The sequence below is a fragment of the Synchiropus splendidus genome, chromosome 1 (genome assembly GCF_027744825.2).
Source record: "Synchiropus splendidus isolate RoL2022-P1 chromosome 1, RoL_Sspl_1.0, whole genome shotgun sequence".
NCBI classification, from domain to species: Eukaryota; Metazoa; Chordata; class Actinopteri; order Syngnathiformes; family Callionymidae; genus Synchiropus; species Synchiropus splendidus.
Genome location: NC_071334.1, coordinates 40,866,016 through 40,938,104, shown reverse-complemented (window position 1 = coordinate 40,938,104; position 72,089 = coordinate 40,866,016). Strand labels below are relative to the sequence as shown.

At 46.2% G+C, this 72,089-nt stretch overlaps 4 non-coding genes across 4 annotated transcripts; all 4 read left to right on the top strand.

Moving 5' to 3' along the window:
- The first annotated feature begins 30,106 nt into the window (after positions 1–30,106).
- Positions 30,107–30,179, top strand: trnar-acg (transfer RNA arginine (anticodon ACG)). Its single transcript has one exon. It is a non-coding gene; the product is annotated as a tRNA-Arg (tRNA).
- A 4,487-nt stretch (positions 30,180–34,666) lies between these two features.
- Positions 34,667–34,739, top strand: trnam-cau (transfer RNA methionine (anticodon CAU)). The gene has a single exon. It is a non-coding gene; the product is annotated as a tRNA-Met (tRNA).
- A 432-nt stretch (positions 34,740–35,171) lies between these two features.
- LOC128752978 (U5 spliceosomal RNA) lies at positions 35,172–35,282 on the top strand. The gene has a single exon (XR_008413730.1). It is a non-coding gene; the product is annotated as a U5 spliceosomal RNA (small nuclear RNA).
- Positions 35,283–37,860: 2,578 nt separating this feature from the next.
- On the top strand, positions 37,861–37,934 carry trnan-guu (transfer RNA asparagine (anticodon GUU)). The gene has a single exon. It is a non-coding gene; the product is annotated as a tRNA-Asn (tRNA).
- The last annotated feature ends 34,155 nt before the right edge of the window (positions 37,935–72,089 follow it).

Genomic DNA, 72,089 nt, shown 5'->3' with positions numbered 1-72,089 from the left:
CTTTTCACACATGGATTGCAAATAGCAAATTGACGCACAGAGACATGGGAAATTTCGCGAACGTTTTGGCATTCACCAACTCGCTGCTTTGACGCATCTATTATTATTACAATTATTATTATAGATATCATTATTCATGCTATGATTAATCCATCATCCGCGTGTCTCCTCCTCGTTCAGTGAGAAATTAATGTAAATGTAATGTAAGTAATGTATAACATTTCCATGGTCTTTGTAAATATATTTGTACTGTTTCAGTTTTCCTACATGAAAATGTTAATGAATATTCTTATTTGTCATAGCTGACCCAAGTCACTTAGCACGTCGATCACTCCTCCAGGCTCCCGACCAGGGGTCCCCCTAGCACACAAAATAAATGAAATAACACGTGAAATTCATTAAACATTTGAAGCAACGTTAACAATAATGAATAAAACTAACTTCCATTACTTGTTATTATTCAGTTTAGTTGAGGCATTTGCATTATACAGAAATAAATGTTAGAATCACAGTACAAATATAGGTTGGCCATAAATGTTTTTTTAAACAAATCAAATCGCCCAAAGCCTTAATCTTTATCCCTTCATGCCATATATGAACTTGTTCTCCCCGAGTCCTACAGTAGGATCCAAAAAGAAAAGATCTGTGATTTAAGGATGTCATGGGTGTGTCATTTACCATAAAACACTATATTGTCAATAAAGAGCAGGTTGACATATTTTCTGCCAGCTGTGGTGTCTTTGCAAATAATCCAAACAGAGACAGACATATTAATGCGCTGGCAAAATATATAGTGCGTGATAAGGCACAACAGGTAATATCACTTTGGTGGAATAAATAGTCCATACACTAGACCAGCAAAGTGAGAATACAAGCAGTATGCACAGTACAGTAGCTTTGGCAGGGTAAGGGTAAGGTTGTACAAGAGACTTCAGGTACTCAGGGCGGATCTCGTCCACCCCCAAGCTCTGAATTTACCGCTCAATCTACGGCCACACCCTCACCCATGGTCATGAACTCAGGGTCATGACCGAATTTACAAGCTCCTGGATACAAGCGATCAAAATTACTTCCCCACGCAGGGTGGTTGGCCGCTTACGCAGAGATAGGGTGTTCAGAGTCGCTGCTCCTCCACATCGAGAGGAGTCAGCTGAGGTGGCCTGGGCATCTGTTTCAGATGCCTCACGGTCGCCTCCCTAGTGAGGTGTTCCAGAGGATGGGCATGCCTGCTGAGACTGCTGTCTCCGCAACCCGGTCTCGGGTAAGCGGGAGAAGAAGAAGGTTGTGCATGAGGCATCTTAGGTTTCAATGACAAAACTCATGTTAAATTGATCGTGAATATTTCATTAATTCAATCAATTTCAACACTTAAACGTTATTATAACATCTTACCGTTTAATGGCAGTGCATTTTCAAAAAATACTGACAGAATCAAAAATACACAGAATCCAAGTTGAGAATTTCTTAATACAAAAATGATAGGACAGACAGTGAGATTTAAATATGTGCACAATTTCTACATTACAAACAAAAACAATATATATATATTTTTTTTTATCTCTCTCTATACATCTACAATATAACCATATATAAGCGCTTTGTCCTGTTCAGGGTTGCGTGGAGTGCTGGACCCTATCTCAGCGAAGATCCATGAGAAACTGGTAGTTGTAGTAGCACAATGTGGAGGTCCATTACATGTGGCATGAATATGGTGTCCTTCAGCTTTGTAATTACGGAGCTATTACAAAATATGAATGAAAAATTGATAGACATATTTGTCAAAAAATATTGAGGACAGACATTTGAGAAAGTAATTGTTGTAGTAACACCATGTGGAGGTCCATTAAATGTGACATGAATATGGTGTCTGTCAGTCCTGTAATTGCAGAGCTTTTACAAGATATGAATGAAAATTTGATACAAATATTTGTGAAAAATATTGAGAACAAAAAATTAAGAAACTACTTGTTGTAGTAACACCACGTGGAGGTCCATTACATGTGACATGAATATGGTGTCCTTCAGCATTGTAATTACGAAGCTATTACAAAATATGAATGAAAAATTGATACACATATTTGTGAAAAATATTGAGGACAGACATTTGAGAAACTACTTGGAGTAACACCATGTGGAGGTCCATTATAAGTGACATGAACATCGTGTCTGTCAGTGCTGTAATTACAGAGCCATTACAAAATATGAAGGAAGAATTGATACAAATATTTGTGAAAAATATTGAGGACAGACATTTGAGAAACTACTTGTAGTAACACCATGTGGCGGTACTTCATATGTGACATGAATATGGTGTCTGTCAGTCCAGTAATTACAGACCTATTACAAAATATGAAGGAAGAATTAACACAAATATTTGTGAAAAATATTGAGGACAGACATTTGAGAAACTACTTGTTGTAGTAACACCATGTGGAGGTGCATTATATGTGACATGAATATGTTGTCTCTCAGTCCAGTAATTATAGAGCTATTATTTAATATGAAAGAAAATGTGATAAAAATGTTTGTGAAAAATGTTGAGGACAGACATTTGAGTAACTACTTATTGTAGTAACACCATGTCGAGGTCCTTTATAAGTGACATGAATATGGTGTCTGTCAGTCCTGTAATTACAGTACTATTACAAAATATGAATGAAAATTTGATACAAATATTTATGAAAAATACTGAGGACAGACATTTGAGAAACTATTTGTACTAACACCATGTGCAGGTCCTTCATATGTAACATGAATATGGTGTCCTTCAGCGTTGTAATTACAGAGCTATTACAAAATATGTATTGAATATGATAAAAAATATTTGTGAAAAATATTGAGAACAGAAATTTGAGTTACTACATGCTGTCGTGACAGCAAGTGGATGTGTTTTATATGTGACATGAATATGGTGCCTATCAATCCGTCAATTACAGTGCTTTTACAAAATATGTATTGAATGTGATAAAAACATTTGTGAAAAATATTGAGGAGAGACATTTGAGAAACTACTTGTTGTTAGAACACCATGTGGAGATCTCTTATAAGTGACATGAATTTGGTGACTGTCAGTCCTCTAATTACAGAGCTATTACAAAATATGAAGGAAGAATTGATACAAATATTTGTGAAAAATATTGAGGACAGACATTTGAGAAATTACTTGTAGTAACACTATGTGGAGGTACTTTATATTTGACATGACTGTGGTGTCTGTCAGTCCAGCAAATACAGAACTATTACAAAATATGAATGAACATTTGATACAAATATTTTTGAAAAATATTGAGGGCATATTTTTTAACTTTTAAAGTTACGTTTAAAAGTTTTTTAAACGTAACTTTTAAACGAGTTACGTTTAAAAAAGTAGTTTTTACAACAAGAAACGACTTGTTGTAGTAACACCATGGGGAGGTTCTGGACAAGTGACATGAATATGGTGACCAGCAGCTTTGTTATTACAGAGCTATTACAAAATATGAATGGAAATATGATACAAAAAATTTGTGAAGAATATTGACGACAGACTTTTGAGAAACTATTTGTAGTAACACCATGTGGAGATCCTTTATTTGTGACATTAACATGGTGTTAATTTCAGAGCTATTACAAAATATGAATGAAAAATTGATACAAATATTTGTGAAAAATATTGTGAACAGAAATTTGAGAAACTACTTGTTGTAGTAACACGACGTGGAAGTTCTTTCTATTCAACCCTGTCCCACTGAAAAACGACATTTGTCCACCTGAAAACAACGTAATGATTTGACGAATTTGTCTCAAACAAATGTAACCGAGTTACGTTTAATTTCTCAGTGCTTAGTGAAAGGCGACCCTCTGGTCACATGACTGACAGCTTTCTTTCCTGTCTGAACATAAAACATGGCGGACATCCATTCTATTTTTGCTCTAAATTGTGAGATTTTAAAACAATTGAATGCTTTTGCTGAGTTTTGATCACATTTCTAGCGACAAATGTACACTTTATTTTCATATTTTAGGTTCGGTGTATGTTAATGGTGCTTCGTCTTAGCGTTTTGACCCAGATTCTTTAGTGGTGCTCACTGAAATCGTAGTATTGTGATATTTGCCCTGCCTCCCATAAATCCGCTCCAAATTGCAGGGTTTTTAAATAACTTTATTGACTTTTGATCGCATTTCTAGTGACAAATATATCCTACATTGTAATATTATATGCTTGTTTTATGTAAATGGCGCTTAGTTTCTTTCGTTTTGTGATTCCCCATCAAAATGTAGTATTGTGACGTTGTTCTGCTCGCACTGAAAAACGTACCGTAATACTTTGACGAATTTGGATCAAAAATCGTTTCCCTCGTTCTTTCCATTTCTCAATGGCTTTGTGAATGGTGTGCCTCTGGTCACGTGACTGACAGCTTGCACTCCTGTCTGAACACAAAACATTGTGGACATCTGTTCTATTTCGCTCTAAATTGTGAGATTTTAAAACAAAAGCTTTTGTTGACTTTTGATCGCATTTCTAGCGACAAATATATTCTATATTGGGTTGTTATCTGCTCGCACTGAAAAACGTGCAATAACGACATTTGTCTACTTGGCATACCGTAATAATTTGACGACTTTGCCTCAAAAATCGTTTCACTCTTACGTTTCATTTGTCAATGGCTTTATGAATGGCATTCCTTTGGTCACGTGACTGACAGCCTGCTCTCCTGTCTGAACACAAAACATGGTGGAGATCCGTTCTATTTCGCTCTAAATTGTGAGATTTTAAAACGAAAGCTTTTGTTGACTTTTGATCGCATTTCTAGCGACAAATATATTCTATATTGGGTTGCAACCTGAATAAAAAGTGACATTTAGAATCGTCCATACTTGGAGAGAAGACATTTACTGAGCAGCTACAGTCAGGGTTCGAGTCTGAGCTGAGCAAGGAAGAGGAAGTTTATTCACAAATGAATAGACAGTTATGCAGGAATCCGGTGGATCTCGGGACACTGCACACCCCACAGCAATGTAATGAAGCAGATACTGGCGTTCCAGAGCCAGTGCTGTGAATGAGGGCCTACTGGTCGCAGGGTTCGGCTGCTCCTGAAAACAGAACGACGTGAGGGAAGGAGGATGCAGACACATTAGACAAATGGTGGTCAGCAAAAGTAGAGATTGGTGACCAAGAAGCTGCTTTCAGAGATACTCCCTTGAAAGCAGCCACAGATGTTGCCAGGCCTCTGGTCGAGTGTGCTCTCAGGGAGTCCGGTGCCTGTTTTCCCGCTGTCTCTTCGGCTTTCATGATGGCAATTCTAAGCCAATGCGACAACCTCTGAGGGGACAGTGCCTGCTGCTTCTTTCCACCAAGGAGAGCCACCCACAGACTGTCCGTCTTTCTGAAGGGTGGGACTCGATCCAGTTAAGCTATTAGCTTTCTAACCGGACACATTTTGTGTAAACACACATGCTCCTCGTCTAAATGGGGAGGAGGGCAGAAAGTCTTTACTGACAAGGTGCTGACCGGTGAAGAAGAAGAGAGATATTAAGTGCGAAGGCAGGGTTGGGTCTAAGTGACACCGCCGAGTCATCGTCACCAAAAGAGATGCAATCAGGGCTGATGGAAAAAGAACTCAGCTCTCCCACTCTCTTTGGTGATGCTAAGGCTACAAGAGCCGCCTTGTAAGATGCAAGCTCCAGGTGGCTCAAAAGGGGCTTCGGAGAGTGAATTATGAACCAGCTGCAGGTCCCAGTAGTGACATAAAGGTCTTGACGTTGGTCTAAGCCTTTTCAATGTGACGACCTTCGGAACGACTCCAAATCCCGCTTACGTAGATCTGATCCAGGTGGCCTTTCCAGCTTGACAGAGATGCATCTGTAAAGACTTGTATAGAAGTGTTTTGACAATCCAAGGATACAGTGCAATGGAGGTTTGTGGCATCTCTCAGAGCTCGTGGAGACACTTTGACCAACCGTCTCTGATCCCGGACAGGGTGAAGATTGAGCGGGCGGAACCATCACAAGGCGATTGATAAAGTGGGCTGCTGACATCATGCCCAGGAACCACATAATCCATAAGGCTGGGAACACAAAACCAACAATGTCAGCTGTGTGACGGGGAGGACGCTGGCCGGTGGAAGGCCATCCTGACCCCAGCATGACCCCCAGGAACGCCGTGCTCTGACTGGGAGTCAGCATGCTTTTCAGGAGGTTTACTCTGAACCTCAATAGCGCGATGTGGTCCAACACCAAGCTAATGTGCACTCATGACACCTGTTTGGACCTGGCTAGAGTCAACCAGTAGTCAGGATACGTCAGAATCCGCAGACCCCGTCTCCTTAGTGCTTCTAGCCACTCCTCCACGCACTTGTCGAAGGAGCGAGGCACTAGAGAGCTGTATGTACACCTGACCCTCGCCCAAACCTGAGAAACTTCTTTTGACTCGGCCAAACCGTGTTGTGGAAGTAGGCGTCTGAATGATCGACGGAGGTCATCCACTCTCACACTCTGACGCACTCCAGGAGTCTCCTGGTAGTCCAGAACCGCTGTCTGGTCATGAATTGGTTGAGGAGACTCAGGTCCACAGCAGGTGTTCAATTTACTGTCTTCTTGGGTGCCAGAGTAAAACCCAGTGTAGGAGGATCGCTTTGGCACAAGCTTGATTATTTCCTTTGAAAGGAGAGCCCGGTCCTCCTCCATCAGACATGAGCGCTGGTTCTCTGAGTTCACCCAGGTCCACGTGGTGTTGCAGAACCTGGGGGTTGACTGTGAAACTGAAGGGTGTGTCAACGACCGAGTTTCTTCTCGATCAATATGGGCAGGTGAGGACACAGGCGCTTTGAATTCGGAAGATACTCTGTCAAGACAGGCACCCTGAGCACTGGAGCGGACCCGCCCTCCGGTGCAGGTCCAGGACGAAAGGGCCATCGTTCCTCAGCGCCCACTCCTCTGGGGACTTCAAGTCCCGCTGGTTGTTAAAAAACAGACTCACTTTTTAGCTGAGCCGTCAGAGGCAGTAGGGCCCCCAAACTTGCAGTGTACCTTGATCTGACACTGCAATTCTCCGAAGATGGACACAGAGGGACCGGTCCAATCATCCTCAGAAAGAGATGACTCTCTAGATGACGATGTCCTGCTTGCTTCTGAGAGGTTTGGAGGTCTGCAGAGAACAGAATCACAGACAGACATTGCATCAGACATCATGCGAGGGAACAGAGAATAGAGTAGGTCTGGCTCACACTTCCTACTGATCCTCTGAGATCCTCTGAAGCGGTGGCTTTCACGGTCCTGTGGCGACACCTGCTGGAAACTGGCGAGTCTGAGTAATAAGAAGAGTTAATAGCAGAATTGAAACTCTCCTGACTTTTGTCTGGAACAGGGATCTGTTGAGAGACGGGAAAGAGTTATTTGACGCCTGTGCTTCTTATTGTGGCGAATCTGAGGAAAAACTCCAAGCTCGAGAAACTTCCCCAGGGACAGTTCTGGCGACAGGGATAAGGAGGCAGAGAGACCGTGGCTATACTGCTCGGCCTCCTGAGAAGATGTCAAACAAAAAGAAATTTTTGAAGTCAAAGTTCGCACTGACTGGAACCCGGAAGAGAACTTCACGGATGACAAACCCTAATTTGGGGCAGAGAAGACAGACACCCGATACCAAAGTAATGCATCTTATTTTTTATTTAAATTAGACTTTGCTTTAGATGCATACTTTTAGATACAAAGTTTTCTTCCTGCGCTTTTGGAGGGAGCAGAGGTGAGAGCAGCCGACTGGTCTCTCCAAGAGGAGCAGCGATGATCAGCACGGCTATGATTTGGATGGCTGGGGCCACCCCGCCCCTTCGACCAGTGACGGTGTTCCACCCGCGCGGTGGCTGTGTGTGGATGAGGCGCCGTGAGCAGACCACGCCGACAGATTGTTGAATCGCAAAAAAAATCTGGTGGAGTGAGAAAGGTTCTGCGATGGAGGAGCCTGTCCACCGTCCTCCTAAAGAGTGCAATGATGTTCTCAAGCGCCATGAACTGGTTGCCGATGGCGGAGACACATTCCACTGCGCTAGGGAGGCTCTGACAGCGCCGGGTGGGATGGTCACTCCTCAGGGGTGAGGTCGAACTCCTGGGGCGACCGCATCGCGCATGACGGCTGAGTGAGAGGGAACGCCGCGCCGCCAATCCAAACCCTGAACCTGGCAGTAAGCTCCGTACCTGACCAAGTGCGGTGCTAGTGCCAGTGGAGTGTCAGAATTGCGATGGGAATAGTCCAGATTTCTTCCAGTTGTGGGCAAACAACATGAGGACGTCCCTGTGTGTAGTCTCGCCATCCAACGCCTACAGGCCGTTAATGAAGTGGGATGGTTCTTGAGCTGGCGATGGAGAGAGAGCTCAACTTCGATACGAGGGGCGGTGGATGCCATGAGGCGCGGGTGAAGATCAAGCGGGAACCTGCCTGATTCCACCACACGGAACTCAGCCAACTCTGGGAACACAGTCTACAGATCCACCTCATAGCAGCGCCTGGCTCTCGTCAAACTCATCCCATGGCTTGGAAGAGGGAAATGTGGAACGGTTCGGCTGCTTGTGGGCCAGTCGCAGTGTCCTGTTCGTAGAGGATTAGTGTTGAATATACGAGAAAGAGTGTTTTTCCTATAGCTGTAGGTCATATTCTGATGAGGGAGTGAACAGTGCAGAAAACGCGTTTCCAACCTCTCTTCAGAGAGGTTGAATAAGCACTGCAGCTACGAGAAAGACCGCTTTTGCTATAGAATGAAGTGACATTTTCATGTTCTGAGGCATGAGTGAACAGTGTAGAAAACGAGTTTTCAGCCGGAGAGAAGATCGGTTTCACACCAGGAAAAATAAATAGTTGGTAACCCAATGAAATACAGTTCAGAAAGGTATATTTTGTGCTGAATATACTAGAAAGAGTGTTTTCCTGTAGCTGTCGGTGATAATTTAATGTTCAGATGCTATTCTGATCAGTGAGAGAACAGTGAAAGAAAACGTGTTTTCAGCCCGAGCGAAGGTGGATTTCGGGCTGTCAAAAATACAATTGTTGTTAACCCTCTTAAAACTGTTCAGAAAGGTTGATTTAGTGCTAAATATAGTCGAAAGAGTGTTTTTCCTATAGTTGTGGGCGATGTTTTTATGATACTCTGATGAGTGAGTGAACTGTCCATAAAACGCGTTTTCAGTCAGAGAGAAAGTGGGTTTTGGACTGGCTAAAATAAAATCGTTGACAACCCTTTGAAAACAGTTCAGAAATGTAGGTTTAGTGTGAAATATATTAGAAAGAGTGTATTTCCTATAGTTGCAGGATAAATTTTCATGGTCTCAGTCATCCATGAGTAGTGAGTGAACAGCGCAGAAAACGATGATTCAGCCCGAGAGAAGCTCGTTTTCTGACCAGGAAATAAAGAAAAAGGTGTTAACCCCCTGAAATACAGTTCAGAAATGTAGATTTAGTGTCAATTATACTAGAAAGATTATTTTTCATATCGCTGCAGGAGAAATTTTCATGTTCTCTGGCATCGCTGAGCAGCGAGTGAACAGTGCATAAAACATGTATTCAGCAAATGAAAAGGCAGTTTACAGATCGACAAAAATAAAAATGTTGATAACTCTCTTAAATCACTTTAGACATATTGAATTAGTTCAGCACCCAGTAGAAATACCTTTTCTGCGATAGTGGCAGGTGAAATTTTCATCTTCTGAGGAATCACTGAGCAATGAGTGAACAGTGCGTAAAACCCGTTTTCGGCCAACGAGAAAGTGGGTTTCGGACCCGCAAAAATAAAATTGTTGATAACCCTCTAGAAACAGTTCAGAAATGTAGGTTTGTTGTTGAATATACAAGAAAGACTGTTTTTCCCATAGTTGCAGGTGATACTTTGATGTTCTGAGTCTATTCTGATTAGTGTGTGAACAGTGCAGAAAACGCGTTTTCAGCCCGAGTGACGGTGGTTTTCAGAATCCACAAACATAAAAATGTTGTTATTCCTCTGAAATCACTTCAGATGTTGAATTAGTTCTGCAGCTACTAGAAAGCCGCAGTAAATTCAGGTGAAAATTTCTTGTTCTTGAGGCATCGCTGAGCAGTGAGTGAACAGTTCAGGAAACGCGTTTTCAGCCCAAGAGAAGATGGGTTTCTGACAGCCAAAAATAAACTTGTTGATAACCCTCTAAAAACAGTTCAGAAATGTACATTTACTGCTGAATATTCAACAATGAGTCTTTTTCCTATAGTTGCTGTTGATATTTTCATGTTCTAAGGCTTTTCTAATCAGTGAGAGAACAGTGCAGAAATTGCGTTTTCAGCCCGTGAGAATGTGGTTTTCAGACCGATAAACATAAAAATGTTGAAAACTCTCTGAAACCACTTCAGAGAGGTTGGATGAGATCTGCAGTTACTAGAAAGACCCTTTCTGCTATAGAGTCAGGTGAAATTTTGCTCTGAGGCATCCCTCAGCAGTGAGTGAAGTGCGGCAAATGCGTTTTCAGCCTGAGAGAAGCTGGGTTTCAGGATTGATATCAGATTGATAACTCTCTGAAACCACTTCAAACTGGTGGAATTAGTGCTTCACTTACTTGATAGATCCATTCTGCGATAGTGGCAGGTGAAATTTTCATGTTCTGAGACTTCTCTGGACATCGAGTTAACAGTGCAGAAAACGTGTGATCAGAGCGAGAGAAGGAGGCTTTCGGACAGTAAACACAATGTCCATGGATGATGTGATGATGACGGATATACCCCCACCGATCTCTCCCTATGTCTTATCCTGGGAGTTTTCAATCGTTCTTTATTTCCATCTCTCTTTGACTGTAGTCTGAGTGTAGCAGAGACGAGAGGAATATTGAGAACAGGAGGCAAAGCTCTCGCATTGCCTGCTGGTCTCAACCATGGACCAAGAACTTGAACGTGTAGAAGAGGAGGACACATGCCGATGGATGCATCTCCGCCAGGCACCTCGCCTGACCCAGTGTGCCAAGAGACCTGCCGCTATACATCACCCCAAAGGTCGGACAAAATGTTGTTCGTCTGAATGTAGTGAAGTGGCACCAATAACCCTCCATACAGTGGTTCTGGGCCTCCCACTGGGGCCCGCTCGGTGCCAAATCAGGTGATTCCCTGCTCCGGCGACTACACAGGGGAACCTGACGCCATCCCACAGCCACAGCACTAGTTTGAGCCCAATGTGAAAGACCACAATTGGCATTAATAACATTCCATATTTGGAGGGAGAACTCACCAGCGGAGATACGTTTGGCCCATGACGAAGCACTGCGGAAGAGAAACACTTTATTGCACCAACAATGCAAAAGCATCAGCGCTCCTGAAGTTCGCTCAGCTCTGGTGGAAGGGCGCTGCACCACTAGACCGAAGGAAAAAGTTGGATAGAAAGATAACCTTCCCTCGGTCGGCTAACGATTCTCTCATTTATTGGCCAGAGCTGCTGGAAGCACCTGCAGACAGGACAACGTGAGGTAAAGTAGAAGCAGCTACGTCAGACAAATCTGCAAAAGTTGAGACGGAAGCCCAGGAGGCTGCTTGGCAGATATTTGCCAAGAAACTCCTCTGAATGTTGACCCTTATTACCACCTGCCAGCGTCACCCACAGCTGATCTGTTTTCCTGAAGGCCTCGACTCCAGTCAGACAAGCTCTCAGTGCCCTCACGGGAATACATGAAATACAGTCAGGACTAATCGAGAAGGCACATAGTTCTCCAAACCCTCCTGATGGAGGTCAGAGCCAGGAGAAGAGCTGCTTTGTAACCCTCCAGCTCCAAAGGAGCCTGATCAAGTGGGGAAGGGAGCTTCAGAGAGAGACTCAATAGGGGCATATGCGGGGTGGGTCTCCGTCTTCGAGATCCCTGCATGAACTGGACTAGCAGTGGATGCTTACCCACACCCATTTAGCATTATATGCTATGAGTGTTGCGGATGCTTTAGCATTTTGAATAGTGAACGGCACCTGGCGGGGCAGAGGACTGCCTGCTAGCCTTAATGTAGCCATGCTTTGACAGCACACCCCAGGATCGGCGGACCCCTGATAATTTCTGCCGCCTGCTGCAGAGCTGTTTGGGAGGGAGGCAGGCTCCAGGGACCCGCACCCGCATCTAGGGGTTCCATGTTCGGCCTGGGGCTATCCGGCGCCACTGGAATCACTCTTCTGTCTGTGAATCCTCCTCATCAAAAAAAGCAGGAGGCGAGGTGGAGGGAAGGTGTGAAGGAGGCCCACCATGTCCGATGACAAACCCCACTCCTCACACGCTGGACCAACACAAACATATTCCAGGAATATTACACCAGTCTTTCAATTTCACTGGATGTGCCATGTGGGTTGAGGAGACACGCCCATTGAAGAATTTCTTCTCCTGTTTGCTGTGGTGGCTTGCAGGCTGAATATAAGGCCCGATGCATTTTGAGGTCTCATGCCCTGACTCCTGGGGGGCCTTAAACTCCTCCGAGAGGCGCACTGGACCCTGGAGCAGAGGATGGTCCGATGTTGGCAGTCAGCTGTACCTGCATCACCTCATCCCCCGGACAGAGTTGTCTTGTCTGCGGAGAGCCAATCCAGAGCGCCGCAAAAAAAGGCCAAACTGTTGACAATCGCTCTGATCTGGCCCCTTCCCCCCATGCAGGTCTGGTAGTAGAGGGGAGGCGTCGTACGATCTTCGGACGCTGAGACGGCTCCGTCCCAGCCAGGTTTTGGCCGAACCCCGGCATCAGCGTGGCTCTCATTACGTCTGATGGAGGCGGCACTTTCTTCTTACCCGTCAAATGCGCCGCCGGAGCCGATGCATCTGGCACATCAAGCGAGGAAGCTTGAGAAATGAAGACGAGCGGAGCGCCTCAGTTGGACCACGGAAACTTCAGGCAGGACTGAGGTCTCAGTCAGGGGAGAATGACTGCCACGCGGCCTGACGCGCCAGGTCTTTCTAAGCTAATGATGCCGACATCCTCCTAGTCATGGGAGCAATGCCGTTTAGCTTCAGCCGAGCTACCGAGGCATGTCGGACTAAGTAAACTGCAGGGTCAGCGTCTACCTGTAAATTCTAACCGGTCACATGTGCAGCCAGACTATGGTTGCAGTTGATATTTTCACAACAGAACAGTTGCCACCCCCGGCCATACTGTGTTTCGGGGGTGGCACGATTCACACTCTCATCCCAACCTGTTGAAGTAAAGCGCAGAGAGAAGTGTTGTCATGGCTCGACAAATCACTTCCATAATTTCAGAAGAAGTTAGCCGCATAACTGTGGTGGATTTGAGATAGTACAACAACCTAACAATATGCTTATTAACGTTGTCTTTGTTTGGATGAACCGTAGGAGACAAGTGATCTAAACACTAAAGCGCAGCTTGACACAAACTGTGCAAGAAGCAACGCAGTCCTTGGCCACTCCAGGGCCAAGGGGGCGATGAAAGGAATCCGAGTGTATCCAGCATGAAGGGGAAGCACAGGTGAGCAATCCGGAACCCTGAACTCTGAATCACCCATGAGGTCATCTTGACCACAAGACTTGACCCCTAGCGTGGCAATGCGGCCTGACCTGGAAACCATGGGAAAAAACCATGGCGGTCCAACGGACATCCTGACTGGCACCTCTGGCTTCTTTGCCGGACGGCTGTCAAGGTACTGCGCATTTTGTTGCACTTAATCCGCTTGCAAAAACATGCCAAGGCACCAAGCAATATGTGAAACTGGATAGCACTGTGACCAACAAACCCCTAGCTTGAACAGGTTGCAGCACACCCTCATGTGAGTGTGTGTGTGTGCACAGGTGGCAGAGTCGCGCATTCCGGAACATCTCCCGGGACTCCTGAACACCTATGAGTTCATCTTGACCACAAAGTCTAACCCCTAGCCTTGCAATGTTGCCTGACCTGAGAACCATGGGCAATTACCATGGCCATCCACACCGGACGTCTGACTGGCACCGCTGGCTCCTTTGCCTGACGGCCGTCAAGGAGATACATGTTTTGCTGCACTAAACCGCCTGCAATGTCACCGCCTTGTTGCTTCGGTATGACAGAAGGAGGTGAGTCCTGTCGATATCTCGGATCGCCAGGGCCTCACTCCGGACCTGCCTATGAGAGTTCCTACGCCACCGCCACGTCCGGGGTTTATCCAGCATGAATGAATGAATGAATGGGTTGTGAAGATTTAGCATTAACAACCCCTCATACATAGAGTGTAATTTTACACTCTGGGTGGCAGGAGCTGCGGCCTTGCCTTTGCCACTGTAAGCTGAAATAGAAGGTGCTGTTAATAACCCCTGAACAATGGTTCAGAGCGCCCCATCCAGTTGATTTAAAAGCGGGGTTTCACCATCTCTACTGTTAAGCGACATTGTAAGACCGCAGCTTATAGGGGATGCACATGCACCGCTTTTAAGAACGGTGGAAATCAAGGGTACTTACTCAATTATAATCACAATACATTTTAACCCGGCTTACTATTTACCGGTTGCCAAGAACCATATTGAAAATATTCAGATACAAATTTAAGATCTTAACAAACCAGTCAATTTTCCCTTTGGAAAGATGGTGGTGACTCTACACTTTAGACCTGTTACTTGAGAGGATATTATATAGCCCTTGCATCATCGTCTGGAAATTCATTCATCACCACAACACCAGAGAGATAACCTACCTTTGCAGACCAAGTCAAAAACAAACACAATGGTTCACGCAGGCTTAAGAGACGACCCGCACAGATTTGTACAATATTATGAAAAACAGGTGGGTGGAGATCTACCCGTTTTCTACGGTGCCCCCGTTATGTACGGACAAGGCATCGGTTCTCAAAATGTTTCGGTTTGTATCACTTCTGTTGAAAAGAGGTATTGCCATAGCGAAACCCCATCTCAAATCAGCGGTGGGTAACATAGCCACGGATATGTTCACCCGTACCATGAGAGGAATGAGCGATCAACAGAGACAGGAAGGGTCAGGAGGTATAGCCGTCTTATCACGAAGGACAAAGAGACGCCCTCCAGGACGATGTGTAATACAGAGCTCAAATAAACGTACAAACAAAAAAAAAAAGAAGTCAGTTGACAGAAGCAAACGGGCCAAAATGAAGTCCCGAGGGAGCTCTGATATATTTTAAAAAAACTTATATACAGTAACATGGCACTTCTACACCAGAAATCTGCTGAATGCACATTGGCAGAACTGGATTTATTCACGCCGCCATCGTGACATCATCGTGCAAGAGGGCTGTGTATCGAAGAAGTATCAAGTCTATACAGTGACGATACCTTAAAAAACGACCTCATGGTATACAACTTTGTGAAAGGACATCAACAATGTCTAAAAAGATGTGCACACTGTCCTTGGAAACAGCAAAACTGTTCTCTTCTGTATATTAAAGACTATTGTGACTAATCTTATTTTGTTTGTTCGTGTGTTTAAAAAAAAAAATCTGTAATCTCATAGTAATTCAATAAAACATTTTATTGATGAGAAGACAATAACTGTGTACAAGACAATTATTCATGAAATCCATCGAGGTGTTAGAAACGGGTCGGTGGAGAGTTCTTGCCCCAAGTGGTGGAGTTTAAGTATCTCAGGGTCTTGTTCTCGAGTGAGGGAAAAGGGGAGCGTGAGATTGATAGACTGCTCGGTGCAGCGGCAGCAGTGATGCGGTCGCCGTATCGGACCGTCATGGTGAAGAGGGAGCTGAGTCACAAGACGAAGCTCTCGATTTACCGATCGATCTACGTTCCCACCCTCACCTATGGTCACGAGCTTTGGGTCATGACCGAAAGGATGAGATAGCGGATACAAGCGGCTGAAATGAGTTTCCTCCGCAGAGTGGCTGGGCGCACCCTTAGAGATACGGTGAGGAGTTCGGTCATCCGGGAGGAGCTCGGGGTGGAGCCGCTGCTCCTCTACATTGAGAGGAACCAGTTGAGGTGGCTCGGGCATCTGATCCAGATGCCCCCTGGACACCTCCCTGGGGAGGTGTTCCGGGCATGTCCTACCGGAAGGAGACCCCGGCGAAGACCCAGGACTCGCTGGAGAGATTTTGTCTCCGATCTGGCCTGGGAACGCCTCGGGATCCCCCGGGAGGAGCTGGAGGAGGTTTGTGCGGACCGGGGAGTTTGGGCTTCCCTGCTTCGAATGCTACCTCCGTGACCCGACCCCGGATAAGCGGTAGAAGAAGGTAAGGAAGGTAAGATTAGAGACAATTTCTAGACAATTTTCTTTGGTCACTACACACGCCAAGCGTCGTCGAGGTGTCACTTTCGGATCCTTTGGGTCGGGAGACCAGCTCTCAGATATACTTTTCTTTCGCAAGTTAGAATTCGATTCAAGTCTCTGATATTGAGCCCTCGCTTCAGGATTGGACAGCAGTGTGAGAGGGATGTTTAGCTTTAATAATGCGACGAGAAACTCGGACCATCCCTCAGGTAACGAAGAACTTGTTTTCTTATACGGTAGGGTGAGGTACTTGAATATATCAATCACATGAGAGCCTTTTACAGCATTTCCTTCATACATAAATTCGCCATTCATATTCCAACCATCACCGTTTTTGGATATCCTCTGGATAATGTATTCAGCATTTATTTTTCTTTTGCCGGAAGGCTATTTAGAATATCCTTACCCAAGTCATCTGTTACAGAGGGTGTTTTTAGAACACTTTCGACACGACTGTCAGAGTCGTGGGGATGATCGCTGAATCCGTCACGTTGTAAAGTCAGAGTTACTCTCCTGTGGTCTCTCTGATCCTGTTTAGTAAAGGTTAAATATCTCTGCAATAGAGCATCATACTTTTTAATCTTCTCATACATGTTTAACTGAGAATCATTTAGAATGGTCCTCATCTTCTCATTAAATTCGTCTTTGGCAGTTTCACGGATGTCGGAGGTTGGACGTGATAACTGGTTAATTTGCTGAGGAGAGACGAGATATATTTTCTGGACAGTCTTCATAGTGTTTTACTTCTTTACAAGTCCTCCTATTAGGTTTCCAATGATTGGAACAGCTGCCGATAGCAACGGCAACAGGAATCCTCCCGATTGCTTTTTAAGAATCCTTCGTTTATGCTTCACACACGCCTTTTCATTAGCCAAGATTCTGATGTTTTTATTATTATTTTTTTTAAATTTTTTTAACTGAGCCTGCGACAATGGTACATTCCCCTTCAAAACATTCAGGGCGATCTCGCCGAGGGCTTGAATAAAGTCCCGAGAACTATGCATCAAAATGTCTTGACATTTCTTTGATGGAGTATGGTATAGTTCCTTAAGTAAACCTGCGTTTCTTTTTATACGCACTGACATAACTTAAGCACACGTTTTTGGTATGTACACAGTGTGACGTTGATGATGAAGTATCCCAGTCCTTGGTCTGTAGCGTTCTGGACATGAGGGTGTTCAACAATTAAGTACCTGTGAGCGCCGGCTGTAGCATCTTCAAAGCATCTTCATATTTTTATGATGTCTGTACTGTGTAAAAATGCGAACAACCTAGGGGTTTTCAGAAGCTTCAAAAATAACAGTCAAGAATAATCAAATGTTCTTCATTTTCAAAAGATTCAGTTAAACCTTCAATGAATTTGATATTTTTATTCATCTTTTGCAATTCACTGTACATAAGTTGAAAAGAAGTATAAATACATACAATATTTATTTACAATTGACATCATCAATAACATGTTCACAATTTTCAAGTATACATTTTACAAAATGGGTCTTTCCTGACCCTGATGGTCCCACCACTAGACATGAAAATGGTGTTTTCATACGTGGATCGAAATAAATTTCTTCCATAATGACCCACTCATCCACTCAAACCTCGGTTGTGCCTTCCGAAAACAATCGTCTCTTATTGTACACGACCCGGAGTTTTTTAGGAACTGATCTGTTTTCTACTGTGTTCTTTTTATCCCTCACAATGTTGTGTTGGTGGGTCTCAAGCACCCCATCAGGTGAATTCTGTAAATAGCCCTTTACAAGATCTCTGACGGAGTCAAAGTTTATGCGCTGACAAGATTCTTTTGTTTGCGTGATGCCTTTAACTTTCATCACAACCTTCTTCTGTCCTTTGGTCATATAACCATACGTCTTAGGACCCGCCGAAACAAAGTCCTCGATGCTATCCCCGTCGAGTTCATCAGTCAGATCACCGAGATAGTTACCCAATTTTAAAGGCGTCTTGCCGTCTTTCACCACATATATCAAGCTGTCTGTGTCAACATGGAGAACATTCTCCTGCAATTTCTCCGTGTAACTGTACAACTTCAGACGAGCATAAGCAGCGATAAAAGCTCTGATTAAAACATTGCTGCTTTTACCGGGAGGGTAGAGACCATTGTAACGCCACTGGATCACAACTTTTTTCTCATCCACCACGTTAAAGTAGCTGACCTCGTATTTCCCTGAAAACAAGAAACTGAAAAACTCGTCTGACACGGGTCTGACACTACAAAAACCTGAGACATGTTCTCTTTCTGACAGAACTTGCCGCAAAGGCAATTCAGACAAGCCTTAGCCACCTGTCTCTTTGCAGGGTTGTGACAAATCTTATCAGCACAAAGCAAAATCCCTTGATGGGCTTGATAATCCTGAATGTATTTGTCGCAGCTTTCCTGATCAACGGCCTCAGCAGGGTAACCAGAAGCCTCCTGCTTGCCCTTCAGGAATGTACGGATGTAACCTGTGAAAATACAATTGCTAGATCTCTCAAAATGCCATACTTCGATCATCTTGGCCACCAAGTAACCCTTGTCCAGAGCCTTGTTGAACTCAACCGTGACCCAGACCCCTGTCAAAGCACGTCATCATTATGCATACAGTCACTGTCTTGAAAATTACAACTTGAACAGATACTGCATAACGTGAAGTGTAATTTACCCCCTGGTCCTCTGTAGGGTAAAACGGGTACATTTAAACCCGTAGGTGGATAGACAACCGCCTTGATGAGACCAAAGTACTGTCTAGGATCCCCGAAGTCCTTGTGAATTATTCGAGGATGACCTAGGGGGTAGGAACACGTGCTGTTGACTTAAGGATACAGAGAGGTGACATCAGCGTAATAAACTTTTTCACCAGGCTTGGCCGTGTAATGCAGCTTGAAAGTGCTGGTTCTACCGCCGTAGAGGGCATTACGAGGGTTGAGAGGCTCAGGGGTGTCAAAATCTAAGAGAAAATCTCTGAGATCATAACACGACTGTTGAAGCGAACACCATTCGTGGTCCCAGATGGTAATAAGATGCACCCCATGATCAGACTTTAATGCATGCTCTCTCTCCATCGTAGCAGAGTAGAATTCACCATATGGTCTACCTCTTAACGGGCAGACTGCATGAGGGTCAACACATGAAGGACAACCGTGGAAGAAACATCCATAAAACTCCCAGACATGCTTAGCACCGTCAACTTCAGCATAACCGTCAAAATATTGGCCAAACACCACCTTCCCACGGTTCAAGGCATGTTGTATGAAAATGCCCTGTCTGTGTGATTTCCATTACAACCACTGGATGGAAGCATCTGAGAACCTCTTGTTACGTAATTGCTGGGACATGGTATGGCTAATGTGTCTGGTTTTAAAAAGTTGGTCCTGAAAACAGCCATACACGCAGAGGCGATTGTTACGGACGAGAGTGCATCAACACCTGTTTCTTTAAAAAACTCCTCTCTAAATATCATGCATCCTCTGGCCAGAATGTCAACATCGTTTTTGCAATAGTGAATAGCTTCACTCCTGAAATTGAAAGAATTCTCACACACAATATCATACCAGCTGTAAAAATCTCTCTGTTCAGGGTCTGACATGCCCTCAACGCCATAGTCTGATGGAGGAGGATGTAATGTAATGCAGACGATCTTTTGAGCTAAACTTGTGTGGGGAAAAAAACCCTTGCACTGGTCGGTGAAACCTAGAGCTTTAGGCATGGAGCGTGATGGAGTCGCGTGGTTAGGAATGAGAGAGAGTCGATGAATTTTAGCTTGTAGTAAGGATCCTCAAGACAAAGTATCTTACTACCAGTCATGATTATACTCTTAGGCATTAACCCCTCGTCAAGCATACCTCTCAAGACAATGACACTTTCAAAGCCCCTGGCATTATCTGCAACAAAAACACAGCCTCTAAACCGGTTCTTTCTGAAATATAAAAGAAACGCTCTCACATTCGAGACCATAAAACACCTGTTCTTCACCTCTCTGCGTCTTTGCACACACTAAAAAGGGACATGTCTACCTTGGTCGTCTGTAAACGTTTCAAAATCATAAAAAACCAGATCAGGATGCTCAGTCTTCCTGGCAATGGGCTGAATGTAGCACTGGTGGACCTCGTTTGTCGATGATAATTTTACATTGCAGATGTTACATTTAAGCACACGACAGTGACCTCTGCTTTTGATGTGTTGTGATTTATCTTCATACCCCTTATGACAGCTGATGCAAAGGTAACACGTTCCTAAAAAACCCTTTGGGTTCTTCACCCCATAATAGTGTCCCTGAAGTAGAAACAAGTATAAGGGATCCGAACCATCAGCAAAACCTGTGGCATAATGCGCTAATGGCTGGTTTGCTGTCGTTTTATGAAACACGACAATTTTACACCTCACTATCCGTTCAAACAGGGGTATATCTGTGAATGTGATAGGCGTTTGAGAATGTAAACCAGCTTTGTTTTGTAATTCCCTTCCCAACTCAACACAATCTTGATACGTACGGTTAGGATTAAGGAGACAAGAAAGGCTGTTTGCGAAGCAAAGCTGATCAGTTCCATCACCACCAAATACATAGAGATGTCGTCTTTTTTTACCAATAATTTCGGCATCCAGTGTCTTATCGAGCTTGCGTTTAGCGCCACCTCGAGGGTTATGCGCAATTTGGACCGTTAATTCAATTCTCTTACCCATAGCGATGACTCAGTCAGATTGCACGGTGTTGCTCAGGAGGTCCTCAAAAGCAGGTTAGATATTTCCCCCATCACCTTCAACCACAACATTAACGTGTTCTTGAACATCTTCACCAACCACTTCAAGCTGAACCACATCCTCTCGATCTGCCAGTCTCTGTGCTTCATCAGCCAACTCTCTGACCTGTTGCATCAAACCTCTGTAGAAAGTAGCTAAATCAGGAGTACCGGGTACAGCAGGGCGTGTTAGCACCCTTCTTAGCCTATCTGTATTAAAAGGCTCTATGACTTCTGATTCAATACCGGTACCTCTAATACAACATCCTTCCTGAACCGAATCACCGTCATCATCAACATTGTTCTCGCTACAGCTAGAGTCAGACACATCTATCAGAGGGTCAAGAGCAGGTGTCCCTGAATGAGCCGTCTGTAGATTATCAACAAACCTTTCTAACCAATCGCCATTGTCTAAAGAGGTATCAGCCCTACCCTCGCGTGATGATGCAGGAACCATATTTAAAATACGATTATCCTCTCTCTCAGCGAAAAAAAATGGACTCCATGTTTTCATTTATACTCGGATCATAGACCAGCTTTACATCCTCCTCAGACATGTCGTCAAACAAGCCAGACAGAAACATACGTGTCGGTGAAGCACTCTGGTCAATGAGGTGTGGTGTAGTGTCCTGGTTGTGGGTGGATTCTGGGTCAGAACCGGAAGGAAAACCATCATCGTTGGCCATAATTCAACAATAAAATAATTTAAAATAATTAATAAACAAAACAGCAACCTCAAAACACAATGCCCTGCGGTGCTTTTAAATAATCAGGCTCCAAATGGACCTTACTGTGGTTGAACTTCAGTCAGGTCAGTCCACGACGTCTGTTACCACCAGGTCCTTATAGTTTTAGGAGCCTCACGACTTCAGACACCAGCACTTTATTCGTGATGTCCTTCCTGACGATTTCTGTAACGATAATAATATATAAGACATATACAGCCCAGCTGATTACTCATTGAAAAAGTTGTTCATCTTACCTTCACACAGATTTCTCGTCAACCGTCGATATCTACGTGCTTGAAGTGCTAGACGACGACTCTGTATTTTGCGTTGATGTCGACGACGTTCAACCGTACGTACTCAGCATTCAAGCTGTTTTACAGTCGTTGCAGCATAGAACGCCAATAGGGTCGGTGATGGTGGAGTCTGGGGTGACAGAGCGACACAGTGCTCAGGGGCTGGTGGTGGAGTCCGGGGGTCGTTGGGGGGTGATGCTGCGTAAGTCGGCGGCGGTATCAGAGGCGCTGTCCGTGGGCTGTCTGAGGTCGCTGGCGGTGGTGATGTGGGTTGCCCAGATGCTGATGTAGAGTCCTCAGCAGGGAACGATCCAGAGGTACCATAGAAACAGGTGTCAATGTCTCCCACAAAGGACAAGACCCAGGAGGGAGAGCTGAAAGAATATCAGCAACAATACAAAATGTAAATACAATCTAGAAGCAAGACCCCAGATAGCGGTTAATATCATGAATATAAGCAGAGTAGTATGAAAATAAGCTGAGTAAAATATGAAAAATACGACCTGCAGAAAAAACAATTACGTAATCATATAGCCAGTGTAGAGCCACGTTTTCTAGCGATGACAATAAAACACGTAGCATCCATATCAATACTCCGGGGAAAACCATTATCACAACAGTATATATATAATAAACCAGATTACAGATAACAGACACATTGACACAACAAAATCGCAGACACATCATTAAACCACACATAATAGCGAACATACAGCCATTCAGCTGATACTGAACGTAGAGATGTGTGTTGAAAAATGTGGAAAAAAAAATTAATAAAGTAGTGAAACGTAAACCATCACTCTAAATGTTTTTTCTCACCTCCTACCAGCTGCGGCATCTGGTGAGTGAATGCGCTACTCCTCCGACCTCTGACTGACCGTCTGTTTTCATACGCACATGCGTTGAATAAAACAAAAACATACGAAGTTAAATATAAAACACAGACAGAATGTGGTTAAAATGCTTTATCAACTGAACTGAATGTTTTGCTCTCGCCGTCGAAGCGTTGAAGCGTCCGCTCCAATGAATGACCCCACTCTGTGGGGTCCGGACGACTTCCCGGTCGTGTCTCATTTCCGGGTTCCTGGCGATCTTTTCATGCACATACGCATGTATATACACTTAATAAATATCTTTATTCTTTACCTAGTTACTGTGATTATGATTAGAATCGCTGTCTCCTTCTCACCAATGGCTCGCGACGGTCCGGCCTTCTGCGATGGATTATACCGCCGCTTACGGCTCTCTTGAATCCATGCTCTCGGATTCACCGCCGTCGGATCCGCGTGGACGCCACCGTCTTCGAAAGTTGCACGCATTAACTGCTCAAGCTCCTCGGCGCCAATCAACGTCTCCGGGAAGTTATTCGCGGAGCCAATAATGTCTGAAAATAGAAGGGAGGCTGTTGTAGTACATAAGAGATATTAACAACGAATTATAAAAATTAAATCTTTTTACCTGTATCACTCTGCATTAAATGAACATCACACAGACGAGTTGTGAGGACTCAGACAATGGGGAGAACCCAAGTGCAGGAAGTGTAGAGAGGCTGATGTCAAAACGTCCAAAAACAGAGTTTAATAACATGCAGCCCAAGTCCAAACAGATAACTAAGAGACTCTAATGGAGCAAGGTCAAACAAAGTCCAGGGAGTATCAAAAGAGTCCAGAGAACGCAATGAAAACAGGTCGGGCACAAGTGACGAGGAACTAAGAAACAGGAAAACAAAAAGTTAGAACAAACTTACAAAGACTCTCAGGCACGAAGGCAAAAAACAGGGCAAACCAGGGAGTAAAAATACAATAAGTAAAAATACAAAAATGGTCAGAATAGGAGTCCAAAGCATACCACGGCGTAGACGCATTCACGATCTGGGGCTGCATCAACCTCCAGCTTCTCCTTAAGAGGAGGAGGTTCATCAGGGAAAATTGACTGCCGCTGCCGATCGTGCCCAATACTGTCAAGAGAGAAAATGCCACACAGGAGCATGAAGTGACTGACAAAATAAAAGCATGGCAGGAGGGGCCATGACATGGGTGACGACATTTGTGAATGAAAAGAGATGTTATATGTGATAAGCATGACATAATGTTTTTTATAATACTATATATATATATATATATATATATATATATATATATATATATATATATATATATATATATATATATATTCACCTACACCGTGCAGAGGAAGAGTCATCCATAGCGAGACTGGAGTCCGTTTGAAAAGGAGGACGAAGCTCTGGAAGGTCTGGTCAACAGCAAAGGTTACCCCTGAATTGATGTAAAATGTGGTCTGATCGGGGTCATCTAAATACTCCATTTGTGCGGGCAGGGCCGAGGTGACATCTTTGTTGTTTTTGGATAAAACAGTGTTGGAAGAGCTTGGCGTTTTGCTAGATAGCTCAGAGGTGTTAACTTTTTCCCCTGTCAAATGATGCTATTTGAAAAGGAGGGGTGGGTGACCTGTGTGTGTGTGTGTGTGTGTGTGTGTGTGTGTGTGTGTGTGTGTGTGTGTGTGTGTGTGTGTGTGTGTGTGTGTGTGTGTGTGTGCGTGTGTGTGTGTGTGTGTGTGTGTGTGTGTGTGTTTGTGTGTGTTTGTGTGCACTTTGTCTGAACAATGTTGTCTGAAGACAGTGAGGTTTGCCGTCAGACAGACCAATGAGGTTTGTCTTCAGACAGACCTCTTTGTCTTCAGATTGTGTCTTTTGAAGATTCAACCGTCCGGGAAAGAACTCACATCTCCTCAGCAAATTAACCGGTTATCACGGACTCTGTTTCAGTGTCTGAGAAAGACTCAGGCATGATGGTTGTTGTTCTCCCACTGTGTGACCTCATTTTTTGAACGTATTTCCTGAGTAAGTAAAAATGCATTGTTTCAAACTCACACATAGTATAAAATGAAATAGACTGATTCAACAGAAACTCATATGAGACGGATAGCTGTGTCATTTGAACTCGTGCTGAAAAAAGTATTTCTTGTTTTTGTTTTATTCTTGTTCACTGAACCTTATTTTCTGAAAACTAAAAGTGTTTTTCAAACAAGTAGAAATTATCTGTTTTAAACACATGTTGAAGGTTCTGCATATGGAGCGAACTTTCCCAGACTCTCCTGTGATTGTGCTAGGTGACTTCAACAAGGCAAATCTGAGTGAGGAGCTTCCCAGGTACAGGCAGGTTGTAAAATGTCCCACCAGAGAGCAGAGCGTGCTGGATCACTGTTACTCAGCGCTCCGCAACTCTTATACCGCCCTCCCTCGAGCTGCACTGGGACTCTCTGACCACTTGATGGTTCATCTTGATCCCACATACAAGCTGAAGCTGAAGCTGGCAAAGCCTGTTGTGAGGAGCATGAAGATCTGAACAAGTGAAGCTAAAGAGGAGCTGCAGTCTTGCATGGAGACCACAGACTGGGAGGGGTTCAGGGCTGCGACCAATAACCTGGATGAGTATACAGACACTGTGACTTCATGGAAGAGTGCATAGTTCCAACGCGCACCAAGGTGAGTTATGCAAATGACAAACCTTGGTTTACAACTGAACTCAACCAGATCAGACGGGAGAAGGAGGCAGCTCGCAAGAGTGGGGACAGGAACTGCTATAAAGAGATGAAGTATCGGTTTCAGAGGGAGCTGAAGAAAGCTATGGCCGCATACTCTGACAAGCTCACGCAGCAGTTCTCAGCCAATGACTCGGCTGCGGTGTGGAGAGGGCTCAAGGTGATCACTAACTACAAGCCACGTGCCCCCCACACTGAACAACCTTGCCCTTGCACAGGACCTGAACAACTTCTATTGTCACTTTGAGCAGCCATTTTGCACCAACACCTCTGTGGTCTCTCCAGCCCCATGTTCCACTTTACAACAAAGGACTATGCTGTCTCTTAGTGACACAACTAAGACCAACGATGTCACTGAGACAGCAAAGATCACAGTCACTTTTGATGAGCCACCCCCTCACCTCCCCCCTCTTTCTCTTGACATCATGGAGCAAGACGTGCGCACTCAGTTCAGGAGGCTGAACCTTCGAAAGGCGGCAGGTCCGGACAGAGTTTCCCCTGCCATCCTGAAGCATTGTGCTGCTGAGCTGGCTCCAGTGTTCACTGACATCTTCAATGCCTCCTTGGTGTCCTGTCATGTACCTGCCTGCTTTAAGTCCTCCACTATCATCCCTGTTGCCAAGAAGGCCAGGATCACAGGACTGAATGACTTACAGACCGGTGGCACTGACGTCTGTGGTCATGAAGTCCTTTGAGCGCCTGGTTCTCTCTCACCTGAAGTCTATCACTGCTTCTCACCTGGATTCATTGCAGTTTGCATACAGAGCCAACAGATCTGTGGATGATGCAGTGAACCAGGCCCTTCATTTCGTTCTGGAGCATCTGGACTGCCCAGGAACCTATGCCAGGATACTGTTTGTGGACTTCAGCTCTGCCTTTAACACAATTCTTCCAGCCCTGCTTGAAGACAAGCTTCGCCAGCTCGACGTGCCTGACTCCCTCTGCAGATGGATTACAGACTTCCTGACCAGCCGAAGTCAGTGTGTGCGGCTGGGGACGACTGTCTCCGACACTCGGACCCTCAACATCGGGTCTCCTCAGGGCTGTGTTCTCTCTCCATGGCTCTTCTCTCTGTACACTAACTGCTGCACCTCCAGCCACGAGTCCGTGAAGCTGATCAAGTTTGCGGATGACACCACCATCATCGGACTCATCTCAGATGTAGATGAGTCGGCTTACAGGAGGGAGGTGGAGCGGCTGGTGTCCTGGTGCAGCCACAACAACCTGGAGCTCAACGCCCAGAAGACAGTGGAGATGGTCATAGACTTCAGGAGAGTAACAGTTTCTCTGTCCCCTCTCATGTTGGCTGGTTTACCTATTCCTATTGTGGACTCCTTCTGCTTCCTGGGAACCGCCATCACTGAGGACCTCCAATGGGAGCCAACCATCAGGTCCCTCATCAGGAAGGCCCAGCAGAGAATGTTCTTTCTGAGGCAGCGACGGAAACTACGACTGCCGACGAAGTTGCTGGTGGAGTTCTACATGGCCATCATCCAGTCCATCCTCACCTCCTCTATCACTGTCTGGTACAACAGCGCCACCTCCAGGGACAAGAGCCGACTGCAGCGCATCGTACGTTCTGCTGAGAACATGATCGGTTGCAGCCTGCCACCTCTTCAGGACCTGTATGTCTCCAGGACCCAGAGACGTGCAGGTCGGATCAGAGCCGACCCTTCTCACCCTGGACATGGACTGTTTGTTCCTCTTCCCTCTGGCAGGAGGCTACGGTCAATCCAGACCAGAACCTCCCGTCACAGGAACAGCTTCTTCCCCTCGGCCATCAGACTGTTAAATTCGTGAACAGCCTTGTTGTTATGTTATTCTATTTATTTTATTTTATTTTATTGTTCTTTGTTGCACTTTATTCCAAGACACTTTCCTAGTCAGTGGGCTCCCCACTGACCATGGCAATAAATCTGATTCTGATTCTGATTCTGAAAAAAATGGTGCATGTGTTGGGTAGCTGTGTCATTTGAACTATTAGTGAAGACTAAAAAAGTGTTTTCTTTCTACTGTTTTATCTTTAATAAATATTTCAAGAATGAAACACTGCTTCATAAGATGTTAAATAACTTCTAAAATGTTTATACCAGAAATAATATTGTAGCTACTAACACATTTTGATTATTTAGTCTACAATGCAGAAACAGTTTGAACATTGACTAATGCTGAAACCTTAGTTTTATTTTCAATATCTCAATTTCGTCCTTAAGGTAATCCCACAGAGCCACATCAAACCCCTCCCTAATGCAGACCCTACCTGACTTCCTACCGTGCCTAACCATTTGTTGTGGCTGTGAGGATGCAGCTGACCCCTCCCATGCATCACACAGGTTGTAGCTTCCCCCCTCGACCTTCGTTATTTTCCTTCCTGTCATAAAACTATTATTTTAATTTCCTGTTGATATAAAAAAGGGGGAGGGTTATTATTTTTAATTTCTTGTTGATATAAAAAAGGGGGGGGGGGACTCGATCTCCTCTCATTCTAACTCAGTTGTCTCTGTTACCATTGCCATGTCATGGTTCTGGGTCATGTGATGAAAGTGCCTTTGTTTAAAAGTATTCATGCTTTGATTGGCATCAGAATTAGAGGGGGAATTGTTACAAGATGCTATTTTGTCTGATCTTGTGGTTTTCTTCATCCCAAGCTAGTAATGAACATAACATCATGGAGCTGATCAATATCTCTGAGAGTGAGCAGTGACACTGAAGAGATACTGAGAGTTGGCTGTGGTGTGGTCACCAGCTGAGACATTCAACCAAGGCCTCCTGATGTGGTGGAAAGAACTGAGAGAAAGTATGGTCTCCAATACTTTCTCTCAGTTCTTTCAACTTCTTTACCTGATACCTTTGCTCTGTTTCTGACTCAACTCTTCCACAAGCAAATTACCAGGAAGAAGACGAGCTGTGCCACATCTGAGCTGTGTACAACCGTGTTCCTCTGACGGTCTTCACCATCCTGAAGTCAAGAAAATGAACTCAGGCAATCGAATCCCGGTCGTCCACGTGAAGGGCAAAGATGCTGTCCACTATACTGACAAGGATTCTGCTGGCTTCTTTTCACAGGAAGATGAACCATTCAAATCTCTGTCGATAGAATCTTCAGGTACATTTTTATATTACATCCATTTTTTTAGACCCAACCATGTCCATCTTTAGGGGGAGCTGTAATAATTCAATGGAGGAAAAAAAAAGAAAGAATCAACAGAGCTGTTAACCGACCTGTTCCTGATGGCATTTAGCATCACAATGCAATGGGTAAATATGAACATCACCTTAATATTGGTTCTGGACTCAAAAGTTGCAAAATACACTGAAAATAATTATTATAAAAAAAAGTGGAATAAAAAAAACGGCGGGATTGTGACAACTCAATTTAAAAACCTTTGGTGGGGAAGGAATTTTTTAAAAAAAGCAATCACTGCAACACATAAAATAACAACCTTCCACTGTGGTTTGGAACCTCTTCTTTTCCTTTGCTTTAAGTTTGTGATAATGTTTGTCTTATATTCTTGTATTCCTCTGTTCTGTTCTCAGTGCAGTTTCTCAATTTCTGACGTTTACGTGCAGGAAACAATGAGGCCATTTGGTCAAAGCTTGAGTGGGAAACGTCACAAAAGTGTCTGTTTTTCAAGACATTTCTGCATCGCATCACATTCTAGTGTATTGGATTCAACACATGCTTCGGTAGCTCAGTCAGTAAGTTGCTGCGGCCACAACGCAGGTTATGAACCACGAGACCAGGGGTGGGCAATCCGGTCCTCAAAGAGCCGGGAAGGTGCAGTTTTTTTTTTCCCAACCAAACAAGCTCAGACAGTTTAACCAATCAGGTGCAGGTGAAAAAAACAGCACCTGACTGACAATCAAGTGAGTTTACCCCTGAGACACCTGGTTCTTGGTTGAAACAAAAACCTGCAGCCACTGTGGCCCTTTGAGGACCGGTTTGAGACCCCTGGTCCTCTCTCTCTTCGTCCCTGTCAAGGTAGTGTTAGCATTTTTCCATGAATCTTTATCTTTATTTGCATCAATGTATCTTGAAAAGTCGACTCTGGCTAGCAGGCCAACTTCTGAGGACTCAGGAGAGGAATGTTTTGCAGTGAGTGATTTGGGTGGAACAAGAGGCACGTGACATGTTGAGTCCTCCTCATCCATCACAGCTGCAGCATCTATGTTCAAGACAGGACAGAAATATTTTGTAGACAATCTCCATGAGGTGGCTAAAAAGTTAACGTGGGGCTCGAACCCATGGCCCTGAGATTAAGCAGCGTCCTTGTTAGTATAGTGGACAGTATCTCCGCCTGTCACGTGGAAGACTGCGGTTCGATTCCCTGACGGGTACTTTTTTTTTTTGGATGCAGTTTGCTTAATTTACATAGGGCACCTGATTCAGTGGCTGTGGAAACTAGGAATATCCTCAGGATATTGAGCTAAGCGAGTCAAACTTAGATGGCAGGGGAGGCACCATTGTCAGGAGGTGGTTCACCCAAGGCTTCAAGGATCCAAGCACAGAAAGTATCTTTTCATTCTGGCACTGGGGCTGAACTGCTTTGGAATGTTCTCAGGCATCTGATACCCTACTTTCACTCAGGTCAGTTCATATGGAATTGAGCAAGAACACTGGGCTAGTGGCGCAATGGATAACGCGCCTGACTACGGATCAGGAGATTCCAGGTTTGACTCCTGGCTAGCTCGGGCTAATCTTATCTTTCATCCTTGATGTGGAAGTAAAACGTGGGAAGAATGTTTGTGCACTGCGTGCTACCAAACTGTGCTGCACTGAGAACAAAACAAAAAAGAGGTTTTTGTGTTGCTTTTTTTTTCGTTTCTTCCCCATGGAAGGTTTTAGATTCAAATGGTGCGTCAGCCAATCAGCCTCACACAACACACCAAGGGCAAAACCAGACAACAAAGGAAATTCCTCCTACTGATGTCCCGTAACAACAGGTCCTTCCACAACCCACAGGCAGACAAATGCAGATGCACGGTGGTTATGAACACAACTGACTATCACAGTAAGATGGAAAGCCTGTTAAACAACAAAGACATATGTGAACCCTTAAAAACGGATCCCACCAACTAATACTGTCTGCAAAGACTTGAGAAGTCCAAATTGTTGGACCATTTTCTTGACTACCGCTGAAACCGAGGGGAAGACATACCGCGTATTTATGGTCTCCCTAAGATCCACAAGGCAGGAGCGCCTTTAAGACCTATTGTCAGCAGCATTAACTCTGTGACAACATTGCCAAACATCTAGCCCCACTCTTGGCACCGCTGGTAGGGCACAGCACCCACCACATCATCAACTCAACAGACTTTGCACGAAAGATACAGGGAACTAAACTAGATGCGGATTAGACCATGGTCTCATATGATGTCACGTCCCTTTTCATATGTATCCCCACCAACGAAGCGGTCACCACGATAAGAAAGAAACTCGGCCATGATCTCAGTCTACCTGACAGAACCAGTCTCTCACCAGAGAACATATGTGAATTGTTGGACCTTTCCCTCACCACCACTTACTTCCAATACAATGGATCCTTTACAGACAAAAACACGGTTGTGTAATGGGCTCCCCAGTGACACCCATAGTTGCGAACCTGAATATGGAAGACATTGAGAACACTGCTTTGGCTTCTTACAAGGGCACAGCACCCAGTTGTTGGTTCAGATATGTTGATGACACCTGGGTCCTAATCTAAAAGGATGAAGTGGAACCCTTCACACAACACATCAACTTGGTAGACGGACACATCAAATTCACCCGAGATGATGTGGAAAACAACAGACTACCTTCTCTGGACTGTGTTGAAGCAGACTGGAGCTTCAGCATCGAAGTGTACAGGAAACCAACACACACACAGACCAATACCTCCAGTTTGACTCTCATCACCCACTAGAACAAAAACTTACGTCGAGCCCAAAACCACAGCTCACCTATACTACCCATATCAGAAATGCCCTTCAAAAATGTGGCTACCTCAACATGGCCTTGACCAAAACAAAGGGAACACAAAGGACGAAGAAAACAATGTCCAGCGCCATAACGGCATTGTTATTCCCTATGTGTCCGGGGTCTCTGAGAAACTCCGAAGAATCTTTAGCAAACATGAAGTCCGGGTTCAGTTCAAACCATGCAACACCTTAAGACAGAAACTCGTCCATCCCAAGGACAAAACGCCTCACCACAAAAGGAGCAATGGGGTTTATGCAGTCCAGTGCAGCCAAGAGTCCCAGACCTTTACATTGAAGAAACGAAACAAGCTCTCCACAAACAAAAGGTCCAACATAAGAGATTCATTCAGCATTTGCATTAATGGCCCATCAACACCCATCACCAGTGGCCGGGGACCCATTAACACATCCCCATTAGCATAATGCTGACTCTTGTCACCCATCACACTGGATTGGCTCCACCCCTGTCCATCAACATCTTGTCCCATTCAGATGGCCTGATATAAGCCTGAACTCCAACCCAGCTCAGTAGAACCGACGATTGATGATTCAAACCTTTGCTGCGTGATGACCCGGATAACTGAGCAGCCGTAGCCTAAAGTTCTAAAACAAATACATTGGTCCAAAGTTTTTCAAGTTATGAGGCTGGGATGTGCAATATCCCAGTCTTCAAAACATTTATTTTCGATTGCACAGTAAAATGACTGTGAGTCGAGCATGAGGCGTGTGATCTTAGGGGCTGGTGTCAGGCAAATACAGAAGAGGAGAGGCATTTCCTCTATGATGAGCTTCACTGAGGCATGAGCATTGAGTTGCTGATTCACGGAGATGAAATGGGGGAAGTTTTGCAAATATAATATAACAGTGACCAGTGTGGGTATTGAACCCATGGCCTTGCTACATTATACTACTATTGACTAGTTTAACTACAGAGGTCCAGAATCACTGCGTTGTTGCAATAGTATAGCATAGCATAGTAGCATAGCTCTGTGGCGCGATCTGCTTTATCCTGCAGTAAAAACTTCATTCATGTACTCACTCTGACAGACATGATGTTGATCTCCCTTCAAGACAATCCTCTTAAACAGGGGTTACCAAACTGTCCCAGAAAGGGCTGCTGGTTGAGTCCAACTTCAGCTTGCTTGCCTTGAATGACCCCATGATAATATCACCTGGAATGTATGAAAAGAAAAAAATACTGCTTCTCCTTCGTCATCTGTGAATCTCAGTGGTGATCTTCCTCTTCTTTATTTATGCAGGACTTCAACATCGAAGGTCCTTTGTTCAACTTGTTCCCTCGCTCCTCTCCTTATCTCCAGAACAGCAATACAATAATTCCTGCAACTGGCTGGTTAGCTCAGATGGTTAGAGCGTGCTGCTAATAACGCCAAGGCCATGGGTTCGATCCCCATAGTGGTCACTGTGACATAAAGCTTTAAGGTATTTCTGTTATTTTATCCTGTACATGTGCAACTTCCCCCATTTCATCTCTGTTATTCAATGCACATGCCTCAGTGAAGGTCTTCACAGAGGAAATGCCTCTCCTCTTCTGTATTTGCCTGACACCAGCCCCTGAGATCACACGCCTCATTCTCCACTGATTTACTGTTTTAATGACAGGATATTGCACATCCCAACCTTAAAACTGATCTGAATGCTGCCAAAATATTAAAGAAAACATATAGAGCTTTCTGGATCGCTTTTTTTGTGTAGAGCTAGTACAATGATGTCATCACACTCTGTTGTCATTCATGAGAGGAGGAGGATGGGCCTTCCTCCTGCCTCACCTGCTGCTGCTGCTGCTGCATCTCCTCGAACTTTCCAACCTCCATTATGTGCAGGACACACAAGGAAGAAACCAACTGAGGGAGGGTCCCCGGATGCTGATGATGCTGATGCTGAGGTCAAGCATCTTCTCATGAACTCCCTCCTCGCCCCCCTTTCCTCCCCCTCTCTTGACCCTCGTCCCTGCTGGGAAGATCCTTCAAAACACACCTACATAGTTTACTTCAGGTCTGACTATGATTCTGTGTGTATTGGATGAGTATAAATGAATGAGTTATTTTATATTTTGCAAATAAAGAGTTTGATATTGAACATTTGTTTTTGTGGAAAATGGCTTCACAGAAAAAAATCTAAATCAATCAAATGTCAACAAACTGAGTTGAACACAGCTTTGTTTTATTGCAGAGATTAATTATAATATGCAAGGACCTTTGCTCTGCTCAACAGGTTGGTGACTCTTGAACGAGCAGTTGTGGTGCACTGATAACTGTTTGTTCGCAAAGGAGACACTTCATCTGCGACAAAAACATGTGCTCTGTGGCAGTGGTCCTCAGGTCAGCTCCTGGAAGTGGCACTGAAGCAGTTGGTGATGAGTCTTCTGTTACAGAATGTCTGCAAAATATAAACCATACATTGATATGTAAACATATATATGTAGGTGATAATTTAACAAAGTATATATCGACCATACAACAGTACATCAACTCACAGGATGAATAGATTTAACACAATGCATTTAATTGTTGCATTAATTCATCACCACAAAGTTGTGTAAACTGACTAGACTCTTTAACTAGACTGGTTAAAGCAACAGTACTTATTTTATGCTACAGAGCCAGCAGAACTGATGATGAGGCCTCCAGGTAGATTTCTGATCCTGGCAACAAATAATAGCTGAAATGTGGTTTGGTTAAATGCTCAAATATGAAAACACAGCTCTGGAAGCAGTGCAACCATGGGAAAAGCAATGAAAGGAAGCTGACAGACAATCTGGAATTATTTAATAAGTATCCATGGACAAAATACAATTAACATCAGTCTGTGATTCAGATATTTTTTCAGATATTCAGCAGAGAAGGCCTTGCAGGCACTGACACCCGCCACTGCCATTTACTCTTTGCCCACAAAGACCTTCAGTAATAATTCCCTGAATAATCCCTTAGTCCATTTCAGGCATTGTTTCCAATATATTTAAGGTTCAGATTTAGAAAGAGTAACATGTTTACATTCTTTCCTTTCATCACACTTCTTCTTGAACTTATTCATTGTCCAGCCAACACTGCAGGTCCTGAGTTGCAGTTACTCTGAGATGTCTCTTCGCAATCCTCCTCATGGATGGGAATGTTGTTTCATGTATTTTCTACCAAAGAAGTGGGTCTCTGTTCCATGCACTTGGCCTTTCCTCTGAGTCACGCTGCATTTCTATGAGCACACAGGCCTCGTTGGCGGAGTAGGCAGCGCGTCAGTCTCATAATCTGAAGGTCGTGAGTTCGAGCCTCACATGAGGTGCTCTCTTTTTGAAAAGTGATATGAATTTCCATTCCATTCATTTACGTTCAACTGTTTTGGGGGACAAGCTTTGCAACATGACTCCTAGCACGACCTTTATTTGTGATATGTTTCCACGGAGCGATATGTGTCCATTTTCCCCTCTTCCCGAACATCAGGAAAGTTGCGGATGATGTTTGTGACCGAGACCAGCACGATGTAGGACGGACGACTCCAGAACATGAGAAAATTCTCTTTTGTGTTCTGATCACTTATATGTGTGCAAAACAGGTCACTGACAACAGAAGACGATCACCATTTCACAGATGTTATTGGAACGATGGTTCAGAGGATTGTCTTGAAGTGCTGGTTTGTTCAAAGGCTGAACAACACCATGAGTTAAAGGTTGATGTGGAAGAATACAGCTCCTTCTCTGGTTCAGTGTCAGTAGTTTGCTCATGTTTCTCTTCAGGTCGTATAAATCTTTTGCTTTTTACTAAAGATTTCCGTGGAGAGGAACAACATGAGGTTATACTAATTTTTGATGCCCTCCTCTTGTAGGGCTTCTTATTGTGTTCAGTGAAACCTGTCTGGTTAACGACTTTGTATCGCAAGTGCAGAGTTGTTATTCCCAAGATGTGTATCTATGAAGCAGCAGAGTTTGTCTAACTTCAATTGAGCCATCACTCCATTTCCATGGTTTTCAGAACATGTCTTCCTGCTCTCAAAGTGTCTCTCTTTTTGTAGAGATCCTCATTCTCATGTCTCTGTGACGTAATTGGTCAGCACGTTTGGCTGTTGTGGGAAAGGCTGGTGGTTAGAGACCACCCTGGGAAGAAGATCCACTTTGGTTCCGTGACGAACCTCACGGTCAGTAGGGCAGGTGATCGGTTGGTGATTTCACAGTGCTGTCGGCCCGTACGTTCGATTTCTGTTTGATTTCTGCATTCAAAGGGTTTCACCCAATACTTTGAGGAAACTGCATGAAAAGATCAGACCCTGCCTTGAATTGTTGGACTGTCACGGCATCCAGTCTGGTTGAACTCCAGTCAGCTGAAGACCAATGAAGTCACACACACTGTGTTCCGTGACGGTTCCACAGAGCGATTCCTGGTGGACACAACATCACTTCATGCGGCATATTCCACCTCAACGCACAACACTATTGTCATGTGACAGTTCTGCAGACTCAAAATGACCTAAGCATCCTAAACACACACCAACGTTATTGGTAGGACTACAACCCAATGGATTTCAAGTCCATCGACTTAACCAATCGGCCACAACAACAATGTTACTCAGCCACTTCATCAGGAATTTAGTTTTGGGTGAATTAGAAATCAGTTCATCACATTATCTCTTCCTCATCTTTCAAGCAACAATGATGATGGCTGCTTTTCAAGCACTTGACCTGGGTTCGATTCCCAAGCCACTGCACGTAGCCCATTCCATTCACTCGTGATTAAAAGAACTGGTTTCTTCTGACCATTCACAAATCCACTGAAGGCACGAGTGATGAAGGCCATGGAACTGAAATCCATTGGGGATTTCCCCTGTAGCTTCGAGTCCTACCAACAACGCGAGGCAGAGATTGATTTTTATCCCATTGAGACCTACGTGTTGGTCGTCCGCGTCCAGCCTTAATGGGACATTTGTGGTGTTGACAGTTGAGGCACAAATATTCTGCCATCCATGGTTAGATGTCAAAAACAACTGGCAAAGCCTGAGAATTGAACCCAGATCAACTGCTTGGAAGGAAGCTACAGTTTACACAAGAACACCATTGCACAGATTCCTGTCAAGGAACATTCACTTTCACAAAGAGAAATCGACAATAGCGGATGAACAAACATGCGGTGAGATGAGGTTTTTACCTATTACCTATTTTGGATTCCTACTGACTCAGAAGTCCGAAAGATTTTAGAATGTCCTTCATTCATTTCCTTCAGTTCTTCATTAATTTTTTTCATCATGATTTGTAATTGTACCAAAATCGCCGACTCACCTGCTAAGCATATAGTGAGTACTTTGAACTAATTTCACCAGTTAAATCTGGCAAAACACAAAATTCTGTGACCTTCTCTGTGACCTTCTTCATTCCTAACCTTCTGCCTGAGATCGACACAGTTTTCAACTGCATCCCAACCTGTAATGCTTGGTGGAAAGGCATGTAGTAGTGGATGGACTCACCAAGCTGTGACTAGCCAAACTGCAAACATGGAGCCTGATGGAGTTACAGCTTTACAATTGTTTCAGAAAGCTGGTGAAGTGAAAAGTTTGTGTTGGTTTTGGATGAATCAGGTTGCATTCTGGAACATCAGGCGTAATTTTCCAGTGTCTCGTCTGGGTAGATCATCTGAACAGATGATCTGAAATATTGAAGCACTGGATCACAAACTTCACTTCAGTTTTGTGACAGCTTTACACTTCCAAATCCTAGCTACAGTTGATGATGTGATCACCCTTTTCCTAAACTACGTCATTTATTCCAGGTACGTCCCATATTGTGTCGTTGTTTGGCCCCTGGTATGGGAACCACATCGGGACGCTCCGATCGATCAGTCACCATTATCATGATCAAGCCATAAACCCCTTTGGGTGGACCCCTGTCCCATAGGTTGTCGTTTTCCTAGTTCTTGCCCAGGACAACCAGCGTTGACTATTAGCTTGGAGCTTCTGACCTTGTGCTGGGACTTTGACTAAACATGTGTAATACGTGCTTTTGAGAGAGATTTGAATGCAAAACACTGAGACAAGATTTCAGCATCAGAGCGATTCACTGTCACCGTTGATATTTACGTACAACTGTTTTGGGACACAAGCTTTGCAACACTACATCAAAAACAAAGTGATGCGAGCCATGTGACAACACAATATCCATGTGATCGGCACAATGAGGTTTGGGACAAAGAAGTGGAAGACAGTGTTGGTCGATGCAAAGATGAAATGGTGGAACTTTTTGCTCTCATTCTCTTTATTCATTTATTCCCTAAAGCACTGCTACCATCTTTCTTTCACACTCTCTCTTTGCTGAATAACACATAGCTATGACTTACTTCAATCACACAATCATTCTGCACAATCTTCAAACCTTGAAAACTGAAAAACGTTCACAGATCCACATTTTCTTGTGTATCGGCATGTCTCTGTGGCGCAATAGGTTAGCGCGTTCGGCTGTTAACCAAAAGGTTGGTAGTTCGAGCCCACCCAGGGACGAGACCTCCCACAAGACTCCCACAAGTCCCATATGGTCTAGAGGTCAGGCTTCCTGGTTTTCACCCAGGCGGCCCGGATTCGACTCCCGGTATGGGAAAGTTACCATCATTATGGTTTGTTGATGTTGTTCAAAGACAGATTGTTGTTATTACTCACCTGTTCCAAAACTCCCTTAACTCGAGAGAAGGCATAAATCCCACTCCGTCTCACACGCCAAACAAGAACTCTAACATTCAGTTGATATCTTTGTTGTCGAACCTGTGTCAGTCTAAATAAACGCGTCAACTTATCAACCACTGCCTCAGACAGCTGGTGTCAGTGTAACCAGTGAGAAGATCTTTAGTTCGGGTCTGATAGCAGTGTACTATCTATTTCAGATTTATGAAACTTCTGAAATCAGAAGACATTCATCACATCACACATCATACAATCACATACAATATTTATGAGCATCAAAAACAAAGAAAATGTAAGATTTTTGTTTTCCAGTAACATAAAGTGCGGCACCAAAGAAAGGACAGAAATATGTTTTCTCCATGGAAGTTTTTAAACCACAAATAAATTTTCCTGATATTTAAACAGTTTGGTTTGTGTTGGAAAGAAATAAATGCAGATATATGTATGAATGTCTATATCTATATATCTTGTGCTGGCCAGCTTTATAAAATTAGTTCTGGGGAGCTCTTGTGTTTGTGAGGAGAGTATCAAGCATTGGTGCTCAATCTGATCTGAACTTGTCCTCCCCGACCATCTGAAGATATCTTCCTTTTAAATGTCTAAAAGTCTAAAGTCCAATGTTCATCTACGAGGGAGATGCAAACATGTTTAATAGACGATGGATGGCAACTTGTCAGAAGTTCGGATCACCTGTATCACGTGTCTCCTTCATCGTTGCTGCAGCGTCTCTGAACCCCGCCTCACCAGTAGAGCACTGGTAACCAGTGTTGGGCAAGTTACTTTAAATCAGTAACTTAGTTACAGCTAGTTAGTTGCCTCGTTGAAAAGTAACTTTGTTACTTAAGTTACTCATTACTTTCAAAGTAACTGGTAAAAACATAATCATTTTATAACAGTCACGGTTATCGGACTGGGTTGGGAACCAGCACCACTGGGACAGAGTTATCCTTATTTGTGTGGCCTGCTGCGGTGCCAGACATTGAATTAAAAAAAAAAAAAAAAGCATCTTCTGCCATCGCTCGTAAGTGCGGGTGGACGTAACTCAAGCAGGTTGTGAGTCGGATGTTAAGAACCCTGGTCTTCCGCGTGACAGGCGGAGATACTGCCCACTATACTAACAAGGATCCTGTCAGCAGTGTTTAGCATTCACATCTCTGTCAAAAGAGTTTTGTGGTACATTTGTTTTATATTTCAGGAATATTTTATCCGCCTGTTCATTGTGTGGGGACCAGGGTGTGAATATTCTTTAAAAACACCTGGGAAATTATAAGATCCAGAGAAATAATCCCAGGAAGAGTTTTATTGGTGGAATGTTTTTACTGGAACAAGAAAGTGAGAATCATGAATGTGTACACTCCTCCAGACTCTGCCTAGTTCAATGTCATAATGCCATCAGAAGTTCCCCTATTGAGCAGGAATCAAGATAACGGTTGCTAACATGGAGGTAATGTCGTCTCCTAAAACCAACAAGTCACGTCTTCCAATCTCCTTGAGGGAACTAACAATGAAAATGACCTGGTTCAAGGAAGTTGAGGAAAATGAGCAGTTTGTCGCCGCGAGTTACAAAACAGCTGATATCAGGTTTGTCATGTGCTCACCACAAAACATTTGCTAAGACAGAGGAACACACACTGTGCATCAGGTTTCACACATCACACTTCCCTACGAGCCTGGATAGCTCAGTCGGTAGAGCATCAGACTTTTAATCTGAGGCTCAAGTCCCTGCTCGGGCGATGCTCTGTGTCTGGCCAAATTGGCTGTTTCACTGGTTGTGTGTTGGTGCAGGTTGCAAAAGGACTTCGTTCAGGCTCTGATACATTTGGGGTTTGACTCACTGATGGCATCTCGTTGAATCAGCTCGGTAAAAATAAACAGAAATTTCCAGTACCACTACCACATTTTATAATTTATTAGATGTATTTATTTACATATGACAGTCGTGGTACATTCCTCGTCGCAGCAGGCAGCGCGTCAGTCTCATCACCTAGAGGTCGTGAGTTCCAGCCTCACTGTCTTTTTGAAAAGTTATAAAGTTATATGGATTTCCATTCCATTCAATTACGTTCTTTGCAACATGACTCCAAATCTTCAGTCATCTACCACTTTAAATATTAACCATGTCATATTCGCATTTCTGTTTTTACACTCTTGTCTCGTATATACTGTAGTATTGCGATGATTCTAATGTATATGGAGTGTGTTTTTGTTTCTTGTTCTTGGTCCGTGGGAGAGACCAGCAGGCGAAGTGAGGGCTTTGCCTTGTGATCTCAATATTCCTCCCATCTCTGCTGCACTCGGACGACGGTCAATGAGAGATGGAAAAAAGGAACGATTGAAAACTCCCAGAATAGGTCATAATAAGTGGACCGGTGGAGGTATATCCATCACCATCACATAATCCATCAACATTGTTTTCTTTCGGAAACCCACCTTGCCTCGCTCTGATCACACGTTTTCTGCACTGTTCTCTCACTGACCAGAAAAGTATCAGAGCTTGAAAATATCAAACTATAACAGAAAGACTCTTTCTAATGGATTCAGCATTAAATCTACCGTTCTGAACATTTTTCAGAGTTATCATTTTTTTTTGTTTTCGTTCCGAAACCCAAATGCATTTTCTGCACTGTTCACACACTGATCAGATTAGCTTCAAAACATGTAAATTTCACATGCCACTGTAGTTGAAGGGATCTATCAAGTAGGTGCAGCACGAATTCAACCTGTCTGAAGTGGTTTCAAAGAGTTATCAACTTATTAACTATTATGTTTATCAGTCTGAAAAACACCTTCTCTCAGGCTGAAAATGCATTTTCGGCACTATTCACTGACTCATCAGAATAGCCTCAGGACATTGAAAATGTCAACCGTAACTATAGGAAAAAACACTTTTTAGGTTATTCAGCACTAAATCTGCCTTTCTGAACCTTATTTCACGGGGTTATGGACATGGTTTTTTTTCCTCGTCTGAAACCCAGCTTCTCTCGGTCTGAAAACACGTTTTTTGCACTGTTAACACACTGCTCGGGGATGCGTCAGAACAAGAATATTTCACCTGCCACTATAGCAGCAGGGGTGTTTCTACTAGGTGCCGTCGGTCTGAAAACCACCGTCACTCTGGCTGAAAACGCGATTTCTGCATATTAACACACTCCAATGAAAATATCTGAAATATCTCTGCTCTCAGCTCCCTCGTGCGATGTCTGATGCGATGTCTGTCTGTGATTCTGTTTTCTGCAGCTTTCCAAACCTCTCAGAGGCAGGTAGGACATCGTCATCTGCAGAGTCATCTCTTTCTGAGGATGATTGGGCCGGTCCCTCGGGGTCCATCTTAGGAGAATTGCAGTGTCAGATCAAGGTACACTGCAGCCACTGAGTTCATCACACAAGTCATCACAAGTTTGGGGCCCTACTTCCTCTGACGGCTCACCTAACAAATGCGAGTCTGTTTTTGAAGATCCAGCGGGACAGGAATTCCCCAGAGGAGTGGGCGCTGGGCACCGACGGCCCTTTCGACCAGGACCCGTCCCGGAGGGCGGGTCCGCTCCTGTGCTCAGGGCGCCGCCACCTGGACCTGGGTGAACTCAGAGAACCAGCGGTCATTTCTGATGGAGGAGGCACGCTCGCCTGTCAAAGGAAGTAATCGAGCTACTGCCAAAGCAATCCTCCTACACTGGGTTTTACTCCGGCTACTTTCTGGAACCCAAGAAGACAGGAGAGTTGAAACCTGTTCTGGACCTCAGTCTCCTCAACCAATTCATGACCAGACAGCGGTTCTGGACTACCTGGAGACTCCTGGAGTGAGTCAATTCAGCACTAAATGTACCTTTCTGTACTTTTGTTAGAGAGATCATAGTCGCGATAATCATCGCTGCTTCTCTTGGAGAGACAAGACGGCTGCTCTCACCTCTGCTCCTTCCAAAAACGTAGGAAGAAAACTTTAAATCTAAAATTATGCATCTGAACCAAAGTCTAACTTGAACAAAAAATAAGATCCTTTACTTTGATATCGGGTCTGTTTTGTCTCTGCCCAAAATTAGGGTTTATCACCCACCAAGTTCTCTTCCGGTTCCAATCAGTGCGAACTAGAGTGGCAGCTCTCCGGCTGTTGGACATACACCTCCCGTGTACCTCCACGCGTTCGTTTACTCGTGAGAATGACGACCAAGAATCCTACAAGCTATATCCAAGATTTATTCCCTAACAGATGACTCTAACACATAGGCAGAATTCTGGGTCAGCAACTACGCCTGACTTAGCGTTAGCAGAAGTCCGATAGGGCAACAAAAAACTATCTGAGGTCTTGACCCATTATACACAAAAGTTTCTTTACGTGGGCTCTGTCCTCGATTGGTCCCTCTAACGAGTTACAATTTTTGTTCCTCCACTGTGGTTCACTCCAGTCTTTGGACTCCACTTACAACTTCAAATTCTCACACACACTCAACCACACTGCCTCATCCAGCATTCCTGTGTCTGTAAATAACTTCTTTATTAGTAGTACAAACAATGATTAATATTCATACCGTAGAATAAATGCACAATTCTCATTACGGCTTCAAAAAATTGTTTTTGTTTGACATCGCCTCAGGAGTCCGAGCAGTACAGTATCGGTCTGTCTGCCTGCTTATCCCTGACACCAGAACGGTCCCTGGGGAAGTTTCTGGAGCCAAGAAGTTTTGTCTTTTCTTAACATCGCCACAATAAGAAGCATAGGCGTCTTTTCCGTCTCTGAACAGATCCCGGTTCCAGCCAAGTGTCAGGAGAGTTTCAATTCTGCCATTAACTCTTATGATTCCTCAGACTCGCCATTGTCCAGCAGGGGCAGCCACAGGACCGCGAACGCCACCTCTTCAGAGGATCACACAGTAGGCGCAGCGTGCAAGACCGGCTCTGTTCTCAGCTCCCTCACGCGATGTCTGATGCGATGTCTGTCTGTGATTCTGTTCTCTGCAGCCCTCTGAACCTCTCAGAGGCAGGTAGGACATCGTCATCTCTTTCTGAGGATGATTGGGCCGGTCCCTCGGGTCTTCATCTCAGGAGAATTGCAGTGTCAGATCAAGGTACACTGCTAGATTGGGGGCCCTACTTCCTGTGACGGTTCAGCTGACAAAAGCGAGTCTGTTTATGAAGAACCAGCGGGACTTGAAGTCCCCAGAGGAGCGCTGAGCACCGACGGCCCTTTCGACCTGGACCTGCGCCGGAGGGCGGGCCCGCTCCTGTGCTCAGGGCGCCTGTGTTACAGGTCTCGGTTACCGGGCCCAGCTACAGATGAGTTGCCTGTTTTAAAACAGTAGAAATGATCAGGGGCGACACCTGCTTCCACTCCGTACAGCGCAGCTCAGCAGACTGATCAGTGCTGACGACGCTGTTAATCAAGAGCGTCCCCGGATGCCAACAGCGCCACTTCGCCTCCTGCTGGCCATGGGACCGTAACAACGGAATGGACAAAAATATCTAAATTCTTAAAATAGTTGAATGAATTTAACTATTAGTGTTTCCCCTGCACCGAAACCACGCCCCTAATAAAAGCAACCAGCAACTTATCTACATAAAAAAAATAAAAATATGAACACTATAATATATATTTTTAATAAAAAAAAATTGTGATCACACATTTTGTGTCAAACAGGCCTACCGACCTACTAGATGTCTTGCGCCAATGACCTCACCCCTAAGGTCGAGCAAAATATTGTTGTGTAGTGGCACCAATAAGCCTCCATACATTGGGTCTGGGCGCCCTCGTTGCCAAATCAGGTGCTTCCCTGATCCGGCGACTACACAGGGGAACCTGATGCCATCTCATAGCGACAGCACTAGTTTGAGCCCAACGTGGAAGAACACACTTGGCACTAATAACCGTCCATATTTGGAGGGAGAACTCGGCAGCAGAGAGACGTTTGGCCCATGAAGAAGCGCTGCCAAAGAGAAACACTTTATTGCACCAAAAACACAAAAGCATCAGCCCTCTTAAAGTTCGCTCCACTCAGGAGGGCGTTGCACGACCTGACCGAAGGAAAAAGGTGCATTTAGATGAAGAGAGCCTCCCCTCGGTCAGCTTGCGATTCTCTCATCTATCGGCCAGAGCTGCTGGAAGCACCTGTAAAGAGGACAACGTGAGACAAAGAAGAAGCTGCTACCTCAGACAAATAGAAATCTGCAAAAGTTGAGCCGTAAGCCCAGGAGGCTGCTTGTAAGATTTCTACCAAAGAAATTCCTCTGAAGGCAGCTATGGATGTTGCCTCTTTCTACCACCTGCCAGAGCCACCCACATCTTATCTGTTTTCCTGAAGGCCTTGACTCCATTCAGATAAGTTCTCAGTGCACTCATGGGACACACCTTGTGGAAGCGCTAGTGGTTCTCATCCGGGTGGGGGGTAAGACAGAAAGGCTTCACTGAAAAATTCCTGACCTCAGAAAAGGCACAAATAAATTTGGGATAAAAGACTAATCGAGAAGGCACATAGTTTTCCAAACCCTCCTGATGGAGGCCAGGACTAGGAGGAGAGCTGCATTGTAAGCCTCCAGCTACAAAGGAGCCTGATCAAGTGGCTCGAAGGGAGCTTCAGAGAGAGACTTTAGTACCAATTGAAGATCCCAATAGGGGCAGATGCGTCAGGAAGTGGGTCTGAGTCTTCGAGATCCCTGCATGAACTGGAATAGCAGTGGATGTTTACCCAACGGACAGCAGTCCACACCCATTGAGCGTTATATGCTTTGAGTGTTGAGGGTGATTTAGCATTTCGAATAGTGAACTGCACCTCGGGGCCAGAGGACTGCCTGCTGGCTCCTTTGCCAGACGGCCGTCGTTTTACTGCACTAAAGCGCCTGCAATGTCACGGGCGATGTTGCTTTGATTTGACGGAAGGTGGTGTGCCCATGGTCCTGTCGATATCTCGGATGGCCAGGGCCTCACTCCGGACCGGCCTATGAGGGTTCCTACCTCACCGCCACTCCCAGGGTCTATCCAGCCTGATTGAATGAATGGGTTGTGAAGATGTAGCTTTAACAACCCCATCATAAATAGAGTGTAATTTTACACCCCGGGTGGCAGGACTGCCGCCTCAACTTTGCCACCGTAAGCTGAAATTGAAGGTGGCGTTCACAACCCCTCATATATGGAGTGTAACTTACACTCTGGATCAGCAGGAACTGTGTTGCCCTCTTTTAGCCACTATACCGCTGAAATAGAAAGTGGCATTAACAATCCTCCATTCCTGGAGAGAAAACATTTACTGAGCAGCTACAGTCAGGGTTCTAGTCTGAGCTGAGCAAGAAAGAGGGAGTTTATTCACAAATGAATAGACATTTATGCAGGAATCCGGTGCATATTGGGACGCTGCACACTCCACTGCACTGTAATGAAGCAGATACCGGTGTCCGAGAGCCAGTGCTGTGAATGAGGGCCTACTGGTCGCAGGGTTCGGCTGCTCCTGAAGACAGAAAGACATGAGGGAAGGAGGATGCAGACACATTAGACACATAGTGGTAAGCAAAAGTAGACATTGATGACCAAGAAGCTGCCTGGCAGTTTTCTTTAAGAGATACTCCCTTGAAAGCAGCCACAGATGTTGGCAGGACTCTGGTCGACTGTGCTCTCAGGGATTCCGGTGCCTGTTTTCCCGCTGTCTCATAGGCTTTCATGATGGAAATTCTAAACCAATTTTACAACCTGTGATGGTACAGTGCCTGCCGCTTGTTTCCACAGGGGAGAGCCACCCACATAGTGTCCGACTTTCTGAAGGGTGGGACTCGATCCAATTAAGCTTTTAGCTTTCTAATCGGACACATTTTGTGTAAACTGACATGCTCCTCATCTGAATGTGGAGGAGGGCAGAAAGCCTTTACTGCCAAGGTGCTGACCTGTGAAGAAGAAGAGAGACATTTAGGTGCGAAGGCAGGCTTGGGTCTAAGTGATACCGCCGAGTCATCGTCTCTAAAAGAGATGCAATCAGGTCTGATCGAAAAAGAGCTACTAGCTCCAGGGAGGCCTGATCAAGTGGCTCAAAACGGGCTTCGGAGAGTGAATTGAGTACCAGCTGCAGGTCCCAGTAGTGACATAAAGGTCTTGAGGTTGGTCTAAGCCTTTTCACTCCTCTCATGAAGCGGCTCACTAGACGAAGCTCACAGACTGGGTGGTTGTCCAGACCATTGTGTAGCATGGAAAGGGCTGCTACATAAACCCGTAATGTAGCGCTGCTCCGGCCTTCGTTAACCAGATGCTGAAGAAAAAGAGAGGATGAGAGAAACAGGTGCTGATTCTGGGCAGGCTGACTGGGTTCCACACCACCGGGGTAAAATGTCCAATCAGCATTGTATACTCTGAGGGTTGACGGAGCCTTAGAGTAGCGTCAATTGGACATCAGGGCATTGACTGATTGTTAAGCCTGGAGAAGCCAAACCTTGAGGTCATCCAATTATTGGGGGAGTCTTCGGGGGTCCTGATGCTTGCAGAAGTGCTGACCTAGATGGAGGGAACTCCCAGGGGCCTTTGATCCCCATCTGACAATTCTCCGGATACCAGCTGGAGCTGGGGCTGTTTAGATTAAGGCAATCAAGAGGAAAGGCATACAGGTGGCCGTCTGGCCACCTTTGATGAGCCAGGGCGTCCACTCCCAGTGGAGGGGCGTCACATCTACGGGGAGAGAACCAGAGAGGACATTTGACGTTATCTCTGCTAGCAAAGACATCAGCCACTGGGTGGCCGAAAAACTCCCAGATCATGTTTGCCATCTCCTGAGATAAACTCCACTCATCTGGCAGTGGTCTCTGAGATAATCCATCTGCTGCCACATTGTCTACACCTGGCACATGCAGAGCCCTCAATGAGGCTAAATGTACATCAGCCCAGAGCCAATTATTTCTGGCGAGGTTGTGTAACGCAGACGACCTCACCCTACCCTGGCGGTTGACATAGCTGTCAGATCTCACCATAAAGTGGTTCCCACTTTGATGGGGAGAAAGAGCCACCAACACTTTAAAAACTGCCAACAGTTCCAGCAGGTTAATGTGACGACCTTCGGAACTGCTGACGCTGATCTGAACCAGGTGGCCTCCCCAGCCTCACAGAGATGCATCTGTAAAGACTTGTAGGACTGCTGGATCCTGAAAAGCGCGCTGAGTCCCAGTCAGAGCACGACCTTCCTGGGGCTCATGCTGGACTCAGTCTCGGGTCAGGCCCGATTCCCGTGACTCGAGATTTGTGTTCTGGTCTCTGATCCCGAGTCGGGTGAGGGTGCAGGCCGCCAAACACTTCTGAAGACTTTGCATGTTGAGCAGACCCAGCTGGACCAAGGCGTGGCCCGCTGCCTCATTAGCGCGATGTGGTCCAACACAAAGCTGGTGTGCACTCATGACTCCTGTTTGGACCTGGCTAGAATCAACCAGTAGTCCAAGTACGTCAGAATCCACAGACCCTGTCTCCATCGTGGTTTGACCCTTGCCTCCACGCACTTGGCGAAGGTGCGAGGCACATGACACTAGAAACCATGTTGTGGAAGTAGGCGTCTGCAAGATCTATGGAGGTCATCCGCTCTCACAGTCAGACACACTCCACGAGTCTCCTGGTAGTCCGGAACCGCTGTCTGGTCATGAATTGGTTGAGGAGACTGAGGTCCAGAAAAGGTCTCCAATCTCCTGTCTTCTTGGGTGCCAGAAAGTACCTGGCGTAAAACCCAGCGTCGGTGGATCGCTTTGGCAGTTGCTCGATTACTTCCTTTGACAGGCGAGCGCGGTCCTCCTCCATCAGAGATGACCGCTGGTTCTCTGAGTTCACCCAGGTCCACGTGGTGTCGCAGAACCTCGGGGTTGACTGTGAAACTGAAGAACGTGTCAATGACCGAGTATCTTCTCAATCCATATGGGCTGGTGAGGAGACAGGCACTTTCAATTCGGAAGATACTCTGTCAAGACAGGCGACCTAAGCACAGGAGTGCACCCGGCCTCCGGGGCGGGTATAGGATGAAAGGGTCGTCGGTTCTCAGCGCCCAGTCCTCAGGGCACTTCAACTCCGGTGGTTCTTCAAAAACAGACTTGCTTTTGTCAGCTGAGCCGTCAGAGGAAGTTGGGCCACCAAACTTGCAGTGTACCTTGATCTGACAAAAACACATTTTTGAGCCCAGAGTTCGCACTGACTGGAACCGGAAGAGAACTCCGGTGAGAAACCCTAATTTTGGGCAGAAAAAAAACAGACCCGATACCAAAGTAATACATCTTATTTTTTATTCAAGTTAGACTTTGGTTTAGATGCATTCTTTTAGATACAAAGTTTTCTTCGTACACTATTGGAGGGAGGAGAGGTGAGAGCAGCCGACTGGTCTCTCCAACAGGAGCAGCGATGATCAGTGCGGCTATGATCCAGACGGCTGGGCTCTCCTCGCCCCTTCGACCAGCGACGGTGTTCGACCCGGGCGTCTGCTGTCTGTGGAGGAGGCGCCGCGAGAAGAGCACCACACCGGCGGACTGTTGAATCTCCAAAATCTCTGGTGGAGTGACAGAGGTACTGCGATGGATGAGCCTGTCCACGGAGCTCATAAAGAGCACAATGATGTCCGCAAGCGCTTTGAGCTGGTTGCTGACGGCGTATACACCATTCCACTGCGTGATGGTGGGACGGTCACTCCTCAGGGACGAGGTCAAGCACCAGGGGCGAGGGCATCGCGCATCGCACATTACAGCTGAGTGACAGGGAACGCCGTGCAGCAAATCCAAACCCTCCACCTGGCAGTAAGCTCCGTACCTAACCACGTGCGGTCCGAGTGCCAATGGAGTGTGAGAACTGCGCCGGGAATAGTCCGGAATGAATTGGACGAGCAGTTGATGTTTACCCAACAGACGGCAGTCCACACTCATTTGGGATTATATACTTTGAGTGTTGCGGTTGCTTTAGCATTTTGAATAGTGAACTGCACTTCGGGGGGCAGAGGACCACCTGCTAGCCTTGAAGTAGCCATGCTTTGAGGGGACGCCCCAGGATCGGAGGTCCGCTCATAATTTCTGCCCCCTGCTACAGGACTCTTTGGGAGGGAGGCAGACTCCAGGGACAGCTGGACACAAACATATTCTAGGAATATTACACCAGCCTTTCGACTTCACTGGAAGTGCCAGGGCACTCCGCAAAATGTGATTGTGAAATTACAGAGGCGTGAGTGAGTGACTCTGTAATTGTGAAATTACAGCCGGAGCCGGCGCATCTGGCACATCAAGAGAAGAAGCTTGAGACTTGAAGAGGTGCGGAGCGGCTCATTTGGACCACGGAAACTTCATGCAGGACTGAGGTCTCATCGCAGTCAGGGGAGAACGATTGCCGCGCGTCCTGGCGAACCGGTCCACACAAATATTTGTGAAAGTACTGCACCCCAAAAATGACTGCTAAGCCCTCTTTATCCAACTGCGAATAGTTTTTTTCCGGCTGTGAGTTTGCGTGTGTCTTAACCAATAGGCTTTTCTGCTCCCCCTTCCAGCCTGTGTGCCAAGACTGCCCCCACCCCATCAGGTGAGGTATCATATGACAGCAGTAAGTTTTTGTTCATCATAATGAACAAACTCTTGACTGCTTTGTAGTAACTTTTTTGCCTGCTTAAAAGCCTCTTCTTGCTCAACCTCTCACCTCCATTTCTCATCTTTCCTCAGTAACTTGTGTATTGGAGCCAGCAAAGTAGACAAGTTCGGCAAGAATTTATAATAAAAGTTTAGTAGACCTAGAAAAGCTTTAACCCTCGTGTTATGCGTAGGGTCAAGTTAACCCATATCCGTTTTTGTGTTCATAAAAGTAGTGGTTATCCTGACTTTTTCTTCATGAAATTTTGTGACTTTTCCTCATCAAGGGTCATGAACAGGTGTGTAAAATCTGGACACTTTGATGTCAAGTGACATGTCTGTGCAGAGTTTGTATACAAAGATGATGTTGCGGGTCATTTTGACCCTGATTCTTTAATGTGGGTAAGTGGCTGTTCAGATCCAAAATAAACATGCCTCTTTGATACTCCTATTTAGACTGCCCAGCTATGTGTATTTTGATTGATTTGATTGTCTGAATAGCCATCAGACCCAGACCCAGACCCAGCTGTGTGTAGAGGGGAAACTTTCTCTCCCTTGTTCTTGTCAGTGTTCTCATGTAGTCTCTTTGACAAACACACCAAAAATGAGCTACAGAAGGTTTACAGTACATGCCCAACAAGCCCACCAAGTATGGCATCAAAATATGGGTGGCCTGTGATGCAAAATCTAGCTATGCCTGGAATATGCAAGTATACGCTGGAAAGCTACCTGGAGGTGCACCCGAGATGAATCAGGGGATGTGTGTCGTGATGGACATGAGTGAAGGGCCTACATCCTATCGCCTTGGAGATGAACTTCAGAAGAGAAAGCTGGACTGCGGGAACAGTCAGAAGAAATAAGCCAGACCTTCCCAAGGAAATTCTGAAGGTGCAGGGCAGACCTCTGCATTCCTCAATATTTGCTTTCAGTGACAAGGCAACAGTTGTTTCATACTGCCCAAAGAGAAACAACAATTACATCTACAAAACGCACACAGTTACAGTCTGTCCATCATGTGGAGAGCATTGAACATATTGAACATTGAAAAATGGGCCAAGTTAAATGAAAATAAAAGTGTTCATGAGGAGGGAAAAACTTAAATTGCTGTTAAATATAGGGTTGAAATTGAAAATGTGTTCTATGTCTGTTTTACAAATGTTTACATAATCTAAAATGAAGATGTCTTGAAGATTGAAGGTTGGTTCAATCTGTTTTTTTGACTGTTTGAGTGGATTTACACAGTGTGTGTCAAAATGACCCCCAACATAATCAATGTAATTTTTTTTTAACATAATACGAGGGTTAAGTTCACATACGGAACGCGGTACCAGAGCCTCCTGGACTGCTTTAACCTTCGCTGGCATTGGATGCAGGCCTGTCCTGTCCACCTGATGACCCAAGAATGTTACTTTGTTTTCCATGAACTGACGCTTGCTCTGTTACAACCGCAGCCCTTTATCCTCCAACCTCTGCAGCACTTCGTTGAGTGTTTGCAGATGAGAGCTGTCATTTCTTCCTCTCAATATAATGTCGTCTAAATACACTGCCACATTTGCCATACCTTGAAGTACATTCTCCATGGTGCGTTGGAAAATAGCAGGACTGGAGTTTACTCCAAAAGGCAGACGTGTATATGTAAAAAGACCTTTGTGAGTGTTGACACTCACAAACGTCCTTGATTCCTTTTCAAGGACTATTTGCTGATATGCTTGGCTCATATCGAGTTTTGTGAACTTCTGCCCCCCTGCCAGGCTTGCCATCATATCCTTCATTCTTGGAATCGAATACTGTTCGGTTGTGGAGACTTTGTTCACTGTTAATTTATAATCTCCACAAATCCTCACGCTACCATCAGGTTTGAACACAGGCACAATAGGTGCTGCCCATTGAGAGAACTTCACAGGTTCCAATATTCTTTCCTCTACTAGTCTCTGAAGTTCCATTTCCACTTTTCTTTTAATGGCAAATGGAACCGACCTGGGTTTGTAAAATAAGGGCGTGGCATTCTGAGCCACATGAATCTTGGCTGTCGTCCCCCTTAATGACCCTAACTCTTCTTTGAATACCTTCTCATATCGGGAGAGAACCTCTTGCAGGGAACTGTCGACCTCATCTGTTTTGTGGACAAACTGCCCCTCTATCTGGAATGCTTTCATCCAGCCTCTGCCCAGAAGACTTGCTCCTGAACCTTTCACAACAATGACAGGCAGCCATTTGACCTGATCATTGTGTTCAACCTTGACCTTAATTGCCCCCACTACTGAATCCTCATGACCTCCAGATGTTATATTATATATATCTTGCAGTCCACAAGTTTAGTGTTAGTTCTGTTTTTCACTAACATGTCAACCATTTGTTGAGCCATAATAGTGTAACCACAGCCGGTGTCTACCTCAAAAACCACCTTCTTTCCACTTACCCTCAACACTTTTTTTATCGGCTCTACTCCAGGAATGTTCCTCACTGCTGCGTCTTCTTTTAACTGTCACTGTAAAAATCTCTTCATTTTCACTGTCATCCTTCTCCTGCATGAAATTTGTTCGACGCCGTTGTACCTTTCCCCCTTTTTCTTGTTTGTTTTGTCTCCCTCACTTCTGTCATACTTTTACATACAGTCTTTAAGTGATCCACTTTTCCACAGTTATGACATTTGACCTCAGCAAACTGGCAATCTTTGGCCAAATCTCTCCACCACATCTGTAGCACCTTCTCGACTCCATGGACACTCCTGCCCGCGTCTCTTCCACTTTGTTGACCGGTGATGATCCACTTCCTTGGAGTGAGTCCTACGCGCCTTGTGGGTTCACCAAGTCTCCATCTGCAGCTTCCATCGCTAAGGCCACTTTGAACGCTCTGTCAAATGTCAGTCTATCCTCCGACAGCAGCTTCCTCTGTATCCTGTCGTTGTTGATCCCACACACCAAACGGTCTCTCACCATCACCGTCAGTGTCTCACCATAGTTACAATCCTGAGCCAGTTCCTCAGCTCCGCCACGTAGTCACAAAGGGTCTCTTTGGTCCTTCTATTCCGGGAGTTAAACTTCCATCGTTGCATAATCTCACTCGGTTTCGGATGGAAATGATTCCTCAAAAGCATTACCAGTTCAGCAGACAAACGATCCCCTGGTTTTTCCGGTCTCAACAGGTTCCTCATCAGCGCATATGCCTGGGCGCCGACACTGCTGAGCAACACTGCGTGCTGTTTATCCTCATCTTCAATGACGTTTGCAATGAAAAAATGTTCCAAAATTTCACAGGAGGTATCAACACAGCAGGTTTTATTCACGATTCCAACTTCCAACAAACCGGATGGTGACACGGCAACATAACAAGTGCGCCCCCAAGTTGTGACCCCAAATAATCCCATGACACATCACAACACGTCCATTGAAGAACTTCTTCTCCAATTTGCTGTGGCGGCTGAATATGAGGCCTGAGGCATTTTGAGGACTCCGAGAGGCGCACTGGACCCTGGAGCAGAGGATGGTCCGATGTTGGCAGTCAGCTGCACCTGGGTCACCTCATCCCCCGGACAGAGTTGTCTTGAGAGCACAAAAAGGCCAAACTGTTGGCCATCGCTCTGATCTGTGCAGCTCCCTTTCCCCCATGCAGGTCCGGTAGTAGAGGCGAGGCGTCGTACGATCTCCGGACACTGAGAGGGCTCCGTCCCAGCCAGGTTTTGGACAAACCCCGGCATCAGCGTGGCTCTCATTACGTCGGTGATGGAAGTTGCACTTTCTTCTTCCCCGTCAAATGCGCCGCCGGAGCCGATGCATCTGGCACATCAAGCGAGGGAGCTTGAGAAATGAAGATGAGCGGAGCGCCTCATCTGGACCACGGAAACTTCAGGAGAGACTGATGTCTCATCGCAGTCAGGGGAGAACGAACGCTGCACGCCGTGACACACCGGTCTATCATAGCTAGTGATGCCGACATCCTCCTATTTAAGGGAGCAACGCCGTTTAGCTTCAGCCAAGCACAGAGGCATGTCGGACTTGATCGGATAAACTGCTTGGTCGCCGTCTGTCTGTAAATTCTTACGGGTCACATGCGCCGCCGGAATATAGGCACGATTCACACTCTCTTGCTACGTGGCCTGACCTGAGAACCATGGGCCGTCCATACCGGACGTCTGACTGGTACAGCTGGCTCCTTTGCCAGACTGCCGTCAATGAGTTGCACGTTTTGAGGCACTGTCACTGTCACAGCAATGTCGCCGGCGATGTTGCTTCGGTATGACGGACGGAGGTGTGGCCAGAGTCCTGTCGATATCTCGGATGGGCAGGGCAATCTTATGAGAGTCCCTGCGCCACCGCCACGCCAGGGGTCTATCCTAGCCTGAATGAATGAATGAATGGGTTGTGAAGATGTAGCATTAACAACCCCTCATACATAGGGTGTAATTTTACACTCTGGGTGGCAGGAGCTGCTGCCTCGCCTTTGCCACCGTAAGCTGAAATAGAGGCTGGCGTTAACAACCCCTCAGCAGGAACTGCGTTGCTCTCTTTTAGCCATGATACGGCTGAAAGAGAATGTGGCATTAACAATCCTCCATACCTGGAGAGAAATCATTTACTGAGCAGCTTCAGTCAGGGTTTTAGTCAGAGCTGAGCAAGAAAGAGGGAGTTTATTCACAAATGAATAGACTGTTATGCAGGAATCCGTTGGATCTTGGGACGCTGCACACTGCACAGCGATGTAATGAAGCAGATACTGGTGTCCCAGAGCCAGTGCTGTCAATGAGGGACTATGCGTCGAAGGGTTCGGCGCTCCTGAAGACAGAACGACATGAGGGAAGGAGGATGCAGACACATTAGACAAATAGCAGTCAGCAAAAGTAGAGATTGATGACCAAGAAGCTGCCTGGCAGTTTTCTTTAAGAGATACTCCCTTGAAAGCAGCCACAGATGTTGCCAGGCCTCTGGTACTCTCAGGGATTCCGGTGCCTGTTCTCCCGCAGTCTCATTTTTCATGATGGAAATTCTAAGCCAATGTGACAACCTGTGAGGGGACAGCGCCTGCCCCTTCTTATCATCTGCGAGAGCCACCCACAGACTGTCCGTCTTTCTGAAGGGTGGGACTTGACCCAGTTAAGCTTTTAGCTTTCTCACCGGATACATTTTGTCTAAACGCTCATGCTCCTCGTCTGAATCGGGAGGAGGGCAGAAAACCTTTCTTGAAAAGGAGCTGACCTGTGAAGAAGAAGAGAAACATTAAGGTGTGATGGCAGGGTTGGGTCTAAGTGATACCGCCGAGTCATCGTCACCAAAAGAGATGCAATCAGGGCAGATGGAAAAAGAACTCAGCTCTCCCACTCTCTTTGGTGATGCTAAGGCTATAAGATGAGCCGCCTCGTAAGCTGCTAGCTCCAGGGAGGCCTGATCAAGTGGCTCAAAAGGGGCTTCGGAGAGTGAATTGTGTACCAGCGGCAGGTCCCAGTAGAGACATAAAGGTCTTGAGGTTGGTCTAAGCCTTTTCACTCTCATGAAACGCCTCACGAGACGATGCTCGCCGACGGGGTGGCCGTCCAGACCATTGTGTAGCATGGAATGGGCTGCTACATAGACCCGTAATGTGGCACTGCTCCGACCTTCGTTAACCAGATGCTGGAGAAAAGAGAGGATTAGAGAAACAGGCGCCGATTCAGGGAAGGCTGACTGGGTTCCACACAGTTGGGGAAAATATGTCCAATTAGCATTGTATACTCTGAGGGTTGACTAAACGTTCTGAAGAGTCAATTGGACATCAGGGGGCAAGTGACTAATTGTTAACCCTGGAGAAGCCAAACCTTGAGGTGTGGTCCTATTATTGGGGGAGACCTCAGGGTTCCTGATGCTTGCAGAAGCGCTGACCTCGATGGAGAGAACTCCCAGATCCCCATCTGACACATCACCGGATAGCAGCTGGAGCTGAGGCTGTTTAGATTAAGGGAAAGAGGAGGAAAGGCATACAGGAGGCCTTTTGGCCACCATGGATGAGCCAGGACGTCAGCTCCCAGTGGAGGGTCGTTGGATCTACCGAGAGACAACCAAAGAGGACATTTGAAGTTCTCTCTGCTATCAAAGAGATCAGCCACTGGGTGGCCGAAAAACTCCCAGATGATGTTTGTCATGTCCTGAGATAAATTCCATTCATCTGGCAGTGGGCTCTGAGATAATCCATCTGCTGCCACATTGTCTACACCTGGGACATGCAGAGCCCTCAATGAGGCTAAATATACATCAGCCCAAAGAAAAAATCTTTCTGGCTAAGTTGTGTAACACAGACGACTCACGCCACCCTGGTGGTTGATATAGGCCACTGCGTTGAAGCTGTCAGATCTCACCATAACGTGGTTCCCACTTAGATGGAGAGAAAGAGCCACCAACACTTTAAAAACTGCCAACAGTTCCAGCAGGTTAGTGGAACGACTTTTGGAACTGCTCCAGATCCCAATGACGCAGGTCTGATCCAGGTGGCCTACCCAGCCTGACAGAGATGCATCTGTAAAGACTTGTAAAGAAGTGTTTTGACAATGCAAGGATACAGTGCGATGGATGTTTGAAGCAGAGTTCCTAAACCTCACATCTGTCAGAGCTCGTGGAGACACTTTCACCAACCGTCTCTGATCCCGGACAGGTTGGAGATTGAGCAGGCGGAACCCTGACTGCAGACTTCGCATGTTCAGGAGACCCAGGTGGACGACAGAGTGGGCTGCTGACATCATGCCCAGGAGCCTCATAATCCATAAGGCTGGAACCACACCTTTTCAGAGTTATCAACGTTTTTATTTTTGTCCGACTGAAAACCACATTTTCTTGGGCTGAATATGCTTTTTATGCTCTGTTCAGTCACTGCTTTGGGGGGACTCAGAACATTAAAATTTCACCTGCAACTGCAGGAAAAACACTCTTTGTTTTATGTTCAACACTTAATCTACCTTTCTGAACTGTATTTCAAGGGGTTATCAACTTTTTTTCTTTTTCCTGCTCTGAATCTGAGCTTCTCTCGGGCTGAAAACGCGTTTTCTGCACTGTTCACTCACTGATCGGGGATGCCTTAGAACATGAAAATTCCACCTGAAACTATAGGAAAAAGGGGCGGGGTGAGCCCAGCCTTCATAGACGCGCTGATCATCGCTGCTCCTCCTGGAGAGACCAGTCGGCTGCTCTCACCTCTGCTCCCTCCAAAAGCGTAGGAAGAAAACTTTGTCTAATAGTATGCATCTAAACCAAAGTCTAAATTGAATAAAAAATAAGAGTCATTACTTTGGAATCGGGTCTGTTTCTTCTCTGCCCAAAATTAGGGTGTATTACCCTGCAAGTTATCTTCCGGTTCCAGTTAGTGCGAATCTGAGTGGCAGCTCTCCGGCTTCAAAAATGTGTTTTTGTACATACAGCTCTCTAGTGCCTCGCACCTTGGCCAAGTGCGTGGAGGTAGGGCTCGAACCACTAAGGAGACAGGGTCTGCAGATTCTGACGTACTTGGACGACTGCTTGATTCTCACCAGGTCCAAACAAGAGTCATGAGCACACACCGGCTTGGTGTTGGAGCACATTGTGCTATTGAGGTTCAGAGTAAACCTTCTGATAAGCGCGCTGATTCTCAGTCAGAGCACGACCTTTCTGGGGGTCATGCTGGACTCAGTCTCGGGTCAGGCCCGCCTTCCACCGGCCAGCATTCTCCCCATCACACAGCAGACATTGTTTGTTTTGAAGGCAGCCAACAGGAGTTGCAAATGCCCATGCGCGCGGTGATTGTGGCGTAGCGGAGAGGCAAAACTCAAGTGCTGATGGTTGTGGGAACTGATACCCAGCCTGCCGTGTCGCTCGACCGAAGCCTGGGGGCTACTGGAGGGACGACGAGACCGACAGCTGCTCATCCCGTTGCCACGAACGTGTCAGGCAGGACTTACATCAGAGGTGTCAGATGGATGTCGAGATAACACAGGTTTTATCCAGAGCTCGCCCTGTGACGCTATTTTCTCCTATGTGGGAAGCTCACTATCCAGCTTATTCTAAATGGATCAAACGGATTCTGAAGGTGGCTTATGCTTTCCAATTCAGCCAGTGCCAACCTCAGTTTAATGGCATTCTGAGAATGCGTCTGACAGATCTGGCAAAAAATCTGTCTTCAGAACTAGGTCAGTGTTCTGCTCGACAAAGGCATTATTGAGTCAGTTACTCCTCAAAAGTCTCCTGAAATGCATGCGTCGTGGAGACTGGCTGACGTCCATCGACCTCACGGACGCTTATTGTCATGTGCCAATTTGGCCTGCTCATAAGCGATATCTCCACTTCGCTTTGGAGGACCGAGTTTTTCAGATCCGGAGGCTCTCGTTTGGCTACTCTCTGACCCAGAGAACCTTCTTTAAGATGGTCGACACCGCCGTACAGTCCTTGAGGGCAAGGGGCCTCAGGATCTTGTCTTACCTAGACGACTGGTTAATCCTCGCTAGATCGAGGGAAGAGTCATAAGCTCACACCAGAATGGCGTTGGACCACGAAAGCCACCTTGGCTTTCCGGTGGACCAAGAAAAGAGTTAACTCCAGCCATCTCAGCTTACAGCTTATCTTGGTGTACTTCTGAACTCTCATGAAGAGTGCACTCGCTTGACAGACGAGAAGATACTTTCTATTTTAAATCTGTCAGCCCAGGTTCTGGTGGTTTCTCTATGTTTGATCCCAGCCTTATGGATTATGACGCTCCTGGGCATGATGTCAGCACCCCACTCCGTGGTCCACCTGGGTCCCCTGAACATGGGAAGTCTGCAGTCATGGTTCAGCCGGCTCAATCTTCATCCTGTTCGGGATCAGAGACGTTTGGTGAAAGTGTATCCAAGAGCTTTGAGAGATGTGACTCTGCTTCAATCCTCCACCGGAATGAATCCTTGGATTGAAAGAATTCTTTACAGATGCATCTCTGTCAGGCGGGGGAGGCCACCTGGAAAAGATATGCATCAGCGAGATCTGGAGCAGTTCCGAAGGTCGTCACATTAACCTGCTGGAACTGTTGGCAGTTTTTGGCCCTTTCTCTCCATCTCAGTGGGAACCACATTGTGGTGAGATCAGACAGCTCCACCGCTTTGGCCAATTTCAACCGCCAGGGTGGCGTGAGATCGTCTGTGTTACACAACCTAGCCAGAAAGATTACAGATTACTGATGTACATTTAGCCTCATTGAGGGCTCTGCATGTGCCAGGTGGAGACAATGTGGCAGCAGATGGATTATCTCAGAGACCACAGCCAGATGAATGGAATTTATCTCAGGAGATGGCAAATATGATCTGGGAGTTTTTCGGCCACCCAGTGGCTGATCTCTTAGCTAGCAGAGAGAACTTCAAATGTCCTCTCTGGTTCTCTCCTCGGAGATCCGACGACCCTCCACAGGGAGTGGACTGATCCAAAGTGGCCAGAAGGCGTCCTGTATGCTTTTCCTCCTCATTGCCTTCTTCTTTTTCTGATGAGGAGAATTCAGCTGCAGAGAGTGAGAATGATTCTGGTAGCTCCAGACAGCCCCAGCTCCAGCTGGTATCCGGAGATGTGTCAGATGCGAATCAAAGGCCCTTGACAGTTCCCTCGAAGTCAGCACTTCTGCAAGCATCAGGACCCCCGAAGGCTCCCCCAATAATTGGACGACCCCTCAAGGTTTGGCTTCTCCAGGGTTAACAATCAGTCAATGCCCTGATGTCCAATTGACTCTTCAGAACGCCAAGGCTCCGTCAACCCTCAGAACATACAATGCTAATTTTTTTCCCGGAGGTGTGGAACCCAGTCAGCCTGCCCAGAATTGGCGCTTGTTTCTCTAATCCTCTGTTTTCTCCTGCATCTGGTTAACAAATGTCGGAGCAGCACAACATTACGGGTTTATATAGCAGCCCTTTCCATGCTACACAATGGTCTGGACGGCCACCCCGTCGGCGAGCATCGTCTAGTGAGCCGTTTCATGAGAGGAGTGAAAAGGCTTAGACCAACCTCAAGACTTTTATGTCACTAATGGGACCTGCAGCTGGTACTCAATTCACTCTCCGAAACCCTTTTGAGCCACTCGATCAGGCCTCCCTGGAGCTACTAGCTCTTTTTCAATCAGACCTGATTGCATCTCTTTTGGAAACGCTGACTCGGCGGTATCACTTACACCCAACACTGCCTTCGCACCTAAATGTCTCTGTTCTTCTTCACAAGTCAGCACCTTGTCAGTAAAGGCTTTCTGCCCTCCTCCACATTCAGACGAGGAGCATGATAGTTTACACAAAATGTGTCCGGTTAGAGAGCTAAAAGCTTAACTGGATCAAGTCCCACCCTTCAGAAAATCTGACACTCTGTGGGTGGCTCTCCCTGGTGGAAAGAAGCGGCAGGCAATGTCCCCTCACAGTTTGTAAAATTGGCTTAGAATTTCCATCATGAATGCTTATGAGACAGCGGGAAAACAGGCACCGGAATCCCTGAGAGCACAGTCGACAAGAGGCCTGGCAACATCTGTTGCTGCTTTCAAGGGAGTATTTCTTAAAGAAAACTGCCAGGCAGCTTCTTGGTCATCAATCTCTACTTTTGCTTACCACTATTTGTCTGTTGTGTCTGCATCCTCCTTCCCTCATATCTTTCTGTCTTCAGGAGCAGCCGGACCCTCCGACCAGTAGGCCCTTATTCACAGCACTGGCTCTGAGACACCGGTATCTGCTTCATTACAGTGCAGTGGAGTGTGCAGCGTCCCAATATCCACCGGATTCCTCCAGAACTGTGTATTCATTTGTGAATAAACTCCCTCTTTCTTGCTCAGCTCAGACTAGAACCCTGACTGTAGCTGCTCAGTAAATGTTTTCTCCCCAGAATGGAGGATTGTTAATGCCACATTCTATTTCAGCCATATAGTGGCTAAAAGAGGGCAACGCAGTTCCTGCTGATCCAGAGTGTAAGTTACACTCCATATATGAGGGGTTGTTAACGCCACCTTGTATTTCAGCTTATGGTGGCAAAGTTGAGGCGGCAGTCCTCCAACCCGGGGTGTAAAATTACACTCTATTTATGTAGGGTTGTTAATGCTACATCTTCACAACCCATTCATTCATTCATTCAGGCTGGATAGACCCCGGTGTGGCGGTGGCATCGGAACTGTCATAGGCCGGTCCAGTTTGAGGCCCTGGCCATCTGAGATATCGACAGGACTCTGGGCACTCCTCCATCAGTCCGAAGCAACATCGCTGGTGACAACGCAGACGGTTCAGTGCAGCAAAACGTGCATCGCATTGACGGCAGTCTGGCAAAGGAGCCAGCTCTGCGAGTTAGACATCCGGTATGGAAAGCCATGGTAATTGCCCATGGTTCTCAAGTCAGGCCACGTTGCAAGGCTGGAGGTTTAGCTTTGTGGTCAAGATGACCTCATGGGTAATTCAGAGTTCCGGATGGGTTTCGGATTGCTCACCTGTGCTCCCCCTTCATCCTGGCTACACTCGGATTCCGGTCACTGCAGGATGGAGGAGTTGAACTCATCGCCCCCTGGCCCCAGAGTGGCCAAGGACTGCGTTGCTTCTTGCACTGTTTGTGTCAAGCTGTGCTTTTGTGTTTGGATCACTTGTCTCCCTCGGTTCATTCAAACAAAGACAATGCTAATAAGCATATTGTTAGGTTGTTCTACTATCTCAAATCCAGCACAGTAATGCAATTATATTCCGGCGGCGCATGTGACCGGTAAGAAGAAAGTGCCACCTCAATCACCGACGTAATGAGAGCCACGCTGATGCCGGGGTTCGGCCAAAACCTGGCTGGGACGGAGCCCTCTCAGTGTCCGGAGATCGTACGACGCCTCGCCTCTACTACCGGACCTGCATGGGGGGAAGGGAGCTGCACAGATCAGAGCAATGGCCAACAGTTTGGCCTTTTTGTGCTCTTAAGACCGGGAGATGAGGTGACCCAGGTGCAGCTGACTGCCAACATCGGACCCTCCTCTGCTCCAGGGTCCAGTGCGCCTCTCGTAGGAGTCATTGCATGAGTCCTCAAAATGCCGCAGGCCTCATATTCAGCCGCCACAGCAAACCGGAGAAGAAGTTCTCCAATGGACGTGTTGTGATGCGTCATGGGATTATTTGGGGTCACAAATTCGGGGCGCTCTTGTTATGTTGCTGGGTCATCATTTGGTTTGTTGGAAGTTGGAACCGTGAATAAAACCTGCTGTGTTGATACCTCCTGTGTGTTTTCCTTTATGCTTTGGCTACCACAGGGCGTGTCTCTTCAACCCACTTGTGAGAACGAATCAAATGTCTGGACCATCATTGAGCAGTGTCGCCAGGTTCGCGGACGGGACCCCAGGCGACCAGGCCCGGAGGAGAGGTCGAGGCCGATGCGCTGGAAGGAGCGAATTCAATACGAATAATAACGCAAATATGATGCTTCAAGCAATGCTTTTATTGAAAACAAATTTTCAACAAAAACAGAAATTTCCTCCGGTCAGCCGACTGCCCCGGGAGAAGCTGCTGCCGAAGATCCCGATGTCCACGGACGGAGCTCCACAAGCGCTGAGCCTCCTCCCATTAATTCCGCTCCTGCGGTGATGTGACAAGTCTCTCCCGTGACTGTGACGTGACCTCAGTCCTGCCTGAAGTTTCCGTGGTCCAGATGAGCCGTTCAGCACCTCTTCAAGTCTCAAGCTTCTTCTCTTGATGTGCGAGATGCGCCGGCTCTGGCTGTAATTTCACAATGACAGAGTCACTCACGCACGCCTCTGTAATTTCACAATCACATTTTGCAGAGTGCCCTGGCACTTGCAGTGAAGTAGAAAGGCTGGTGTAATATTCCTGGAATATGCTTGTGTCCAGCTACCCCTGGAGCCTGCCTCCCTCCCAAACAGTCCTTTAGCACGGGGCAGAAATTATGAGCGGACCTCCGATCCTGGGGCGTCCCCTCAAAGCATGGCTACTTCAAGGCTAGCAGACAGTCCTCTGCCCCTTAAGTGCAGTTCACTATTCGAAATGCTAAAGCACCCGCAACACTCAAAGCATATAATGCCAAATGGGTGTGGACTGCCGTCTGTTGGGTAAACGTCCACTGCTAGTCCAATTCAATCCGGACTATTCCCAGCGCAGTTCTGACACTCCACTGGCACTAGGACAGCACGTGGTCAGGTACGGAGCTTAATAGGTGGAGAGTTTGGATTTGCGGGACAGCGTTCCCTCTCACTCAGCCGTCATGCACGATGCGCAATGCCCTCGCCCCTGGAGCTTGACCTCCCCCCTGAGGAGTGACCATCCCACCCACCTCTGACAGAGCCACCATCTCGCAGTAGTATGTTGAATGGTGACGGCAAACAGCTCATAGCGCTTGAGAACGTCATCGCACTCTTTATGAGCTCCGTGGACTCCACCAGAGATTTTGGGGACACAACAGTCCGTCGGCGTGGTGCTCTGCTCTCAGGGCCTCTTTAGCCCTGACGCCAGAACTGTCCCTGGGGAAGTTTCTGGAGCCAAGAAGTTATGTTTTTCCTCAGCTTCGCCACAATAAGAAGGACAGGCGTCAAATAACTCTTTCCCGTCTCACAACAGATCCCGGTTCCAGCCAAAAGTCAGGGGAGTTTCAATTCAGCTTTTGAATCTTCTTATTCCTCAGACTAGCCAGTTTCCAGCAGGGGTCGCCACAGGACCGCGAAAGCCACCTCTTCAGAGGATCACTCAGTAGGCGCTGCCTGCCAGACCTGCTCTGTTCTCAACCCCCTTGTGCGATGTCTGATGCGATGTCTGTCTGTGATTCTGTTCTCTGCAGCCCTCCAATCCTCTCAGAGGGAAGCAGGACATCGTCATCGACAGAGTCATCTCTTTCTGAGGATAATTGGGCCAGTCCCTCGGGTCTCCTTCTTAGGAGAATTGCAGTGTCAGATCAAGGTACACTGCAAGTTTGGGGAACTGAATTCCTCTGACGGCTCAGATGACAAAAGCGAGTCTGTTTTTGAAGAACCAGCGGGACTTGAAGTCCCCAGAGGAGTGGGCAAAGAGCACCGACGACCCTGTCATCCTTGACCCTCCCTGGAGGCCGGGTCCGCTCCTGTGCTCAGGGCACCTGTCTTCTCACCTGCCCATATGGATCGAGAAAATAAACGGTCATTGACACGCCCTTCAGCTTCACAGTCAACCCCCAGGTTCTGCGTCACCACATGGACCTGAGTGAACTCAGAGAACAAGCAGTCATGTCTGATGGAGGAGGACCACGATCTCCTGACAAAGGAAATAATCAAGCTTGTGCCAAAGCGATCGTCCTACAGTGGGTTTTACTCCGGGTTCTTTCTGGAACCCAAGAAGACAGGAGAGTGGAGACCAGTTCTGGATCTCAGTCTCCTCAACCAATTCATGACCAGACACCAGTTCCGGGCTACCAGCAGACTCCTGGAGTGAATCATAGTGTGAGAAATCTGGTCCGAAAATAGTCCGAAATCTGGACTATTCCCGGCGTGGTTCTGACACTCCACTGGCACTAGGAACGCACTTGGTCAGGTACGGAGCTTACTGCCACGTGGAGGGTTTGGACTGGCGGTGCGGCGTTCCCGCTCACTCAGCCGTCATACACAATGCCTGATGCGTTCGCCCCGGAATCTCGACCTCTCGCCTGATGAGTGACTATCCCACCCACCTCTGACAGAGCCACCATAGCGCAGTGGAATGGTGTTTACGCCGTCGGCAACCAGCTCACAGCGCTTGAGAACATCATTGCGCTCTTTATGAGCTACGTGGACCGGCTCATCCATCGCAGAACCTCTCTCACTCATCCAGAAATTTTGGAGTTTCAACAGTCCGTCAGCGTGGTGCTCCGCTCGTGGCGCCTACTCCACACACAGCCGCTGCCCGCGGGGGAACACCGTCGCTGGTCGAAGAGGCGGGGTGACCCCTGCCATCCAAATCATAGCCGTGCTGATCATCGCTGCACCTCTTGGAGACACCAGTCGGCTGCTCTCACCTCTGCTCCCTCCAAAAGCTTAGGAAGAAAACTTTGTATCTAAAACTATGCATCTGTAACAGGTCTGAATACTGTAACCTTGTCTATAGTTTAAAAGTGGTGTCTCAATGTGGTTAGTAGAACGCTTTCTGAAACAAAATGCGGACAGAGTCACACAAAGCTTCCACATGTGTTGATGGTGAGAAAAGTAATCCAAGGGATTCTATTTTTTTATTGTGGTAACCCACACCACAATTAGATGTCTTTCTGAAACATCACTCACAAACATCTCACTTTGTCATACAACTGTCAGACATCATGAACCACATGCATAATTGCTTTTCATCTGAATGTATAATTCTGCCATTAAACCTTTTGGCTAGTGTTGAGAAATAATAAAACTTTACTTTTCACCAAACACCGTTATTCACGACAAGCAAACCGAACTCCACACAACTCAATCACCCGTGCCATGTCAACGTAGGTTGTCAGTATTAGCTTACAAGCGCCACATCCACACAGAGCGAACTCAAAAAAACAGTATACTTAAAAACCACGTCACCTTCCTCACACTCAGACCCCAAATCAGTCAATCCCAAGTGGAACAATCATTATAAACAAATGGTTTTCACTAACCTGAAGCTAAATGTGGACAGAGTCACACGAGGCTTCCACGTTTGTCGATGGTGAGAAAAGTAATGAAAAAAAGTGTCACTTCCTATTTACCCACACATCTTCAATGCCCAACCTCTGTCCTCTCCTGCCCTCTACTGACCGAATTATATTCCAGCCGGTTAATCAACATGCTGAACAATGAAATGACATCTAACACACACTCTGTGACCACACATAAGTGGGCGTCACACTTCAAAGGCTGTTTTTCCTATAGTTGTACATGATATTTTCATGTTCAGAGGCTATTCTGATCAGTCGGTGGAGGAAAAAGCCTTTTCAACCCGTCAAAAGCTGGGTTTCAGACCAGAAAAAAAAGTTAACCGCCTGAAATACCATTCAGAAATGTAGGTTTAGTGTTGAATATACTAGAAAGAGTGTTTATCCTATAGTTGCAGGTGAAATTTTCATGTTGTGAGTAATCCCTCATCAGTGAGTGAAGAGAGCAGAAAATGCGTATTCAGCTCAAGAAAAGGTGGTTTTCAGACCGACAAAAATAAAAATCTTGATAACTCTCTGAAACCACCTTAGACAGGTTGAATTTGTTCTGCACCCTCTCAAAACACCTTTTCTGCTAATATTGGCAGGTAAAATTGTCATGTTCTGAGGCCTTCGCTGAGCAGTGAGTGAACATTGCAGAAAACGCCGGAAGGACTGTGGTTTTGAGACAGAAAAACATGAAAATGTTGTTACCTCTCTGAAACGACTTCAGACAATTTGAATTAGTTCAGCACTTACTAAAAACACTCCTGCTGCTATATTGGCAGTTGAAATGTTTATGTTCTGAGGCATCCCTGAGCAGTGAGTGAACAGTGCATAAAACACGTTTTCAGGCTGAGAGAAGCTCGGTTTCTGACCAGGATAAAAGAAGTTGATAACCCACTGATAAACAGTTCAGAAAGGTACATTTAGTGCTGAATGCACTAGAAAGAGTGTTTTTCCTATTGTTGCAGTTGTAATTTTCATGTTCTGAGTCAAGCCTGAGCAGTGTTTGAACAGTGCAGTGAACGCCGTTTTCAAAATATAAAATTGTTGCTAACGCTTTGAAAACTGTTCAGAAAGTTTTATTTAGTGCTGAATATACTAGAAATAGTCTTTTTGCTACATTTACACTTGATATTTTCACTGTTTTCAGGCTATTCTGATCAGTATCAGTCAGTGAACAGTGCAGAAAATGCTTTTTCTCCCGAGGGACAGTGGTTTTCAGACCAACAAACATTAAAATGTTGATAACTCATTGAAACCACATCAGAGAGGTTGAATTAGTTCTGCAGCTACTAGAAAGACTATAGCAGATTCTGCTATAGTATAGGTGAAATTTTCATGTACTGAGGCATCCCTGAGCAGTGACTAAACGTGCATAATACGCGTTTTCAGCCAAAGGAAAGGTAGTTTACAGACCCACACAAGTGAAAATGTTGACAGTTTGAGATAGTTCTGGACCTTATAGAAATACCTTTTCTGCTATAGTGGTTGGTGAAATTTTCATATTCTGGGGAATCGCTGAGCAGTGAGTGAACAGTGCGTAAAACACGTTTCCGGCCAAAGAGAATGTGGGTTTCGGAACGGCAAAAATAAAATTGTTGATTACCCTCTAAAAACAGTTCAGAAATGTAGATTTAGTGTTGAATATACTAGAAAGACTGTTTTTGCTGGTAGTATTTTCAGGTTCTTAAACTATTCTGATCAGTGAGTGAACAGTGCAAGAAAACGCGTTTTCAGCCCGAGAGAGGCTCGGTTTCTAAACAGGAAAAAAAATAGTTGATAACCCCCGGAAATACAGTTCAGAATTATAGGTTTAGTGGTTATTATACTAGAAAGAGTGTTTTTCCTATAGCTGCTCGAGAAATGTTCATGTTATCTGGCATCCCTGAGCACCGAGTGAACAGTGCATAAAATGCGTTTTCAGCCAAATAAAAGGTGGTTTACAGACCGACAAAAATAAAAATGTTAACTCTCTGAAATCACTTTAGACAGGTTGAGTTAGTTCAGCACCTTGTAGAATTACCGTTTCTGCTAAAGTTTCAGGTGAAAATTTAATCGTCTGGGGCATCGCTGTGCCGTGAGTGAACAGTGCGTAAAACGCGATTTCGAGAAAGTGGGTTTGGGACCGGCAAAAATAAAATTGTTGATAACCCTCTAAAGACAGTTCGGACAGCATGGATTTGTGCTGCAACCACTAGAAAGACCCTTTCTGCTATAGTGGGATTTGACAATGTCATGTTCTGAAGCTTCCCTGAGAACTTATGGCACAATGCAGATAACGCTTTTTCAGTCTGAGATAAGGTGGGTTTCGGAACGCCAAACACCTTTATCTGCTCTTTATCTGCTTTCAATCGTTCCTTATTTCCATCTCTCTTTGACCGTAGTCCGAGTGTCGCAGAAATGGAAGGAATATTGAGATCAGGAGGCAAAGCCCTCGCTTCGCCTGCTGGTCTGTCCCACTGACCAAGAACTTGACCGTGGAGAAGAGGAGACCACATGGCGATGGATGCACCCCGACCAGGAACCTTGTGTGACCCAGCTGGATTGCTCCGTCGCTTCTCCCATCCATTCAATGACCGAAGTCCGGGTGTAGCAGAGATGGGAGAACCTTAGGCTAATGTGGAGATTACTTTGATGGCGGCGCCTTGTCAGGCAGCGGCTACTGAGGCTCCCGGTAACAAAGCCAAATGTATGTATAATACAATGAAAATGAAACAATCAACGAACGAACGAACAAACAGTGGAAACGGCGCAATGCGTTTATTAGGATATGACCGGCAAACGATTATTAATCTGAGGGATTTCAACGGCTTTTATCCCGTTAGCGCGGAGACACGGACGACGCTACACGACCTCGGTCTGTTCCACCGGTCGGATCCAAGGATCTACAGCGTAGCGAAGCCCCGCCAGTCAGATTCAGAGACCTACAGCACAACGAAGCCCCTCCCCAGCAGCAGGGATCATCATCACGGGGGACATCGGAGGCGGTGCGAGAGGAAGCAGAAGCGCGGTTGCCGCGGCGGAATTAAGGCTAAGCTAAATGCTAACCCGTTCCGCTCGCCGCTCCCGTCGGTCCTGCTCTCTAACGTGCGCTCGCTAGAAAACAAATTGGACTATTTGAAACTGGACTTGAACACCCGAAGGGAGACACGGAACTGTTGCGTGCTGATCCTCACGGAGACGTGGCTCAACTCTTCTGTCCCGGACACCGCTATTAGCCTGGAAGGGCTAACAGCGTTCAGGGCGGACAGGAACCACGTGCTCACAGGTAAAACCCGGGGAGGGGGTGTCTGCATCTACATCAACAACAACTGGTGTATCAACACAACTCTGGTCTCCAGTCACTGCTGTGTGGACATAGAGTTTCTGATTGTGAAATGCAGACCCTTCTACTTGCCACGTGAGTTCACCAGCGTCACAGTGGTGGCCCTGTACATCCCTCCAAGCGCTGACTGCAAACAGGCACTGAGTGTCGTCCATCAAGCCATCAGCAACGTGCAGTCCACACACCCGGAGAGTGTCTTCATTGTGGCAGGGGACTTTAACCAGGCCAATATGAAGACTGTGCTTCCAGCCTTTCACCAGCATGTGGACTTCGCTACTCGTGGGGAGAACACCCTGGACCTGGTCTACACCAACATCAAGAAGGCGTACAGAGCTGTCCCTCGTCCTCACCTCAGCTCCTCAGATCATCTCTCTGTGTTGCTGGTCCCTGCATACCAGCCCCTGCTCATCAGAGAGAAACCAACAGTGAGGACAGTGAGAGTGTGGCCAGAGGGAGCCATGTCAGCCCTTCAGGACTGTTTCGAGCGTACTGACTGGAGCATGTTCAAGGATGCTGCTACGGACTGCAATCAGCAAACAGACGTGGAGGAGTATGCGTCAGTGGTGACTGGCTACATCCACTGGTGCATGGAGAGGGTCACAGTCAACAAGACCATCGTCACTCGGGCCAATCAGAAGCCTTGGATGACGAAAGAGGTGCGTGATAGACTGAGGGAGCGAAATGCTGCGTTCAAATCTGGAGATGGAGCGGCACTCAGATCAGCGAGGGCGAATCTGAACCGTGAAATCCGGGCAGCGAAGCGCGCCCACAGTCGGAAGGTCCAAGGCTTCTTTCAGAATGCCAGCAACACCAGGCAACTGTGGCAGGGCATCCAGACGGTCACAGGCTATAAAGCCTCTCCCCCTCCCTGCCGTGACGACATCAGCTTCCTCAATGAGCTGAATAACTTCTTTGGAAGGTTTGAAGCTCTCAATACCAACCCTGCGAGGAAAGCTGCCCCCCACTCTGACGAACAGATGCTCAGACTGGACACCGCTACGGTGCAGAGAACTCTGAGGAAGGTGAACGCAAGTAAAGCTGCAGGCCCTGACAACATTCCTGGACGACTGATTAAGGAATGTGCTGACCAGCTGTCCCAAGTGCTCACGGACATCTTCAACACCTCTCTGACCCAGGCGGTCGTCCCTCCATGTTTCAAGTCGGCCATAATTATTCCTGTGCCCAAGAAACCGACCACCACGTGTCTGAACGACTTTCGCCCCGTTGCACTAACATCCACCATAATGAAGTGCTTCGAGAGGGTGGTGAAGGATCACATCGTCTCCATACTCCCCGCATCATTCGACCCGTTCCAGTTTGCGTACCAGCCGAACCGCTCCACTGAGGACGCCATCTCCACTGCTCTCCACCTGAGCCTGGAGCACCTAGAGAAGAAGAACGCTCTGGTTCGGATGCTGTTCCTGGACTTCAGCTCAGCTTTTAATACCATCATCCCACAGGACCTGGTACATAAATTGGAGCAACTAGGAGTGGAGACCTCCATGTGCAACTGGCTGCTGGACTTTCTCACCAACAGAACCCAGTCTGTCCGAGTAGGAAGTAACACGTCAAGTGTTATCTCCCAGAACATCGGCTCCCCTCAGGGATGTGTCCTCAGCCCACTGCTGTTCACTCTGCTGACCCACGACTGTCGCCCCAAGTATAGCAGCAACCACATCCTGAAGTACGCGGACGACACAATGGTTGTGGGTCTCATCCAGGACAATGATGAACTGGCCTACAGGGAGGAGGTGCAACATCTGGTGGACTGGTGTGAGACAAACAATCTGGCCCTGAATCTCGACAAGACGAAGGAGATTGTCGTGGACTTCGGGAGATCAAGACACAGCCATGCCCCTCTTTACATCAACGACAGGGCTGTGGAAGTGGTGAGTACAACCAAATACCTGGGTGTGCACATCACAGACGATCTTAGCTGGTCACTCCACACCTCCTCCCTGGCAAAGAAGGCACAGCAGCGTCTGCACTTCCTGAGGCGGATGAGAAGAGCTTCCCTGCCCCCCCCCATCCTGACCACCTTCTACAGAGGGACAATCGAGAGCCTGCTGACCAGCTGCATCTCCGTCTGGTCTGGGAGCTGCAGTGCATCAGACTGGAAGTCTCTGCAGAGGGTGGTGAGGACAGCGGAGAAAATCACCGGGACCCCGCTCCCTGCCATCAAGGATATAGCAGATATTCGCTGCTTATCCAGGGCACAAAGGATCATCGCGGACTCTACTCATCCAAACTATGCACTGTTCTCCCTCCTGCCATCTGGCAGACGGTTCCGTAGCATCCGATGCAGAACCACCAGATTCAGGAACAGTTTTGTTCCTGGTGCTGTCAGGTTGCTGAACATGGGACAATAGCGGCAATACTGTTTATTTATTCAATTGTACATCCTCTGGACTGGCACTTATCTGTTATTATTTTATTATTATTTATCTATCTATTTATTTTTGGACATTTCATTTGTTTTTGGAAACTGGAGGCCTCAGACCGAAATTTCGTTGCCATCATATAGTAATATGTTTTGTGCAATGACAATAAAGAAAGTCTAAGTCTAAGTCTAAGTCTAAGTCTAAGATGCGCTAGCCGGGGCTCCGCTCGTAACTCCAGGTTCGCAAGGCAGGTCAACTTGACTAGGTGGAGAGAGAATCCTCACCACATAGACTAACCTGAGATAAACCATGCGGAGTGCAAACAGGACAGAACTACAACGTCCAGACGCCTTAAAGATTGCAGCTGGACCTTGCGTGGGGGGCAACACTGCGGATAAGTGCGCAGGAGAAGCGTCAACAAAGTAGGTGGAGATTCACCGGTGGCCTGTGTCTAATCACAGATGGGAGGCGTGCCAAGAGACCTGCTGCTGTCTCCAAATGCCAGGTCTCACGCCAGTCCGGCCAACTTGACGAGTGGCACGAATAACCCTCCATACAGTGGGTCTGGGCGTCCCCCCTTTTTACCACCTGCCAGAGCCACCCACAGCTTCTTTGTTTTCCTGAAGGCCTTGACTCCATTCAGATATGCTCTCAGTGCACTCACAGGACACACATTGTGCAAGCGCCAGTGATTCTCATCCGGGTGGGGGGTAAGACAGAAAGCCTTCACTGAAAAATTGCTGTCCTTGGCACAAAGAAATTTGCGAAAAAAGACTAATTGAGAAGGCACATAGTTCTCCAAAGCCTCCTGAGGGAGGCCAGGCCCAGGAGGAGAGCTGCTTTCTAAGCCACCAGCTCCAAAGGAGCCGAATCAAGAGGTTCGGAGGGAGCTTCACAGAGAGACGTTAATACCAATTGAAGATCCCAATAGGGGCAGATGCGTCCGGATGTGGGTCTGAGTCTTCGAAATCCCTGCATGAACTGGACTAGCAGTGGATGTTTACCCAACAGACAGCAGTCCCCACCCATTAGCATTACATGCTTTGAGTGTTGAGGGTGAATTAGCATTTTGGACCACCTGTTAGCCTTAAAGTAGCCATGCTTTGAGGGGACGACCCAGGATAGGCGGTCCCCTCATCATTTCTGCCCCCTGCTGCAGGACTGTTTGCAGGACATGAACAGGTTG